Raw genomic sequence first — 72089 nt, 5'->3', positions numbered from 1 at the left:
GTGACTTTTGATGAATCAACCATGTTAAAGTACAAGGATTCACAAAAGGATGACAAAACCAGTAGTATTTTGCAGCAGGTGGAGCTTGAAAAGGTTAACGATGATCCAGCTAATATTAAAGGGACAAATGATGAAGAGGTTCCTACCCAAGAACCTCTACAGCAACAAGATTCAATTGCATATAGGAGGCTAAGAAGAGAGATTCGTAAGCTTGTTCGCTTTGATGATATAGTGGCCTATGCACTTCCAATTGCAGATGATGATATTTCTTCTACTTACACAGAAGCAATAAGTAACCCTGATGGTGTAAAGTGGAAGCAAGAAATGAATGAAGAAATGCAGTCTCTTCATAAAAATAGGACCTGGGAGTTGGTGACACTACCTAAGAGAAAGAAGGTAATTGGATGCAAATGGGTATATACAAAGAAGAAAGGATTTCCTGGTAAAAATGAAATTCGATACAAGGCTAGATTGGTAGCAAAGGGTTACACTTAGAAAGAAGGAATAGACCATAATGAAGTGTTTTCTCCAGTTGTGAAGCATTCATCTATACGGATTTTGCTAGCCTTGGTTGCATAATATGATCTCGAACTAGTTCAACTTGATGTGAAGACTGCATTTTTACACGATAATTTGGAAGAGGAAATCTATATGACTCAGCCAGATGGATTCAATGTTGCTGGAAAAGAAAATTGGGTTTGCAAACTGACAAAGTTGCTTTATGGATTGAAGCAATCTCCGAGGTAGTGGTACGAGCGATTTGATCAGTTCATGAAAGGTCAAAGGTACACAAGAAGTAAATTTGATCATTGCGTGTATTTTCAGAAGCTACAAGAAGGAACTTTCATATACTTGCTCTTATATGTTGATGATATGCTAATAGCATCTAAGAGCAAAATTGAGATTGAAAGATTGAAGACTCAACTCAATCTCGAGTTTGAGATGAAAGATCTAGGAGAAGCTAAAAAAATTCTCGGCATGGAAATATGGAGAGATAGAGCTCATGATAGAGTTAGCTTGTCTCAGAATCAGTATTTGAAAAAGGTACTACAGCAGTTTGGCATGAACGAACAGACAAAACCTGTAAGTACCCCGTTGGCTTTTCATTTCAAGCTTTCTGCACAATTATCTCCTTCGACGAATACAGAACGAGAATACATGTTGCAAGTTCCGTATTCTAATGCAGTGGGTAGCTTGATGTATGCAATGGTGTGTACAAGACCCGACATTTCACAGGGAATTAGTATAGTGAGCAGGTATATGCATAATCCTGGAAAAGGATATTGGCAAGCTGTGAAATGGATTCTACGGTATATTCAGAAGACCGTGGATGTTGGATTACTGTTCAAGCAGGATAATACACTTGGTAAAGGTGTTATTGGGTACGTTGATTCTAACTATGCCGGTGATTTGGACAAGCGAAGATCAACCACCGGTTATGTGTTTACACTTGCTGGAGGACCAATAAGTTGGAAGTCTACACTACAGTCTACAGTTGCATTGTCAACCACAGAAGCCGAGTACATGGCTGTAACAGAGGCTGTAAAGGAGGCTATTTGGTTACAAGGTATGACTAAAACCTTGGGATTAATCCAGGAGCATATTAACGTGTATTGTGATAGTCAAAGTGCTATTCATTTAGCAAAGAATCAAGTTTATCATGCACGTACAAAGCATATTGACGTACATTTCCACTTTGCGCGGGAAATTATTGATGAGGGGAAAATTTGTCTTCAGAAGATCAAGACTGTAGATAATCCCGTAGATATGATGACCAAGGTGGTAACAGTAACCAACTTTGAATATTGTTTGAACTTGATTAATATCCTGCAAGTTTAACTGTTGAAGAAGACACTATCAAGTATTGTTGTCAAAGGCAGAAAGAATTGTGTGAAGATAAGATTATCCTAATCAAATCTTCAAGGTGAAGATTATTGGAACCCACCAATTGTTTGAAAAGTCAAAAAGGGTGGGCACCGAAAGTAGAAAGTAAGATTGGTTGGCAAGTTGGGTTAAAAGTTGGCATGGGATAATTGCAATTTTGGTCCCTAATTGTATAGGGATATTGCAAGTTGATCCTTGAACCTCAACTATAAATAGGCCTAACCATTTCTTACTTTCTTCATCCCATAATTGTCATTCTCTACTTAAGGCATTATTCTCTCTCCCTATTTGTAAATTTCACTTGTAATTTTTGGAGTGAAATATATTTGGTAGTGCCCGAGGACGTAGGTAAAATTTGATGAACCTCGTTAAAATTCTGGTGTTCTTTATTATTTATTTTGCATATTTTTTGAATGTGATTGTAGTGATTTATTGTGCTATTAAATTACGATAAAGGGATATTCTGGCTAGGAAAGACTTGGTATTTAAGTGATCTTCGTGATCTACCTCTCTTTCTTGGGAATTGAACTTAGTGTGATTTTTCAGTACAATATTTTTACTCTTTCACACGCTTTCGCACAACATTACTATAAGCTTAAAGGTCATAAGCGTGGGTAGTGTTATCGCCTCATTGGCTTCCCTCTCGATTTCAAATTTACAAAGCATAAGAATGTGCAAGCGGCAATGACAGTCAATTCTGTTACCCCTGACTCCTATCCTAATTCAGGATCGTTGCCTTCTTCCATGTTTTCTCTTGTTTTCACCACTGAGCAATATAATCAGATTTTGGGTCTATTAAACAAAGGACCAACAACTGAGTTTGTTGCTAATCTTATAAGTATAGTTTTTCAATGTTTACTTGCTTCTGGTTCCGTCACCTAGATTTTGGACACTAGTGCGACAAATAATTTGTTATTTGATCTTTAAAGCTTGAATAACCCTATTTCTTGTGCTTCTGCTTTACAATTTGTCCATTTTCCTGATGGTAAAACTCTTCCAATAACACATATTGGCTCATTTTCTCTTGATTCTAATCACACTTTAGACAATGTTCTATATGTGCCAAGTTTTACTCATAATTTGCTTTATGTTTCGAAATTAACCCACGAGTTGCATTGTGCTGTTATTATCTATCCTGATTTCTATCTTTTTCAAGATCTCTCCACTGGCAAGATAAAGGGGATTGATAGGAAATAGGGAGGTTTATATATCCTTGAGTTATCTTGTTTGAGTTCTAGTTTATTTTCTTATTCACAATGTAATCTTGTTTTGCATATGTCATGTGTCATTGTTTCACAATGTATGTCATTTTCTACGTACTAACAATATTGCTACTTGGCATGCTCGTTTAGGTCCTGCTTTTCTTTCAAAACTACATAAGATACCTTTGTTTCATAATAATAAGCTTGATACCAATTCTATTCATAGTTGTTTTGTTTATCCTCTAGCAAAACAGTCTAGATTCCCTTTTCCCATTAGTCATTCCAAAGCTGATTTTCCTTTCCAACTTATTCACATTGACTTATGAAGACCTTATAGAGTGTCTACACATAATAGACATAGCTTCTTTCTTATTATAGTTGATGATCACACTAGAATGTTTTAGGTGTACTTGTTGAAGCTGAAGTCTGATGCCATTCTTTTTTTAAAGAAGTTCTTTGCTTTCATTTAAAACCAATTTAATACCACTTCCAAACTCATTCTAGTGACAATGGTTCTGAATTTTTTAATTCAGATTGTTCCACTCTTTTTTCTTCCTTAGAAATTATTCATCAAAGTTCTTGTGTTCATGCTCTTCAACAAAATAGGGTTGCTGAAAGAAAACACAAACACTTTTTAGAAGTTGTTAGAGCTCTTCATTTTCAACCTAAAGTTCTTGTTAAGTTCTGGAGAGAGTGTGTTATAACTACTTGTTATATCATCAATAGGCTTAAATCTATTGTTCTTAAATGGAAAACACCATTTGAACTTCTTTACCATAAACAACTTTCTCTTTCTCATTTAAGGGTCTTTGGTTGTTTATGCTATGCTAATCAACCTAATTACCATAATGAACTCTCTCCTAAAGCAATTCCTTCTATTTTTATGGGTTATTCTTCTACTAAAAAAGGTTATCTTTTGTTTAGTTTAAAAACTAAATCTTTTTTTTTATGAATAAGGATGTTTAATTTCATGAAACCATATTTCCTTTTCACTTTTCAATGACTTTCTCTAAATGTTTTTTTTCCTTCACAACCATAGGTTATTGATTATGATTTTCTAGTTATTCCTCATTTATCACAGTTATCTGTTTTACCAAATATTTTTCCTTCTATTTTTTATTCACTTACTTAATAAAGTACTTTTGTTCAGCCTTTATCAATTGTCTTTCCCCTAAAATAGAGTCTTAGGAAGTCCTCTAAGGTCTCTAGACCTCCTCTTTAATTAAATGATTTTTCTAAAACTTTTGCTTCTGTGGCAGGAATGGGCACAATTAGGATACTTTGGCTATGACAGCTCAACAAGGTTGGAGGGTGTTTAAGTTGGATGTGAAGTCAACATTTCTGAAAGGAGTATTGGAAGAAGAAATATATGTTAAACAACCAGAGGGCTTCATCACAACAGGTCAAGAAAGGAAGGTTTGTCTGTTAAAGAAAGCTCTATATGGGTTGAAACAAGCTCCCAGAGCATGGTACAGTAAGATAGATGAACATTTGCTGAACTTAGGCTTTGTAAAGAGACTGAGTGAATCCACTCTCTATGTAAAGAAATCAGGTACAAATCTAATCATTGATTTTGATAAGCTATAAAAGTAACATATTTTAATCACATGCTTAATGCGTTTTTGGATGATTAATTATGCAAATTGATGAATTTGATGCTCCTAGTCCTTTAAATTCATGTTTCTATACTTAGGAGAGCATTTGGATGCAAAAGGAGCAAAAAATGAGCCAAACTCAGACAAAAAAAAACTGTTTTCAAGATCCATACGGCTTGGGTATTTCTACACAAGCTGGGTACACGCCCATGTGAGCCATACAGCCTGGACACATGCCTATGTGATAGCCCGTGTCGATTACACACCCTAATTGTAACATCCCTAACCCACATCAGTCACTGGAATAGGGTTACAAGATGTTACCGAAGTTTATGGAATAATTATACAAAAATTCCATTATTTACTTATATTCACATCAAAGTTGTCCACTCGAGTCATAGTCACTAAATTATTAGTATATTGAGCTACGGAACTCAAAACTAAGATCCGTTAATTTTTCTGGAAACTAGACTCATATATCTTCCTACCATAAAATTTTCAGAATTTTTGGTTTAGCCAATAAGTATAGTTTATTCTTTAAAGTCTCACCTGTTTTGTTGTCTAACAGTTCTGACCCCTCTTCACTAAAAATTAATTATCTCCTCATACGGGATTCGGATGATGTTCTCATTTGTTTATTTTAAAAATAGACTCGTCAAGGATTTTAAGAATATAAATTATAACCTATAATTATTCTTTTAAAATTTTTAATGATTTTCCAAACTCAGAACAAGGAAGCTCAAAATCACTCTGACCTTGTCTCACAATAATTCAAGCATCTCCTAATATGAAAGTCTTTTGCTTACATCGTTTCTTCTATATGAAACTAAATTCAATAGGCTTTAATTTCATATCTTATTCAACCTCTAATTCAATTTTCATAATTTATGGTGAATTTTCAAAGTCAAACTACTGCTTGTAACAGCCTAATTTTCAATGGTGTCGGGAATAGAGATTTGAGATCACTAAATTTAACGAGTGAGTTGAAAATTTAATAAATTAATACCTATGAGTCAAATGTGAATATAGAAGTATTTTTGAATTAGTGAATTTGGTGATTTAAAAGAATTAATTAGGTAAATTGGGTCGAGAATGAGGTATCGAGACCTCGACTTCATAAACGAGCCATAAATATTTTTAGATATATTTATGGAGTTCAGAAAATTTTGACGTTTGGATGGTTAATTAAATAAAAATGACTAAATTGAAAAATGTGTAAAAGTTGCTAAAAGGATTAAATAGCTCAATTGTCAAATGAGGAAGAACCTAAAGTGCAAATAAGCCCAAAGGAGATATTTTGGGAGGCAATAGCTGAGAGAAAAATCAGGAAAAGGGTGAAAGAAGGGCAAAATTAGAAAATTACCAAAATTAGTTAAATAAAAATGAGACCAAATTGAAATATCTAGAATTCTCTTCATCTTTTTCTTCATTCTCATCAGCCAAAATGCCATAGGAGGGGTTTTATAAGCTGGTATTCCATATTTTTTTCACCAAGTGAGTTAATTCTTGCCTTTTTCTTATAATTTTTATGTTTTGAAGACTTTTACAACTAGGTACTACTATTAAATTCATTAGTTTTTGATTTCATGGATGAAATTGAAAGTCATCATGGTTGAGTGCTGTAAGTTTATCCTGAAATAGCATGAAATTGAAGCTTTAATTTGTTTATGAGATGATTTTATTAGGTAATTTCCATAGAATTGATTTTTAGGACCTAATTGTGAAAATATTTGGAATTAAAGTCTAGTGCTGAAATTCTGATTCCCAAAGGTTATAAAGTAATTTAAAGTGATATAATAAAGTGTTAATTGAGAAAAATCAGCTCAATTGAGAGGCTAATTGAGTAGGGACGGAATTATTACTTATTAAAAGCTTAGGGGGAAAATGGTAATAAACATCTTGCACTAAAACAGTTTTGGACAGCAGCAGTAAGCTAACTTTGAAAAATCACCATAAATTTTAGAAATTGAATTAGAAGATGAAAAAAAATGGAATTAAAGCTATTTTGAGTCTTGTTTCTCATAGAAGAAACGGTGTAAGCTGTTACAAGCCTAATTTACCCAGCCCAAATGCAAAACCCAACTACCCAAAAAAAAACTAACAAGCCCAAACAAACCATAAGCCCAACACCATAAAATTTTCAGAAAAAGAAAAAGAAAACCTAACCCTGGCCCCCTAATCCAAGTGGCTGCCGCCCCTAATGTTGTCGACTCTGACCAGCCTGCTGCACCGCCCACCTGCTCCATCGCCATGCCAACTGCTCTGCCACCACTTGCACCTGCAAGGATTTAAAGAAGAAGAGACGGCAAATAATAAAATAATCATGTAAAAAACGGCTATAAATGCCATAAAAAATCCTTTGTAAGTTTTTTACGAGAGATTCATTGAATAAAAAAAGGGATTCAAGTACACTGAGAAAACAATAACGAAGCAGAGCGAAGAAAAAAGAGTCTGAAAGGTGCAAAATTTGTTTTTTTTCTTTCGGTTTTTAAGATCTGTTTATATTCTTTTTTTCCTTTCTTTTTGTTTTCTTTTTTTTTAAAAAAAAGGAGACTATGTATATATTCTAAATATAAGAATAAAAAAATAAAAAATACCCTTTTTTTGGAGTTCCGGCGACGGCGGAGCCCACGGTGACAGCTGGTCGTACCTTGGTCGAATTCCTGGCCTGAGATCGGAGGGGAGGAGAGAGCTTGAGAGAGTTTTCCTTTTTTTTTAAGAGAGAAGAGAGAAAATGAAGTTTAAAAAAAAATCTCATTTATATAGGCCACCAAAATGACGTCGTTTTGGGACTGGCCTTAATGCCCAAAACGACGTCGTTTTGCCTCATGACCCGCACACTGAGCCGACCCGCTTCCAGGATCCGCGTGTTTTCCAGAAAGGGGATATTTATGCATTTAGCCCTTCTGCTTTTTTTAATTTTATAATTAAATATTTCATTATTTTTAATTTTACCCTATAATTTTATTTTTATTTCATTTTGGTCCCGCATAAATGCTGCGTTTAGGAGGGCGGGGATATTTTCTTCTTTAGTCCCTCCTTGTTGTTCACGCGTTCAAATCGACCCTTTTACTCTTTGTTTATTTCAGATTTACCCCAAAACTTTGTTTTTAGATTCAATTTAGTCCTCTTCGTTACTTTTGTTATTTTATTATCAATTAAATATATTATTAATATTAGTATTATACTTGTATTTACATTTATTTTATTCAAACACTATTATTATTATTATTATTATTATTATTATTATTATTATTATTATTATTACCACCATTTTTATTTTTACTATTATTATTGTCTTAGTATTAAACTAATTGATTTCATATTATTATTATATTTTTTCTTTTTTCTTTTTTTTCATTTATTTATTTATTACTTTATTATTAATTAATTTAGTACTATTGTTTATTATTTATTATTTATTATTATTATCCTTATTAACATGTCATCATTTTGTTATAAACACATATGATTATTACTCTTGTTAATATATTTTACTTCTATTATCATTTTTAAATTACTGTTACTATTTGTTTTACTATTTAACATGTTAGTATTATTAATAAATTTTTATCTAATTTATTTGCCTATATTTTTTTTATATTTTAAAGTATTATATCTCTATTTATATTTATGTACCAATATCATTATTTTACTATCTCTATTTTTTTTATCACTATTACTATTATTTTTAACTATATTATTATTATTATTATTATTATTATTATTATTATTATTATTATTATTATTACCGCCAGTATTATTTTCATTATTATTATTACTTAGTTATATTACTATAATTGTTATATTATTATTATTATTATTACTATTATTATTATTACTACAATTATTATTACTATGATTATATTTTCTTTTTATGCTTATTTGCCTATTATTATTACATTATTATATCATTAATTTTATATTGTTATCATTATAATAGTTATTATCATTACTTTTATTGTTATGTTCTTTTTTTTCTATGTTTTATTACTATTATTATTATCATTATTACTATTATTTTTATTTTTATTTTTATTTTATTACTATTATCTTTTTATTATTACTACTACTATTATTCTTATTAACATATTATCATCATTTTTACCATATTATTATTCCCTTTTTTTACATATTTTTGTTATTGTTATTAACATATATTATTATTAATGTATTGCTGTTCTCTATTACTATTATTATTACCATATCATTGTTATTAAGGTATTATCTTCATTATTCCGGTATCATTATAATTATTCTTATTATCAATTTTTTGCTTGTTTTATTTAATCTTTCTTTATTATTCTCATATTTATTTGCTTAGTTTTTTATTATTTGTTAGTCGAGTTCTTTTTATCTTCTCAAATAATTTTGTTTATTTACTTATTGTTTTTATTTAGCCCATTAATTATTTTATTGATTTTTTTGCACTTGTCATCGTTATTTACGTTATTACGTTTATTACGTTCTTTGTTGCACATATTAGCATTATAAATTGTTCTCTCGTTTGGCCATAAAATCATAATTCATTAGTCTTTCACTCGATAAAACAATTGTTCTTTCTAAAATAAAATAATATTCCGTGCTTGGAAATTCGAGTAAATGTGCCCTAACTTACTGAGTTTCGATTTTTCTCGTTTAACCTAAATAGTGGCATATTCTTTTAAATCACAATACGAGTTTTGAAATAAATATTCTCGGAGATACAAGGTGTTGTGCCCTAACTTACCGGGTATGACATTTTGTTACCTCGGGATAAGATTTTTGTTAACAAAGGCAATATTTGGCATTTGAAAATTCGAGATATCGTGCCCTAACTTACTGGGTTTCGATTTTCCTCGTTTACACTAAATTGTCGAATACCCTTTTAAAAAAGGGGGGTCGAAATACATGAATTTCAAATAAAGGCAAGCTCATTCTCAAAGTTCGAAATGTCGCGTCCTAACTTACTGTGCGTGACGTTTTATTACTTCGAGATAAAGGAGTCCTTAACATCCGTTTTAACTTATTCGATCATTTTTTAGCATTAATTCAAAGAGGGATCGTATTTTAAATTCTTTTGAGTTTTCAAATCTTCGACACTAAGACACTAATTAATCAACTAGGTACCAATTTTGGGCGTATCGAGGGTGCTAATCCTTCCTCGTGCGTAACCGACTCCTGAACCTATTTTCTTGATTTGCGTGGACCAAAATCGTTGTTTAAATAAATCAAACTATTTATTAAAAACAACCATTTTTATGAGGTGACTCCAATTTTTCGTTTTCATTTTCAAAATCCAAGTCGATTCCCGTTTTTTCAAAAAAAATGGTTACGACATAAGCAATGGAATTGTAAATCATGAGATATAATAAATTTTGTAAGACAAGGTCAGAATAAATTCAGGTTCCCTTATTCTGACTTTGAAAAATCATTAAAAAATTAATAAAAATAATTAGGGGCTTAAATTTATATTTTTAGAATCCTGAATGAGTCTATTTTCAAGAGAAACAAATGGGAACATCATTCAAATTCTGTACGAGGAGATAATTAATTTTTAGTGAAGAAGGGTTGGAACTGTCAGACAGTAGAATAGGGGTGAATTTAAAGAATAAAATGTACTTATTGGTTAAACCAAAAATTATGAAAATTTTATGGTAAGAAGATACATGAGTCTAGTTTCAGGGAAAATTAGCGGATCTTAATTTGGAGTTCTGTAGCTCAAGATAAAAATAATTTAGTGACTATGACACGAATGGATAGCTTGAATATTCACATATGTAAATAGTGAAAATTATGGATAATGTTACTTACAAGTGTGTTATTTATACTAAGGATGTGGATGGAGAGGAGGAGGAGGAAAATATACATATATATATATGAATGACTTGTGTATAAATTGATCACATGCCCAATTATAATCGATAAATGTTGAATTAGAAATGATATAATGTTTTATTTGGAATATTTATTATGAAATTATGATTATCACTATAATACAAAAATCGAACTTGTGAGTTTATATAACTAAATTTTAGTGACCATTTGTTAATATTATTAAATTTCAATATTATTATTTTATGTATGGTGATTAATATTTATGTATGTTAATTGTTGAAAATAAGTAAATTATGTACAAAAGTTATGAAATTGAACTGAGTATTTCGGAGGAACGAAACACAGGAAATGAGTATGATTTTCAGTGGAAAAGATGAATTGACGGTAAATTACCCAAGTAAACCGAGATTCAGTATTTGTTGCGAATTCTCGTGTTTGCTTTCCGTTTAGCTCTTACGAGCTTTCGTTAACTCATATGAGTTTCAGTTAACCCTCTTGGGGTTTCAGTTCAGCTCTAATGAGCTTCAATTAGCCTTCGGGCTTCCGTTTAGCACTTGTGTGCTTCAGTTAGCCTTCGGGCTTCCGTTTAGCACTTGTGTGCTTCAGTTAGCCTTCGAGCTTCCATTTAGCACTTGTGTGCTTCAATTAGCCTTCGACCTTCCGTTTAGCACTTGTGTGCTTCAGTTAGCCTTCGGGCTTCCATTTAGCACTTATGTGCTTCAGCTAGACTTCGGGCTTCAGATCACGATGTACTCAAATTCGTAAGCCATTTCTTGAATGGGCAAGTTGGTAAGTCGTAAATGTAACGTGTGGAAAAAGAAATGTAAGTAATGTTATCATTATTATTATTGAGCTTAATTATGTGATTGCGTCATTCAGAGATTGCGTTTGACAGGATATGTTAGTAAATTATGAGTATGTGAATCAAAGTGACAGAATTTAAACACCTAATGAGGTTGAGCTCATTCACATGAATTTTTCATTTGAAATTGTGATTGACAAAAAGAAACAGTGAATTGCATGCTTATGAATGGTTACACATAATTATCTGAAAAACAAGAAAAATGACGGTTATTGATATATAGAGACATAAGACATTGATATATGAATGTGGAATATGTTTGATGAATGTGGTCATTCATAATTATGGAATTATGTACCTTATGTGTGCTATTTGCATAAAGATGATATTTCAAATACTTTGGTGAATAAAGCTTAAATATGAAATAGTATGAAATCGAGACAAGTTGTTATGAAAATATATTTAAATTATCTATAAGTGTTTCGTACTCCTCGGTAATGCCTAGAATTCTATTTCGGCGACGGATACGGATAGGGGGTGTTACACTGCTACTAACCAAAAACTGTTTTAGTACAAAATATTGTTAACTAGTTTATAGTATCTTTACTTCATTTCATTTAAACTCTATACATGCCATATAAATCTTTAAACATAAAACAAAAGCTACCGGAATTGATCTGGATAGTGTGCCTTGTTGTGTTGATTCGATCTACTAACTTCACTTCAATTAAATCTACATAAAAATATCAAACACACACAAGTAAGCTTATTGAAGCTTAGTAAGTTCATAGGTTTAAAAGTAATGCTTACCAAACATAACATTTCCAAATAATAACAAAACATTTACTAAAGTTCCCTGCCATTCACAACCACTGTTATAATACTTCACATAGTTGAGCTCAACATTAACAACTACACAATCTCTTTCATTTGGTTCACTCCTATTATATTACTTATTATCAAATTAGGAAACGGTTTACGAAATTAAGTACGTCATTGCTCAGTTCCACGATTCACAACTCAGTATGGTTTTCCTCATTGAAGTACCATACCTACATTTTACAACTCGGTATAGGAAATGTCATACCTACGTTTTTTTAACTCAGTATGGATTTGATAATACCATACCTACGTTTCACAACTCAGTATGGATGATACCATGCCTATGTTTCACACTTTTCTATGGATCAACCATGGTCTTATCCATCAATTCATCACATGTCACGATACGAACGTACTCAATCTTGCCTTTTTCCTAACTTGAATTTCCACTTGTATTCTTTCATTTTAACATAATTTTCACAATCCCACAGCAAATCCATATAAAATAACACATTATATCATTCAATAATTCACAAATAAATTCAACCATCTGAACTTACCCAGCTGATTTGTAAAAGATTTCGAAATCTAGGAACTATTTCGTAACTTTTTCTTTTCCTCGTTCGTCTTTGGATTCTTGATTTATAATATAAAATATTTTCACTCACTAGCATTTATTTCCTCCCTATTTCACTTCACAATTTATGCTCTTCAATTTTTGAAATTGCACTTTTACCACAAAATTTACAGTTTTTATAATTTAGTCCCTACTCAATTCACCCATCAATTGAACTAATTTTTCTCAATTAAAATTTTATTTTATTATTATAAACTATTTCACAACCTTTTATATTCTTAATTTCAACACCAACCTCTAATTCACAACTTTTTCACAATTAGGTCCTAAATACCATTTTCTATCAAAATCACTTAATAAAACCACCTTAATATGAAATTAGAACTTAAATTTCATAATAATTCATCATAAAATTCCCTTAGTAAACCATGGTAACTTCAAATTTCACCCACCAAATCAAAAACTAATGAATTCTATCAATGGACCTAATTGTAAAAGTCATAAAAACACAAAAATTATCAAGAAAAAGTAAGAATTAAACTCAAATGATGTAAAAATATGAAAAACCAGATTTCTTCAGACCTCATATGGAGTTTTGGCTGAGAAAATATGAAGATATCTATAGAGTTTTCAAATTTGTCCTTATTTTATACGTTAAAATTGTAAAATTTCTAATTTTGCCCTTATTTTCCTTATTTTTCTGCTGATTTTCTTGTCCTTGTCCTCCAGCCTATTCAATTTTAGGCTTAATTTCCCTTTAAATCCTATTTCTTTTAGCACTTGAGCTATTTAATCCTTCTAGCAAATTTTGCATTTGTTACAATTTAGTCCTTTTTATTTAATTGACTATCCAAACGTTAAAATTTCTCAACCAAACTTTAATACTAACTTAATGACACTCCATAAATTTTTATAAAAATATTTATGGCTTAATTTTCAAATTTGAGGGCTCGATACCTCGTTTTTAACCCATTTGACTTAATAAATTCTTTTAATTCACCAAATTCACCAATTCACCAATTCTTCTAAATTCTTGCTTGACTCATAAATATTAAATTACTATCTTTTTCAATATTACTTTTCGGATTTAGTGATCTCAAATCACCGTTTCCGACACCACTGAAAATTAGGCCGTTACACTACTTCCCAAATATGTAGAAAAACCCAATTTTTAGGCTTTTAAGCAATCTAAAGTTTATAAATACCAATTAGAAGAATAGAGGAGGGAACCATCAGAGGAGATCGAAGAAAACACTCGAAGAACGCCATTGGAATAAACTCAGAAGCGGATCTCCATCAAGATCGAAAATCTCCATTTAATTTCTTTCGAAGTTTTTATGAGTTTCTTTATGTCTTGTGGTTATTTTGAATTTGAGATGTTTTCATTCAGGTTTATGAATTAATTCCCTAGATATCTAGGGAGGATGAAACCCATGATGAATCATTTTATTTAGTGTCTCTTTTTACGCTATAAATACTTGATTCTTGTTCTCAATTCTGTATGCTTATTTCTTATTTTAATATTTTTCGGATATTAATTCATGTTTAATGTACTTAATGCAGTAAAGCAAAAGGCCATGTTTAAGAGTAGATCTAGCATAATTGAGTAGAGTTGCATGCAATCTTAAAAATAGGACGACATAAATCTACCAAATCAAATCTAATAGGGGAATCCATAGATTGAGTTAATGCGACGAAAGGGGTTTTAATTAGAAAGAGATTTCAATTAATCAACCTAAAGTCAGTTATTCTTACTCTCGAAAGAGATATTAACATATTTTTAGGATTTCTACGGATCAAGTCACAAGTGAATAAATCGTTTAATTTAGATTCATAATAATAGGTGAAATCTAGGTGGATTCTTTCTTGGGTATTGTCTCTCTCATTATTATTTCCTTGATTTATTCTCTCTTGCGTTCTTAGTTAAATTAATTTTGTAAATTTAGATTAAAACACATCACTCCAAATTGTTGGCTAAATAATAAAAAAGGGTAATTACTAATACTTTTAGTCCTCGTGGATACGGTATTCTCTACTCACCATAGCTATAATATTGTTCGATAGGTGGGTTTGCCTTTGTCGTATTTATAGCTAATTTAGTGACCATCAGTATCTTTTTATGTAGATGACATGCTGGTGACAGGAAATGATGCAACTAAAATTGAAGAATTCAAGAAGGATATGATGAAGGTATTTGAGATGATTGATCTTGGTAAGATGCATTACTTTCTGGGAATGGAGATCAAACAAAGTCAAAATGAGGTGTTTCTTTGCCAGAAGAAGTACATAAAGAAGATTCTGCAGAGGTTCCATATGGAAGAGTGTAAGAGTGTGAACACTCTAACGAATCAAAAAGAAAAACTTCAAAAGATATATGGGGCAGATCCTGCAAATGAAAAGGTGTATAGGAGTCTTGTTGGGTATCTTTTATAACTCACATCCACTAGGCCAGACATCATGTACATTGTAAGTGTTTTGTCCAGATTTCTCCATTATACAAGTGAAATTCATAAGTTTGTTGCAAAGAGGGTGTTAAGATATTTGAAGGGGACACTTGCATATGGACTCAATTTTAGCAAAGTTGAGAAGTTCAAGCTACAGGGTTATTCTGATAGTGATTGGGCTGGATCACTAGATGATATGAAAAGCACTTCAAGCTATTGCTTCACGTTTAGCTCAGATAATTTCTCTTGGTGTTTAAGAAAGCAAGAGATGGTGACTCAATCAACTGTGGAAGCTGAATTCATTGCAGTTACAACTGCTGTGAACTAAGCCTTGTGGTTGAAAAAGCTAATGGATGATCTACATTTGAAGCAAGAGGAGTATATAGAAGTGTTTGTAGATTATCAAGCTACTCTAACTATTTCACTTAATCTTGTATTTCATGGAAGAGTAAAACATTTTAAAGTCAAGTATTATATGCTGAGGGAAGTACAGAAGGCAGGTCAAGTAAAGCTGGTTTATTGCAGATCAGAAGACCAGGTGGAAAATATTTATACTAAGTATTTCCATGTTAGTTGATTTGAGTTTCACTTGAGTCAGGAGGAGAACATTAGTGGCTATAAATTGTTTTTTATTTTATTTTAAATAAGACTAAGTCCTAAGGAGATTTGTTAGCTTGTTGTAGAAGTAGGAGTTGTTATCTTGTTAGTAGGAGTAACAATTTGAATTTTTTGTTAAAGTTGTTACTTGGGACTTGTATATAAGGACTGCTTTGTTAATTAATTAAATCATCCCTTTCATTCATAATTGTTTTATGCTTCAATTAGTTCTTTGCTAAACCAACACTAGTGTCGTAACCATTTTTTGGAAAACGGGAATCGACTTGGATTTTGAAAACGAAAACGAATAGAGGACTCGCCACGAATCCTTTTTTGATGAGGTGTGATCGGATCACCTAAAATTAATCATTTTAATAAAAGTTAAGATTTACTAAAACGATAATTTTTGGTCTACAAAAACCAGAAAATGGGTTCGGGAGTCGGTTACGTACGAGGAAGGATTAGCACCCTCGATACGCCCAAAATTGGTACCTAGTTGATTAATTAGTGTCTTAGTATCGAAAATTTAAAAACTCGAAATAATTTAAAATACGATCCTTCTTTGTATTAACGCTAATTTAAAAATGATTGAATAAATTAAACAGATGTTAAGGACTTTCTTATCTCGAAGTAATAAAATATCACGCCCAGTAAGTTAGGACGCGGCATCTCGAACTTTGAGAATGAGCTTGCCTTTATTTAAAATGCACGTATTTTAGCTTATAAAAATGGTATTTGATTATTTAGAGTAAAAGAGAGAAATCGAAATCTAGTAAGTTAGGGCACGTTTTCTCGAATTCTCGAACATCGATTATTGCCTTTATTTTAAAATCAATTCTTATTTCGAAGCAACTAAATGTCATACCCTAGAATAAGCATTTTTCAAAACTCGCATTGTGATTTCTTAAAAGAATATTTCGTTATTTAGGTAAAATGAAGAATCGAAACCTAGTAAGTTAGGGCACGATCGTCTCGAATTACCAAATACGAAATATCACTTTTATGAAAGAATTATTTTAAGGTATCGGAAAAAAAAAACATGATGCGATTTATAGTAAAATATAAAAGCAAATTATGATGCTAATACGTAATAATAAGCATGGCAATGTCAATCATAATAATACGAGCAATTATGAAAGGTGAAATAATAACAATGCTAGTAAACAAGCACATGAGGAAAATGAAATGATCGAATACATAAGTAAATTAATAAATAAATAAATAAAGAAAATGACAAAATAAAATGACAATGATAACGAAAACGATATAAAAGTATATATATGTATTAAAGTACACACATAATAATAGAAGTAATAAGAAATATAGAAATATATATAAAATAATAGTAGTACAATATTAAAAGATACATATAAACGACATCGCTGGAGGGAGGACCAAATCGCAAAACACGATAAACTTTAGGGCTAATTTAAAAGAAATGAAAACTTGATTGCGAAACATATAAAAAGCAGAAGGACCCCACGCGAATTAGACCATCATACAAAAACCTGCGGATCCTTTAGCGGGTCGGGTCGCCTGCGCTGGTCGAGGGCCAAACGGCGCCATTTTGAAGTCTCCGAAATTCCCATGAAACTACGTCGTTTTCTACCTCTATATAAACTAATTTTTTTTAAAAAAATTCATTCTTCCTTTCTGCTTTAAAAAAAATCACTTTCTTTCTTTCATTTTCTCTGTGTAGGCGCTCTTGGTTCGGTCAGGGTTTCAGCGAGCTGCCATCGCCCTCCGCCACGTCTCCGTCGTCGGCGACCGCCAAAACTCCCCCTTTTTTTTACGTTTTAAAGTATATATCTTTTCTTTTGTACATATTGCCTATTCACACATATATGGGTATAAAATAGATCGATTGGCCATGAAATATCAACGAAAAAGAATTAAAAAATAAAACTAACCACCTTAGGACTACGGCTTCTGTTTCTGAGGGCTTTTGGTTTATTTTGATGCTTTTTCTCTTATTTCTTGAGGGCTCATAATGCTGTTTTTTGCTTGAATCTATGTTCTCTTTTGTATTTGAAAAATGTCCGAAATTACAATGGTTTTAGATTCGGCCTTAAATAGTCGTTTACATGCCTCCCTTTTCTACTTTCTGTCCTTTCTTTATTAATGCTTGCAGGTGCAACTTGGGGCGGTGGCACAGTGGCTGTGCTGCAGGCGTCGGTGGTGGATGGGACAGGGGCGGCAGCAGCTGATTAGGCTAGGGTTTTTTTAATTTTTTGTTTTGATTTCGGGCTGATGTTAGGTATTGGGCTATGTGGGTAGGCTTTGTTGGGTTTTAGGCTTAGTGGGTTTAGTGGGTTTTGGGCTAGGGGCCAAACGGGCCTGTACAACTAGTTTTCAGAAAAAGACAGTCTGGCTGGTTAACCATGCTGAAGTTTCTTGTGCCAGTTGAATTTAGCAGCAAGCGGTGCTAACTGCTAATCATACTTCAGTTGTTTCTTGTAATGCGCAAGCAGTATCAGTGAATGAATCATATTTGTTTTGGTATCTTCAATTTTAACATAGTTATATTAACAATTTAGAACTGCAGGAACATTTCTTTAGGTCACATGGTAGGATTGGAGCCGATTTCTATGTATGACTTGGCCCTTATGTTTGAGGCAGCTGAAACAACAGCTGTCTTACTTTTTATCTTTTGATTCGTGAATAAATTAAATTAATATAAAGACGGGTGATTAAGAGTAGGCCAGAAAACAAAGATGGTTGATTAAGAATGATTTGTTAATGACTAAAGGATATGGTCGTTGCAGCAACGTTCTATGCATCCTCCTTGTTTGTCAGTAATTTGATCTGTTCAGTTTCTTGAGTTACCTCTAAAATTGCAACAAAATGTAGTCGAATGGCTTCTGTCAGTTGCATTTGCGGTAACTCTGATAATCCTTTATTAAATCATGGAACTTTATCAGTCTGTGTTGCTTTCCTATAATACCAGACACAACAAACTGCTTGAAGGATCAAACATCATTTTGTCACTTTGATTTATTTTATGGCATACTCAGATGTATACATGAACAAAGTATTCATATACTAATTTCGACTAGTTAGCTTCGTATTTATAATTATTATATAGGGTTATGTTTGGTATTCTTATGATATTTAGATTTAGGGAATAACTTAAATATTTATTTTAGTTTCTAGGAGTTTTTGAAATTGAGATGTTGGGATTATAGATAATGGAGATTTTCATATGTGGGCTATCAGAGTTGGGTTTTTTTTCTTCTTTATTTCTCCCTAAGTTCATCTATTTCCTGCCTTCTGTTTTTATTTGATTCTCCAGTTTCTCTCTTTCCTCTCCTGTTCTTTATTAGCGTACTTCACGTTTTTGAGGTTCCATGAAATTACCATGGGTGAAGAAATCCAAAAGTTCTAAAGGTACTTTGAACATTTGACTTTCTTTTTTCTGCAATTGTTAGCTCAAAATGTTCCCTCAAGAAAATCCTTTAACCATTAACTTAAGCAGGATCGTTAATCGAAAATGAGTCATGGAATTCATATCCAAAGCCACAATGAGTCATTTTAAGATTTTCTGATATTGGAGAGAACACCTTATTCCCTTTGTCACGGTCATTATCTTTATTGACACGAAATGAAATTACTGTTTTTCTTTCCCTGAATTATTTGGGTAAACTGAATTGGCCTGCTTTGCATACTATGTAGACCTGAGTCTTATGATAGAAGAGGAAATCAATCTGATCCAAATGAGGCAGGATTGTTTATGAATAGAAAATCTCAAGATGCTGCGGTTGGTGCTCTTGTACGGATGCTGAAGAAAGCCCCTCCACTTCTCCAAGACATCCCGAGTTCGATTAACTTTTCAGAAGCCTCGAGGCCAGAAATGTAGACTAACAACATCCAAGAGCAAAAGCAGAACACACAGGCTGTGACCGTGGAAAATAATGCTTCTTCAATTATTCCATCTTCCAGGCTTGTCGCATCAATGACAACGGCAGATGCATTAGAGGAACTTAGGAGTTACAAAGAGATGAAAAACTTGTTGCTTAGTGAAGGTGGTAAGTCTTGCATATCTGCCAATTTAACCCCTGGGGCTAAACATTCTGGCAAAGGTACATGAGAATGATCAACTTATGTGATCTTGGTATATTTGCACATATGTACAACGCTATGGTTTGAAAGACTACTACTACATGCTATTACAGTTGAAGCCATTTTCCTCTTTTTGTGATCATAGGAGTATGTATATATATAATATAAGTTTTTGGTTAAGATTTATGTTAACAACAGAAGGGTTATCTGTTGGCCCCGAAAACTTTGTAAAAAGCACTTTTGTCTCTAATCATACATAACATAATTGCACATAATTTTAGATGTTGGCTAAAGGTGGCGCACGCTCTGATATACAGGCTTGCTGATGCTGTCGTTTCTATTATTTTGCTTTTCTCCTTTGTTTCCCCTCCTGCATATAGATTTTCAGTAGAATGAAGCTTGAGTTTCTAATACAAATGTGTTTAATACGGATATATTTTCCTGTTTTAGAAGGCTTTTTTTTTAAGTTATATTTGAAGTATCATAACCTGATATATTTGGAAGATTATAATTATATAGGTATAGTGATTTATTTGACCCTCTAATATTATAATAATAATAAAAGATATTTTAGCTTTCTATTTAATTTTTCATCTTTTTTAACTTTTTAATTTAAGTTTTAATGTTTATTAATTTTATTGTTGTAATATACACATAGTTTGCCACATAGATGACATGTCATCATTTAATTAATTTTTTAAATTTTAAAAATTCATAAAAATTATAAATTATTTTTAAAATTATAAAAATTTAACTAAATGTTGACATCATGGACGAATCTAGGGGAGTTGGTAGGGACTTGGTCTCCCTTAAAATGGAAATTTTTTCATTTAAATCTTTCAAAACTTTTAAATTTTTAAATTAGTAAAAGTAAAATTGTACTTTGGTCCTCCCTAAAAATGATAATTTTTTTATTTAATCTTTTAAAAATTATAAAAATATAAGTTATTCAAATGGTGCAATTGTATTTTTACTATAGTAAAAATTATAATTTAATTTCGACTCTTTAAAAAATATTTTTGGCTTCACCTTTGGTTGACATGTCATCCATGTGGCAATTCATATGTGTCATATTAGTAAAGTTAATAAATATTAATTTTACATTCATTTTGAAGGGATTAAAAGAGATGAAAAATTAAAATAATATTTTTTTATAAATTTGAAGCGATAAAAAAAATCATTATACATTAAATGAAGCCCTTGTCTGAATGCATGTTGCATTGATCCCATTCCTTTGTCAATTAATTTGCCATTTTCAAATCTCTTGATATCCTTTATAAATGTTATTAAGTTCCAAATGAAAATATATATATTTTTACTATCTAATATCTGAGCCAAAGAAAAAAGATTGTATGATACAGTGATTCCACGTCATCCTTATCCCTTTTCAATAAAAGAATGACAAATCAGATTTTTTCTTTTAATTTTCAACTTTTTCCTCCTAAAAATATTCAAATCTAACTAAAAGTACTAAAAGTCGAAAGAAAAAAAGTCAATTTCTATTTTCCTATTAGAAAGTGATAAGAATTAGGGAAAATTATAATTTCGTGCAATCCCTCCTCTTGGGCCAAAATATTAACATTATCTTTGAAAATTCCCGCCGTAAGGTTTCTCCTTTTTGCATGAGATAATGCCTCATGGGCCACAAATAATGTCTCTTGTTGCATGTCTTCGAGCTACACTGTTTTACCGAATGAGAACAGTCGCTCTTGATGCTATTCTTTGCTCCAGCTCGGCCTCAATTCTTTCCAAATGGGTAAGACTACTCTCACAATCCGCAAGTCCCAAAGGAAATAATGATCACATATTTCTTTTTGCCTTATTTCATGTAAATTACCAACGTCACTATTGAAATGTGTAGGTGGACTTGACCAAGACTTTTCTTCGCAAGTGGAGTGCAAGGCCAAATGTGTTAGGTTTCTTTCTATTTCATCGGAATGGTTTCTTCTTTGGTAAATTAATATTTGGGTCAACTAATTTTTAAAAGGTAAATAATTGTAATAATGTTAATGAAATCTCGTATTTTGGTTACTCGTTCATTAATTTTTATTAATCCCTCAATAAAATGATGTCATGACATGTTAACTCTCAACAACAATTCTATAAATAATACAAAAAAATATCAAAAATTTATTTATAAATCTTCAAAATCATAATTTATTTTTTAAAATTATAAAAACTAATTTTTTGAAATCATAAATTCCTTAAGAGAAGAACTGACAGTGTTGTACCATACGAATAAGCCTATATTTTCTCTCAATGATCACCGTTGGTTCTCTTTAGAAGACATTAAAATGATATATTGTCAAGGACAACATAGTTGTTGCCATCCATTTATCTATTATCTACCGTAAACTTATCATACTCTTGGTGGTTAAAAGATGAAATTTTAAAAGTTCTAAAAGTATTTGGAAGTTTTTTTAAAATATAAAATTATTAAAAAAAATGCACATTTAACTTAGCTAACAAGATATTTACATTCATTTGAATTTATACATGTATTTATCCAAGTTCATTATACCCGTGAAATAAAAAATATCATTTTTTATATGATTAGTATTTTAAAATTATAAAAAATAAAATTACTAAAATGCACATTTAGAATGAATGGAGATAAATGGACGTCGAAATTCATTTATATCTAGACATTCATTTGTCTAGATTCATTACTGAAATGTTGATAAACAATATTGAATGGTGAATAAGTGTTAGGTGAAGCAATAAGATACATTACACTTTTTAAAAGAGATGCAAATTTAAATTTGAAAGACAACAATGTTAAAAGGGAAGAGTCACGAGTTCCAAATATAAACCATAAAACAAAATTTGATTTGGTTACAAAATTGTACAAATTTATGTATTTAATTTTTAATTATAATTTGAAATACTTAAGTATTCATAATAAAGAATTTTATGAGTCTTAGATCTATCAATACAAAAACAAATAATTATTTGGTGCATTGATAAAAAAATAAATAAACCATACAATTAGTTATTCAACTTTCATAAGTTTTCATTTTAGGTATAAAAAATAAAACTTTTCATTTTAAGCATTATTGTTAAAAATTATTTTCAATTTACTACGGTTAAAAATCATTTTTATTTTGATCACCCGTATTAATTCAATGTTATTATATCTCGTTTTAGTCACTCAGCTTTCATAATTTTTTATTTTGGTCACTTATTTTATCTTTTTAATCTTTTTAGAATTAATTTTAATTTTCAATAAAAGAGAAAAACACATTAGTTTATAGTGTAATTTCGGGATCACAAATTCGAGTCCTGAAGAAAATTTATTTTAATATTATTTCATGGTCTGCATTATGATAGAAATGTTGTATGAAAATTTCGTAAAGAAATTTTTTCCGATTGCATGATTAATTTGATGAAAATGATCAAATTGCATAGAATGCAAAAGTTGAATTCTAGTAGCTAAAGGGTTCAAATAGCTTTGGAATTCAAAATTGGAGGTCCTTATATGGGAAATAGACCATTTAGTGGAGTTAGTAGATAAGTATGATTATTCATCATTGGAAATTTAAGAAAAGAAAAGGGTTAAATTGGAAAGATGATAAAATAAAGATGGTAAATTAATTAAACACTAAAATATCATCATTTTTCATCATCTTTCCCAAATAAAAAGATGGAAACCTAAGCTCATGCCAACTTATTTTGCTTAATTAGGTAAACATTCTTGTCCTGTTTTTAATAATTTTTATATCTCCAAGATCGTAATAGCTTAATCTAGCTATCTCGGGGATTAATTTGCAAAGTTATCAAAGTACTAGGGTTTTGCCATGGATGAGTATGTATGAATTATGAAGTTTTATGGTAGAAAATGAAAGGTTGTTGATAGATAAACAACTTTTGTTAAGGGAATTTTGATGAAATTATGATTTAAGGACTAAAATGAAAAGATGTAAAATTCATGGAAAAATTCTGAATTTTATGAAATACATGGGCTGCTATTGTTACATGTAAAAATCGGCTAGGCTTGGAATAAGGATTAAATTGCATGAATTTCATTTTTCGAGCCTGAGGACGAAATCAGAATTAATTAAAAGTATAGGGCCAAAATGATAATTTTTCCTAATATATGAATTGGATTGAATTGAATATAAATTAACATTAAATTCATTCGTATAGATTCGGATAGATCAAATACAGAGTTAGATCGTGGAAAAGAGAAAGTAACGGATTAGTAGCTTTTGTGTATATAAACATAGTCGAGGTAATTTCGTGTAACTAAATTGTATATTTAAATATTTTAAATTGAATATTATTGTATGTGATTTGTACAATTTCCATGTATAAATATGATCACATATCCGATAATGTTTGACAAATATTAAGCCCCGTTTGAATAAATGAAATTCGATGGATACAGGGTTTCTGAATTGGTTGTGATCCTACATGTGTTGCCGGCACACCATAGCTCTTACGAATGTCCCGATATTTGGCTCTCACGAGCTTCCCATTAATAGCTCTTCGGAGCATCCCGATTGGTTGTGATCTTGCATATGTTATGGACACACCGCAGCTCTTATGAACATCCCGATATATGGCTCTCTATAGCTTCCCGTTACATGGTTATTGCGAGCTTCCCGTTTATGGCTCTTATGAGCTTCCCGATAATTGGCTCTTTGGCGCTTCTCGATAACTGACTCTTATGAGCTTCCTAACTTAATATTTCTCTGAAGCTTCTCGATATTGGCTCGCTTGAACTTCTCGATATTGGCTTGTATGAGCTTCCCGCTAATGGCTCTCCGAAGCTTCCTGTTATATGGCTCGAAAGAGCTACCCGTTTATATGCTCACATACGCATTCCTGAATATGAATTGATGGATATTATAAGAATTGATGGATTACAATTTTGTACACTTCGTGTGTAGTACCCGTGTATCCATCGATATTTTAAATAATTCAACGGGTAAAGTACTGATATGAAGTAACATGAGTTCAAAGTGATCTATTACCTGTGTATACCTGAATTATATGGAAATGATATTATTTGATATATAATGAAGTATGATATGCCTGATACAAGTATGTGAAACATGATAAATGACTAAGTTTATCCATGATTATGATTTATTAAATGTGATTACTTGGCTAATGTGATATGGATATGTGTTAGGCTATGGCCAAGTTGGTTTTGTTTGTATGCTTACCTTATATGTGAAATAATGGTAAGTTAAGTTCTATGTTATACGAACTTACTAAGCATTAAATGCTTACTCTGTTTTATTTCCTCTATTTTATAGTAACTCAGAAGCTCGTTGGGTTGGAAGCTTAGCGGAGATATCTCACACTATCCATCGGCCCATTTTGGTACATATAGAAAATTAATTTTGGTTATAATGGCATGTATAAGGTAATTTGGCCAATGTTGGTTTATAAGTATTTTGTTGTAAATAGCCATTGGAATGGCTTGTGATGGACATGTTTTGATGAATATATAAATATATAACCTTAATGTGTTTGAAATGGATGAATGACGAAAGTCATGTAGTCATATTGATGTTTGGTTTGTGTTAATATATGTGGTAATATATCATGTATAAAATTTGGTTTTAGGCTTGTTTTGATTGTTTGTTTGTGGCTTGTGGATGTGTTAAACTGTCAATATAGGTGGAAGACAAATTGGGTGAGAAAAGTGGCCTTAGAAATGACCTATTTTCGTCCAAATGGGTAGAGACACGGACATGTGTCTCTGCCGTGTGTGATATACGGCCTAGCACATGGGCGTGTGGTTCGGCCGTGTGTTCTTTATATCTTTAAAATTGCAAAACAGAATGCTTAAGTATTATCACACGGCCTAGCACACGGGCGTGTGACTTGGCCGTGTGACCCCTGCACATATTGAATGCAAGTCAGTATGTTCACACGGCTTAGCACACGGGCGTGTGGCTTGGCCGTGTGACCCAAGTCAGTAAGCACCCTAATTTAGACACGGGCTGGGACACAGCTTTGTGTCCTTATTTCGAATGCCCACATAGCCTGAGACACTGGCGTGTCTCTTGACCGTGTGAAACACATGGCCTGGCCACAAGGGCTTGTGTCCCTTGCACCTTTGAAAAATTTTTAAATTTTGCGAAAAATTCTCTAAGTACCCGGTTTAATCCTAATTTGTTTTTAATGCATATTATGGGCCTCGATAGCTCATATAAGGGACAATATGATTGAATATGATTGAATATGATTCATTTCATATATAAATGCTAAATGGTATGAAATATTTGTATTTGATCTGTAAATTTTAGTAATGCTTCGAAACCCTGTTCCAGCGACGGATATGGGTTAGGATGTTACATATAGGGAATAACTTAGGTTTTTTTAACAAGGAAATCTAATTTACCTTTTTAATGTTATCTATTTTTTTTCCTTTTTAAAAATTAATTTTAGTTTTTTCATATAAAATAAAAAACTTGAGATTTTACAAGAACCTAGGGGAAAAAATCATTTTTATCTTTTCAAATTCTTTTGTTGTTGTTGTTGTTTTTTTTTTGTTTCTAAGTAAAAGGGAAAAACTTGAAGTTTTATAAAGATTACATGGGTTTTTATAGCGAAAACTATTGAGTATGACTCATGTTTTAGTGTCATTTTGTGAGATAACCTTCAAGTTAAACTCTGTTTATTTGTTTCAGTTGAACTTTGATTAGTCTAAATTATGTTATTATTATTTGACATACGAATTTAGCTTATAAAAAGGCTCTATTACAACCTTAGAAAATACACCCATTAAAATATTAGAAGTTATAATATTTTTGGAGAATCTTGTGTTTACGTTTTGAGGGTTCTTTATTTTCGAGTTTCGGAGTTTAATTTTTATTTTCATCTTTTGTATTCTTCATTCTTTTGCCATTATAGTAAAATTATCTTTGCCCATAGTTTTTTATCCTCTTTGGAGGGGTTTTTTCACGTTAATTTTGTGTGTCCAATTTATCAATTTCTTCCGCTATTTTTACTTGTTCGTTATTTAACCAAGCCAATCCCCAACAAAAACTTATAGGGAAAATTATTTTATTTTATTTTTTTAATTTTAATTTTAATTTTAATTTTTTTTAAAAAAAATTAATTTTAGTTTTTTTTTCCAATACAATAACATTGAATTAATTGTGGGTGACCAAAATGAAAATGATTTTTAATGGCAATGCCTAAAATGAAAATAGTTTTTAATGACAATACCTAAAATGAATTTTTTTTTATTTTTCAATGGCCAAAATGAAAATTTATGAAAGCTTAATGACCAATTGTGTAGTTGCTCATAAAAAGTTCTAAAAAAAAAAACCATAACGTGTTTCCATAAGAAAGTTGTTTGCCTTTAACTAATATAGGGGTAAACTAGACAAGTCGACTAAATTATTAATAAATTTAAATTTTAGTCACTAAATTTTAAAAAGTTAAAAAAATTTATTGAACTATTCGAAAGGTTTTATTTAAGTCACTAGGTTGTTAAGTTTTTTTTTTTTAAATATCTGGCTAGCATGTTTTCAAGTGACAATTTGACGATCAGTCAGTACCCATCACTATATAGAAGAACATACCTTAAATCAAAGTCGATTTAATGGCCAGTATCAAATATAAAAGAATTAAGCTATTTGGATTTCAGTTCGCAGATTTGTGATATTCAAAGTTATTTCATGAAAAGAAATTAAATTGTAAAAGAGAAGAAGAGTGAGAGCTTTCAATTGGTATAAACGATGTGTCGAAACCACTTTTTTTGAAAACGGGAATCAACTTTGTTTGAAAATGAAAATTAAAACGGGAGTCGCCACCGATCTTTATTAGGTGTGATCAGATCACCTTTGCTTTAATAAAACATTTTAGTTCATTAAAACGGTATTTTTGGTCTACGAAACTCGAGAGAATGGGTTCAGGAGTCGGTTACGTGCGAGGAAGGATTAGCACCCTCGTCACACCCAAAATTGATACCAAATTGATTAGTTAGTGTCTTAGTGTCGAATAGTTAAAAACTGAGAACGAATTTAAAGTACGATCCTTTTTTATTAATGTTGATTTTAAAAATGCTTGAATTAAACCAAAACGATTGCTAAAGATTTCCTCGTCTCAAGATAGAGAAGTATCACATCCCATAAGTTAGGACACGATACCATGAACTCCCGAGCGCAAGTTTATCTTTAATTTTGATTGGATTTCCATTCATTTTAAAACGCAAAAGGATATTTGGCTATTTAGAATCAACGAGGAAATCGAAACCCCGTAAGTTAGAGCACAATTCCTCGATGTTCCAAAACGCGAAACATTGCCTTATTTTGAAATTTTTATCTTTGAACCATAGCGAGTATGATATTTAACAATGTAGGTTGATTTTGTTTGAAGTAAAATAAAACGATCTAAGTTGGATAAATGCGTTGGGGTTTAATTCGTGAGGCAATGATATGAAATACAATATAATAATGAGTATGGACAATAAGACATGAATAACATCACACAAATGTACGACAATAATATGAAAATATAAATGAACAAATTATGGTACATACAATGATAGTAATGACTCGACATACATTATTTACATGCTAACATTAGCAATCGAGGAACAATAAAAACACATATAACAATCTAAAAAATAAATAGTGTAAAGCAAATCAAAATAAATAAAGCGTAAAAACTATTTAAAAAGATAATAAATAAGTTTTAAAAATAAATAAAGTAAAAAAATGATTATTTTTTTAAAAATCAATAATGTATAAAACAATTTTAAGAAAAGAAAAGATATATATATATATATAAATTTTAGAACAAGTAATATACACATATGTACATAAAGGTATAAAATGGGTGATATAAAAAAAAACTTATAATGAATAAAAAATAGAATACTTAAAACAAATAAATAGAATTTTGAAAGGTGTATAAAACAATTTGAAATAATGAAATATTTTAAAATAAATAATACATGAAACTATTTTAAAATAGAAAATGATACTTTAAAGTAAAGAAATGTAACAATTTATAATATTTAATATGAATAATATTTTAAACATAAGGTAAAATAATATAAAGTATTCTAAATAGATCAATAAAAAAATAATTTAAAATATCATGTGAAAGATTTAAAATAAACATGCAAAATAAAGAAATATAAAAGAAGCAAACAGTTTATAAAAGTGAAAATAAAATAAATAATATATGTATAATTTTAAAGTAATTGATATGTAAAAAACTTGGAATAAACAAAAATAAAACAGTTTAAAAATAAACAAATGACAAATTTACAAATAACATATAAAGTTTAAAACTAAATAAAATATATAACATCTAAATAAATAGTAAATAAAACATATAATAAAATATGATAAAACAGTTTGAAATAAAAGGGACAATGATTAAATTAAAATCAAAGTAAAAGAAATGGTATAAATCATAATAATAGAAAGCTGCTAAGGACCATAATGAAATACGCGCGAAAGAGTGGGGGTTAACTGGGAAATTACCCCCTGACCTCCTATGCGCAGCGTTTCAGGGGCCTGGCTCCTCAAATGAGTGGAGGACTAAAATAAAAAAAAGGAAAATTTTTGGGGCAAAAATAATAATAAAAAAGTAACATGGGACCACATTGAATCGCGCCACCAAATCAGAGGGACCCAATGCGCAAATAGACCATTAGGTCGAAATGCGCGGATCCTCCACTGGGTACGGGTCGGGTCGCGCGTTCCCCCCTAAACGGTGTCGTTTTGAGGCGTGGGGGTTCATGAAACAGTGTCGTTTCATCATTGTTATTTAAACCAATAACTTTTTTTATTTCATTTTCCAGCCCCCATTTTAAAAAAAAAAAAGAAAACAGAGAGCTTCTTTGCTCTCTCTCCTTCTCCCTTTCTCTTTATTCGGCTAGGGTAATATACCTATCATCGCCTCATCGCTGAACCGCCGCAGTTCCACCATGGGCGGTGGTCGGGGTCACTCAAAAAAGGGACTTTGACCCTTATTTCTTGTATTTTGAGGGGGCCAAACTCATTCAAACCATTACCCGAAGGACTAGGGTTGATTCAAGTAAGTCCTCCCCCCTTTTATTTCAAAATAGATCGATGTAAAAAAAAATCAATAAGAAGAAACAAGAAGATGAAACGAAACTAAAAAAACAACCTTTTGAAACTTTTAATCTGCTCTTGTATTTTCAGTGTGCATAAAAAAATAGAATAATCGGGCTCTTATAGCCGATTAAGATGACTATCTACTTTTACATTTTTGTCGTTTTTGCTTGATTTTTCTCCTGTACATGTATTACTCTCTTTGTCTTCGTATTTACTCCTTGTTGCAGGTGTTAGAGAGGAGTGGGACGCGTGGATGGGGCGTTCGAGGAGTGCGACGAGGAGGCGCACATGGTGGTAGCAAGCAGTGAGGTATGCGGCGGCAGAGGATGGGGCTAGGATTTGCTTGCTGAAAATTTGATAGCTAGTGGGCTTTAGGGTTTCTATGATTTTGGGTCTGAAATGGGTTTAGGTTTGGGCTGTTGTGGGTTTTAATTTGTAAATGGACTTTAAAAACATTTGGATTGTTGTTTATTTATTTGGTTTTTATTTTATAATTTGGCCAGGCCAAAATTGGCCCATTACACGATGCAAACGAAAAAGATCATATAATAATGATTTTAACAATGCAATAACTTAAATGAAAACTTTTAAATAGTTCAATAATTATTTTATAACTTTTTTAAAATTTAGTGATTTAAAATTTAGTGATCAAAACTTAAATAAATAAATAAAACACCTAAGGAATATAGGTATTCATAGGTCGGACCCAACTAAAAATTTAGATCCGTTTGTTAGGCCTGCAAAAAATGGGCCTAAAATTTTATTCAAGCCCGACTCGGATAAATATGCTAAAATTCAGACCCGGTCCGCTCCGCTTGTATTAATTTTTTATATACTTTTTAAATATATATAATACATCAAAAATACTAAAAACATCAAAATATTTCCGAACAAATTCAAAATAAATTTTTAAAAAATATGTATACTTAAATAATACTAAGATACAATTTAACAAGTAACTGCCTCTAAAATAATAACAAAATTAATGAATGCCTCTAAAATAATAACAAAATTAACAATAAAACAAGTTTTATACAATATCCAAACAATAATAACAAAACAGTAACAACATAATAATAAAATGATAGTAAAATAGAGAGAAAATAATAAAAAAATAACGTTAAAAAATATTGTTTTGTCTTTTAGTAAATTCGGGCCAAGCTAAAGCCCAGATAAAATATATCTTATTCGAGGCCCGACCTATTTTTAAACGGATTTTTTTTTGTTCAAGCTTATTTTATAAACTTATATTTTTATCCAAATTCTATTATATTTTAAGCAAACCTTCGGACTGAACCGAGTAACCTGACTCGTATATAAGCCTTTCCTGATCCTATTTGTAAGACTAAAAAATCTATGGTTAATTTACCAGATAATAATTCACACAAGAAAACGCGGTTCCAAGTGAACCACGGATTTAGCCTTGCATAGGTGCGACGACTTGACCAAGACTTCAATGAAATTATTAATTATAAGGCCTCTGTATTTGCCTTTCTTTTTTCAAACAAAAGCACTAACTTTTTTTAACTTATTAGAAATGTGGTTGGTTATTAAATAATAAATTTAAAAAACATTAAATTATTAGGTAGGTAAATTTTGAATGTTTCTTTTGCATTATTTTATCTTCAATAGCTCATAAAAATTATGGGAAAAATTCAGCACTAATTTAAATATGAAATTATGAAAATATTTTTACGGCTAATTAATATTATTATAAGAATTCTTTTGTTATTTTATATTTGTATATAATATTTAAAATAAAACAACCGAAAAATATTATTTAAGAACTAAATAGAAGATCAACAAATTTAAATAAAAATATCTTATCACACCACCCATAATCATTTCTTGAAATAATTTTATAAATATATATGTATATTTAAACAAAAACTATAGCTTTCAAATTGCAGAAAATAAATGACTATGTGCCCACAGCCATTAGAGGTAATGAACATGGTAGCATACCTTTTGTTCACAAGTGGTTTTTTTTTCTTTTTACATTTAAAAGTAATAATTAAATCTTAGTTTTAAGATTTTAGTCTCTAATGTGTTTCTAACATGATTATTCCGTACATTTTATAATGTTACTAATTAGTCTAAATAATTAATATTGTTAACTTTTTTATTAAAACAGTACGTGGTTACATATAACTTGAATATCTTAAGAGTCTTAAAGATCAACATGTGACTCTTAAATTGTGTTAAAATTTGAGATTTAATCTATATATTTTAATTTTTATACACAATTTAATTCTTCTCCTTTTATAATATCATTAATTAATTTAAATAATCAATATTTTTAATTATTTTAATCAAAATGTTCATGTCATTTTTTCTTAAAAACATTATTTCAAGAGAAAAATTATTTCATCATGATTAAAATATGTCTTATTATCTTTGTAAATTTCTGGGTGGCAAACTGTTGATGGAAGATAAAGCAAGGACCTTCACAGGCGTAAGCGGAACTAGAGGATACATGGCAGCAGAGTGGCAGAAAAATACTCCAATATCACTGAAGGCTGACATTTACAGTTACTGAATTGTGCTGTTGGAGACTGTGTTTTGCCGACGGAACTTGGACACTAATGTATCAAAACCAGAGGAGGTCATTCTATCAAGTATGGTGTATAGATGTTTGATTGAAAAGGAGTTGGATAAGCTAATGGTTGGTGAAGAAGTGGATAAAAGAAACTTGGAAAGAATGGTGATGTGGCACTTTGGTGTATTCAAAATGAACCAGCTCTTCGTCCTTCCATCAATGCTGTGATGATAAGTATCGATATTTTAGTGTTTGGTATTGATACTTGATTAAATGAACAGTTTTTAAAATAAATAGAGTATCAAAATAATATCAATTTTTATTTGAGTATCGATATTTTTTCATAAAATATTGATACCATAAATTAATTATCGATACCATTATTTTACAAAAAAAATAATTAAATTTTAGTATCGATTTTCAGAAAGGTATTGATTTAGTATTAATTATCGATACCATTATTTTATAAAAAAATAATTAAACTTTGGTATCAATTTTCAGAAAGATATTGATTTAGTATCAATACCTACTATGGATTTGCATTATTGATTTTAAAACATAATGATTTTGAAACTTAATCCTATTATATGATTGGAGTTCACAACTAGATCCTCTTTGAGTCCAAAATTAAATTATATATTGGTTTACATGTGATTTATTTTTAAAATTTTAGAGTTTTGAGTATAATAAAGAAATTATCAATTGTTGAGCTTTGTCGTAACATTATTTACTCAGGTTCGACAACTAGACCATGTAATGGGTATTACATTACTCCTATATCATCAACTACAAAAACAAAATAATAATAATAATAATAATAATAATAATAAATGGGTTATACAAGCATTCTAAGATGCAAAATCATCAATGATAATATCAACATCAATGTTTTCCCAAAAATCTTTCTCGATTGATAAAATTGTCAGACCATTCAATTGTTCTTGTGACATTGACAACCTCAAGTAGGTTTTGATTAACTTTAGCTTTGAATTTTTTTTTTCAGATGATGCCACTATCACAAGGACCGTTAAAAAAATTCTATAAGCGATTAAAAGATTCAAATAGCAATCTATAGATTTAACAAACTTAAGAATTTTAGTGGCTGACACTAATTCATTCGGTAAAGTAAATTGCAACACTTTCAATTCAAAGAAAAGATCATTTAAATCAACATCTGATGAATCACCATAAGAAAAGGTAGAGTGAAAAGTAGCATAACATTCTATCGGTTCCTTTTCATCCAATGACTTTAACTTGTTTGAATCAAACAAAAACCCAAAAATACTTTCAAATGTTTTTAGTTGCTCAAATATGCTCTTTAAAGAAGTAATTGTCATGTCTACAATAATTAAAAAATAATCAACTCTAAATAATTCATCAACCGATTGAATTTCTTCATCCTCTTGGTTATTCTCATTTAATTGTTTTTTTTTCTAATAACATAACGCTTTGTTGGAAGGGTAGGCTCTACATCCATATTAAGTGCAATACTTTTAACAATATTCATACTAGAAGTAAAACCTTCATCTCTATACTTTTCAAAATATGACAATATACCTTCTAATTTCTTTATGGTAGTGTCAATGCATATAGACTTAGATTGCAATTTATTGCTCACCATATTTATAGTAAATAAGATTTCATACCAAATTATCATACCAAGCAAAAACTCAAAACTCCTAAGTGCATTGATTAGACTCTCCACTTCACTCTTTGACTTTGCATAATCACAAGATTCATATAATTCCAACAAAGCTAATCTTATTTGGAGAGTTTGAAATCTAATAGCTTTAACACTTTTAATTTGACTCTCTCAAGTATTAGATAAAAATTTCACAGTTATTTTAGGGACATTATCAAAAAAAAATTCATCTTTTGTAGAACTAAAAAATAATGAATATATGTGTTGAACAATTCCAGAAATGAAATAACTATAATGCAAAAATATGTCATATCACTAAGAGTAAGAATCAGACTATCACAAGCAGAAGACATATATAATGCTCTCGAATTTATTTCAAAAATTACTTTTCGAATTTATTTCAAAAATTACTTTTGAACATCTTAGTGCTTCCCTTTCATATTGGAACCATTATCATAACCCTGACCCCTTATATCATCAACATTAAGATCAAGAGACTTCAAAACATCTTGTAATTTATTTAAAAGTCCCAATCCAGATGTATTATTCACCTTCAAAAATTCTAAAAAGTACTCCTCAATTTTTATTTTATTAGTTGACATATTCACACATCGTACTATTAGAGTTATTTGTTCTTGATGATTAATATCAGAGGTATAATCAAGAATTATAGAAAAATATTTCTCTTCTTTAATGGTCTTAATTATAGAACTTTTAACATTGTGAACCAAAAAGGATATCAACTCATTTTGAATTTGATGCAGTCGTTGAAAGCACCAAAAATATCCTATACCTATTAAATAATGAAAATAATAGTATAAGGGAAGTAGGGTCAAATCCTCAAGGACCGGATTTGCACAATTGCTTGTTCCTCGAAATCCTGGTCAGAATCGTGCCTAAGAAAACCTGCCTACCTGGGAAAAAAATAAAAAAATAGAATTAAAAGTTATGATTTGAAAAAAATAAAATAAAATTAAAATTAAAAGTTTTGATTGAAATTTCGAAAATTAAAATTAAAATAATAAAAATAAATAGAGTTGAGGAAAATGTGTTCTTATGCAGAGATTCCAGCCTTCAGTTATCTCGATCCGCCTTGGGTTCAATCCTCGGCTTTTAGGTGATCTTTCTCAAACAGAATAAGACAGTTGTTGTGGAAGAAGATGCCTACGACCACCAGCTTCAAGATTTTGGACTTACGATATAGCGGGACCTGACTCTAGCCAACAATCGCTTTTGTAGGATCATCTTATACTAGATCATCACTTCTCAATGGCGAATCCCATGCCATTTTGTCTCTTGGGCTCGTCAACCTCTGACGCAGTAAGCTAACGAACCGACTGTGCAACCTTCCCAAAATATACAAAGCGGCCGCTCCTTGCACACGTTGAAAAGATCACTTTTTAAGAGACATGAACAAAAGCGTCGACCCCGTAATGTGGAGAAACAATGAATACTCGTTTGAGAAAGGTAAACGTGGATTTTAAACCTCATTAACTTTTTTGGGGATTTTCGATAACCTTTGGCTAGATAAATTTAGTGGCTCAATGATTTTTGGGGAAAAGGAAAAAAGTACAATGGAAATAGAATTTTTATTAGAAAAAAATGGAAAGAACAAAAAGCTAAACTTTTTGGGAGTGGGAGTGTTTACAGGAAAAGATGAGTTGAATTGTATTACTCCATCCCTTATAGTAGTAGAAAACCTAGTCTATTCCAAATTAAATTCTAAAAGATAAATATAAATAAATAAAGATAATTAAAGATAAAAGCTAAAATTAAATCTAAATAACAATCATTGGTAATTATCCTAATATAATTAAAAATTAAATAGAGTCTTGTGCTACAAAATCTCTTCTTTTGCATTTTTACTCCCAAAATCTTCCACACTTTGCATTTTTGGCACCACTTCTCTCCTACTTCGCATGTTGGCCCAATTTAACTTCAAATTCACGCTTTTAGCCCCCAAAATCCACTTTTCCTTCAATTTAGTCCCTATAAGATAAAAAACCATAAATAGCTCAAATTAGTAGGATCATACTCAAAATAAACATATAATTAATATATAAAAATATGTCATTCTAGAGTATTATGAAATTCCCCTTACTTATCCTATGCTTGCCTTCAAGTATGGTTTCTATCCACTGTGAAATTTAGATCCTGCCATAAAAGAAATATCACTCCAAAGTTTTATAAAAATTAGTCAAAATGCATATGAAAAATAAAGAGAACCCTTAGCTTGCTTTAAGTAAAATTGAAAAAGTATTCCAATTAACACACAAAAATTAAGATCGACTTGGATTATTTCATGAAAATTAGGTAATTTACCAAACCTATCAAGACACGCTATTTGTTTCTATCTTTAGTCCCAAATTTTATTAATACATCTTTTTTTTTTACTTAAGAATATATTGAACCTTTTGACGAGAAGAGAGATGACAGCCAAGCACCCCACCCCGGTTACTCAGCCCAACATACTCCTAATTTTTATTTTCTTAAGAACATATTGAACATTTTGATGCGAAGAGGGATGACAGCCAAGCACCTCACCCCGGTTACTTAGCCCAATACAATCCTAATTTTTTAAAAATAATTCCGGTTAGTTGAGTTTTACCTAACACGTCACACAATCCTTTGACGCGAAATAGGATGACAACCCAAGTACGCTACCTCGGTTACTCAGCTAATCACGTCTTAAGCTGCACTTATAACTACGGAAACATTATTATTATTAAACAAAAATTTAAATTTGGAGGACTTAGGAAAAACAATCAAGTGTCAAAAAATAAGCTTCAGTAACCACCTTAATAGTCATGAACATATTTTAAGCATGCAATTGTTTTAAGTGTCCTCTTTGTATTTAGACTTAATCAAATTTACTAAAAGTAAAATAGGGTTAACTCTATTAATCATAATTATTTTAACATAATATAAATAAAACAGTAGAGATGAAATCAATTATAGCAAAATCATAATTTTCTCAGAAGACAAAAATCATGCTTGTAGCTTAAATAGTGAGTAATTCCTAGTAAAAATCTTAGGCATGAAAAAAGACAGAATATTCTAAAAAATTAAATGTGGGTAAAAACGAGCATAAGGCAGCAGCAACAATAACACAACACTAAAAATAACAGATAAATGACAAAAATAATAAGGAATGTCTTCCCCTACTTAAAACACATTGTCCTCGATGTGGAAGAAAATAAACAAATAGGTGGAAAAAGTTTAGAAGAACTCCCTGTGTAATTACTATCAGAGAGGATGGCACACACAGAGAGGAGAACAATGGTGTGGTGGTTTCGTGCGGAAGGGAAGAAGAAGGCTAAGTGGCGATGGGTGGCGATGGGGTAAGTAACGCGTGCAACGACGACTCAGCTTCGGGTTCTCCCCATGGTGGCTGAAAACAGGTGATAGAAGGGTGGTGGAGAAGATGCGGCGACTGATGAGATTTTTGGTGTAAAAATGGGTTTATTTTTAAGGTTTGGGGGTGTATAGGAATGGTGTTTAGCCGAAGGGAGAGTGTTTGGAGGCAAGTTTTATGTAGTCATGGGGCAGGGATGCACTATTCTTGGTTGGAATAAGGACAGGATAAAGGCTGTTTGTTAAAGTATGCCAATTCCTAAGTTTTTTTTCTCGCCGCTTTACTTAGATAGAAGAAAAGAAATTTATTAATATTTAAAAAAATAAAATAATAAATAATAAAAAAATAAAAAGAAAGAATAATAAAAAAATAAAAATTGGGTTGCCTTCCAACAAGCGCTTATTTAACGTTGCTAGCTTAACGCCCCAACTAGTATTGGGGCTGTTCCAACTGAATTCTTTCATTCGTATAGTCTTGAAAATTCTCCCTTTTTATCACATCTACCATATTTGGGTTGAATCGTCCTTGCACCTCTTTCTTTGGTTCGTATTTTCCTCCAAGAAAATCTTATGTGTGCCTGTCAGGGGGTTAATCCTTTTTAAGTTGGCAATGGTCTCACCATTCTCCAAAAATGCACACTTGAGATGCTCGAGAAGTGGTTTTAGTTTCAGATCTGGTGCCTGCACAACAGAAGGTAGAAGTTTAGTATCCATAGGAGCCAATAATTTATTAATAGATTCAAAATCATCAGACATCATTTTAGATTTATCTCCATAAGATGACTCAAAAGTTTCTTCTACTAATGAGTCAATTACGTAGATACGGTTTATGTCCAAGATTTCACTAGGACGACTAATAGCGCCATAAACGTTAAACTTTAAGATCTCCCCGTCAAACTCCATCGTGAGGGTTCCGCTTTATACGTCAATCTTAATATTTTCGGTACTAAGGAAAGGTCACCCCAACAAGATGTCTGAAGATCTAGGAGTGCTATCCTCCTCCATTTTTATCACATAAAAATCTATAGGAAAAATAAGTTCGTTAACTTTTACCAATACGTCCTCGAGAACTCCTTCGGGATGCACAATAAACATGTCTGCTAATTGAATGATAACACCTGTTTTCGTCAAAAAAACCCGCATTAAGTGGTTCATAAATAGAAAAAGGCATGACATTTATGGAGGTCCCTAAATCACACATATCTTTTTTAATTCCTAAGTGACCTATTTTGCATGGTATTGCAAACATGCCCCTATTTTTGCATTTTGCTGGTATCCTCCGCTGTAACACTGCAGATACATTCTCACCAACGCTTACCCTTTCATTACCAATTAATTTTTGTTTGTTGATGCAGAATTCTTTGAGGAATTTGGCATAACGCGAAATTTGTCTGATGGGATCCAACAGTGGCATATTGATCTCGACATTTCTGAATGTTTTGAGAATCTTCTTATCCTTTTTACCTTTCCGACATTGGTTCAATCGTCCTAGAAATGGAGGTTGAATTATGGGCAATGAAGGTTTCGCTCACACCTGTTTATCGTTTTTGGGCTTTTCTTTGGCAGAATCTTGGCCAAGATTTTTGCCAGGAATTGGTTCCAGTACTTTTTCACTTCGCAATGTCACTGCATTTGTATGTTGTCTTAGATTAGGTTCTATTTGTGACGACAACTTCCCTTATGAATTCATTTTCTCAATTGATGTGGTCAACTCTCTTATAGACGCCTCGATTTTCTGTTGAAAATCCTTTGTTTCCTTTTGAAAATAAAGTGTTTGTCGTAGAATTTGCTGTTGGAAATCAACTGTTTACCGTTGTATCTGCTGTTGGAAATCAAACATATTAGCTGCTAATTTATTGATCATGGTTTCTAAAGAATTACCTGATTTCGTAGCTGTTGTAGAACCCGATTTTGGTATGGTTGGTTATACTGTAGATTGGCCCCATAACATAAGTTGGGATGGTCCCTCCATCCTGGGTTGTAGGTATTAGCGTAAGGGTCATATTGCCTCTGTGGTGGCCCAGGAAAATTTTCCACAGCATCTAAATGAGCCATAGTATCATCATACAAACTAGGACATGCATCAGTTGTATGTTCAAGTGTAGCACATATTCCGCATACTCGGGTTGGTTTTACTTTTTTTGTAACAATAGAATTCACAATATTAGTAAGTCTATCAAATTTATCTTCTAAGGTAGAATTACATAGCTGGTGAACCCTTCTAGGGGGTTCAGGATTGGCTCGGAATTGCTGAGTATTTGCAACCATCGTGGATATCAAGTCCCTTGCTTATTGAGGAGTCATGTTGACCAATATTCCTCCACTAGCGGCATCCACCATGTTCATCTCTTTGGGTTTCAAGCATTCATAAAATATTAGAGAAGAGATTGTTTTGTTATACCGAGTTGTGGGCAGCTCGCACACAGCTTCTTAAATCGCTCTCAATAGTCTTAAAGAGACTCTGCTTCTTTTTGCCTTATTCAAGCAATCTCTCTTCTTAACTCAGCCACTCGTGATGCTGGAAAAAACCTATTAAGAAACAAACGAGATCAACCCAAGTTGTAATAAATCCAAGGGTAGATAAAATAGCCATTCCCTAGCAGAATCTGTTTGGGAGAAAGGGAAAGCACACAATTTAATTTGATCCTCAGTTACCTCTTAAGGTTTCATGTTAAAACAAACCATATGAAACTCTTTCAGATGTTTGTAAGGATTTTCGTTTTGTAACCCACGAAAAGTTGGCACTAACTTGATTAAACCTGACTTCAGTTCAAAATCATTATCCATAGTATGATACGCGATGCACAATAGCGGTTGTTCTGGAGGAGCTTCGGCCAGTTACCGAATTGCTTGAGCCATTGGTTGATGTGTTAGATTTAGATTTTCGTTAACCCTAGCGTTAAGCACTTCTTCTGGTGAATAGACTTTTACTTTTTTGCTTACAAGTGTTTGAGTAGGGTTTTCATTAACCTTAGACTCAACTTCGTTGTCGACTTCAATTTTTGGCGGTGGGTTACATTAAGTCTCAACCACCGCTGACTACTTTTTCCTTAGCTGTGTTTCCTTGTGATTAGCTCTCGCAGTCTTTTCAATCTCTTAATCAAACGCAAGAGTTCCTGGAGCAGATCTGGTCATAAGAAACAAAAAACAGGGTTAGTACATTGCCAGTCCCTAGCAACGGCGCCAAAATTTAATGCGGTCGTTGAGAGCACGAAAAATATCCTATCTCTATTAAATATTGAAAACAATAAAAATAATAGTATAAGGGAAGTAGAGTCAAATCTTCAGGGATCGAATTTGCATAATTACTTGTTCTTCAAAATCCTGGTCAGAATCATAGCCAAGAAAACTTGCGTACTTGAGAAAAAACAAAAAAAAAAGAATTAAAATTTTTGAACTGGAAAAAAATAAAATAAAAATAGAATTAAAATTTTTGATTGAAATTCTGAAAATTAAAATTAAAATAATAGAAATAAATAGAGTTGAGGAAAATGTGTTCTTATGCAGAGATTCCAGCCTCCGGTTGCCTCGATCTGCCTTGGGTTCAATCCTCAACTTTTAGGCGATCCTTCTCAAACAGAATAAGCCTGTTATAGTAGAAGAGGATACCTACGACCACCAGCTCTAAGATTTTAGACTTACGATTTAGCGGAACCTGACTTTAGCCAACAATCGTTTTTGTGGGATCATCTTATGCTAGATCATCACTTCTCAATGGCAAATCCCAATCCATTTTGTTTCTTGAGCTCGCCAACCACTGACGCAGTAAGCTAACGAACCTACTGTGCAACCTTCCCAAAATATACAGAGCGACCGTTCCTTGCACACGTTGAAAAGATCACTTTTTAAGGGACATGGACGGAAGCATCAGCCCTGTAATGAAGAGAAACAATGAATACTCGTTTGAGAAAGCTAAGCGCGGATTCTAAGCCTCATAAACCCTTTTAAGGATTTTCGACAACCTTTGGCTAGTTAAATTTAGTGGCTCATGATTTTTTGGGAAAAAGAAATAAGTGTAATGGAAATAGAATTTTTATTAGAAAAAAAATGGAAAGAACAAAAAGCTAAACTTTTTAGAAGAAGGAGTGTTTACAGGAAAAGATGAGTTGAATTCGTATCACTCCGTCCCCTATTTATAGTACTAGAAAACCTAGTCTATTCCTAATTAAATTCTAAAAGATAAATACAAATAAATAAAGATAATTAAAGATAAAAGCTAAAATTAAATCTAAATAATAATCATTGGTAATTATCCTAATATAATTAAAAATTAAATAGAGTCTTGTGCTACAAAATCTCTTCTTTTGCATTTTTGCTCCCAAAATCTTCCACACTTTGCATTTTTGGCACCACTTCTCTCCTACTTCGCATATTGACCCAATTTAACTTCAAATTCACGCTTTTAGCCTCCAAAATCCATTTTTCCTTCAATTTAGTCCTTATAAGATAAAAAACCATAAATAGCTCAAATTAGTAGGATCATACTCAAAATAAACATATAATTAATACATAAAAATATGTCATTCTAGAGTATTATCAGAATTTTATGCCCAAGATAATAATAATGAATTTCATGGTTTTGAATGCATCCAACATGATCTTGCATTATCACATCGAGTTCTGCAATCATTTCAATCAATCCCAAGAAATTACCATTGCTATCTTGATAGAGTTTTTCATTGGATTCTCGAAAAGCCAAATTATGAGTAGCAAAGCATTTCACAGCTGAAAATATTCTAAGTAAAACTTGCCTCCATCGCTCTTTCTCTTTCATAATATGTTCTTGCAAGCTTTTATCAATTGTTTCATTTTTATCCAACCTTACTCTCATTTCATTCCAAGTATTCATATTAGTTAGCATTGTTTTCATGTTGTTTGAGTCTCTCACTCAAATGCCTCCAATCACTTTAACCTTCATTTGCTAACAAACTTTTGTTACTAATAGATTTGAACAACTTACAACAAATCACTTTGTCAATATGTTTGGAATAAACCAACCATTTTCTATCGCTAATCTCACCATTGTTCAACTTCCTAGAAAATAAGCATACGAAAAATGCATATTATTATTATCGAGAGGAAAATCAAAATTCATTTCTCTTAATATAGACCGCTTTTCAACTAAAATGTCACTTGTTTTGTTATCAAGATTAGCCCAATTTCTAGAATCATAAATATTCAAAGAAAGAATTTTTTGTTCTTCATCAATGCCATTATTAGGAGGAATTGTTTGTTCTTTATTAGGACCAAGATTTTCAATATTGAATATATTTGGTGCATCATTAGGCTCATTTGGATCATTAATTTCATCATACTCATTGACATCATTATGCAAACTTTCATTTGATTGATCTAAATTTTCATTAGAAACTACTTTTTTGAAAACAAATTTATCAATAGAACTTTGTTATGATTTTTTAACTCTTCAGCACATTTTCTCTTTTTCCTTTTTTTTCATTTCCAGATAAATGCTTTTTAGGTAACATTGTAAATAAAAGATAAATCAGATACTCAAGTAACACAAGAAAATAAAACAATAGCATCTAATAAAAGAATTCCAAGTTGAATATTTTCTTTCACATTTGCTAATTCCAAAAGTCAAATCGAGTCACTGAAATTTTGTAAATATAATTATAATAATCAATCACAAATAGACATGGTAATTAACAATATCCAATTATTTGTGAGGGAAATGCAACTAAAAAATTAAATGAGTAAAAAAAACAATTAATATTTCAATGGCATAAAGTCATTAAAAAAGGTTATGCAGTAACATACTGTTCTATGGTTCATCAAAAAATGAATTAAGAGGAGAAACTAAATATAAGGCTGACTTAATGACTTTATTAGTTAAAACTCAAAGATGTCATCAAATTAAGAATGAAAAGATTACAACAATGGTAGATCTGGCAGACCATAAATGGGAGGCACCATGGGCAGTAAGCAAGCGTAACGACCAATATAATATCGGTAATTCGACACATTTATGTAGGATGATAAGAGAGAGGAGGACTACCGCTTCAAAGCCATTGTCGACTGTTGGAAAATTTATTTTAGAATCTCAAACTCTCAATCTTTAAAATATAAAGTAAACATTAATAACTTCAATTGATTGATGTTGATGACCAATGAATGATGTATTACTCAAATGAAATTTGGCCGTATTTAACTTGTAGAAAATTGCTCCCGTTACCATGGTTATGGGAAAATAGAGAAGGTTGAATGCTAGTAACCATTGATTTTTTTTTTGGAGGGAAATTAAACTTCTCCATTAGCTTTAATGTAGGAGTTGGTATTTGGGAACTAGAGAAGGTTTGGAGAAGCCAAGGAGTTGGAGATGAAAAGTTTATGGCAAAGTATTGAAGGTTCTAACTTAAAAGGCTGAAGATTTTTTTCCCACATTAAAAGTTGAAGAAATTTTTTTTTGAGCCCCTTCTAGCCCTGGGCCCTGGGTGGCCGTACTCCCAGACAACTCCCAGGGCTGGATCTGTGAACTTTGAACTACAACTTCAATTGATGTATTTATTTATTTAAATATGTACATTGAATTAAAATCATACATTTAGACTACAATTAAAGTTTCATGTATAATTACACCAAATTAAAATTCATACTTCAAATTGTATAATAAATTAAAATTCATGTATAATTTTGATATTTATCTCATTTTATATTAATTTTTTTTATCATTTTATTTGAGATGGATGGAGTGAACACTGAACTTATCCCAACTTTTAACCAAAAATTTTGCATCATGGCACAAATTTAAATATATATTATATATCATATATTTTATTTATGTTGGATTCAATTTTTATTTTTTTTAAAAAAATAATTGTGTATTATGTCTATTTCCTACCATTAAGGCGTGTTTGTTTTGGGTAGGCTTATTCGATGAGTGTTCCTAGATTTTTAGTTTTTGTGGATATGAAGAATATTGAATCTCACAAAAAGATAGGGAAATGGACAAGGTATTGAACAAAATCAGCTTTCATTTAAAGTGTTGACCTACACATTTTGATTTTTCTTTTGTATCAATAAATTGGGGGTTACCAATTGCTATAACTACTTACCTGCTTTTCAATAATTGTTATCTATTTCATTAGAAATGGAGAAAAGTATTTTTGAGATTGAGAAAAGTTTTGGTTATTGCATTGTCAACAACAATGAAAAAATTAATATCAGGGAAGAAAAATTCGTATTACGAAGGTTTTTGTATTAAAAATTTTTTTATTAAAAATATTACAATAATTGTTGATTGAGTCTTAACTTGATTGGCATGGTCATTATTATCAATATAGGAGGATATAAGTTCGAGCGTATTGAAGGGGTTATGGATAATTCTAGGTATTGTATTAAAAAAAATTGGCATAGTTGATGGAATAACTAAATAGAGATATCTAACATATAAATTATATCTTATAATGACATATAAAGACAATTTTTTAATAGCAAAAATAGACGAATATTTTAATAAAAGCATCATTTTACTGTTTAATTTAATATATAATGATCAATTTACTTATTTTTTAAATAGAAAAAAAAAACGTAATTTAATTTTTAATATAATACTTTTAAAAAAATTCATCCATAATTATTTATGTATTAATCTCGTAGAGATTTCATACAAACCTATCAATGACAAAGGTATTGCCACATTGATTTCTTTTTTTATATATATAAGAATATTGCGACTTAGATTTGGATATGCCTGAAAGTGAGAAAAAGTGAATATATATATATATTGGGGAAAGATAAAAGAAAAGAGAGCTAAGCTCATAGTCCGGGTACATTTGGTTTCATCTAGCAGCAGTGTTCCCATTTGCTCTTTTAACTCGTTTACTCGTCTCTTTACATCACCAACCCTAACTATGGCTCATTTACTACAGTCAGATATTCTCTTTCGATTCCTTCTCCTTTCTTTTCATGTTATTATTATAGCTCAAGGAAACGAGTCGAACATCATCCGACCAGGTTCTTCACTTTATGCCGGAAAACACCCTAGTTCATGGCCCTCATCTTCAGGGTATTTCCGATTTGGTTTCTATCCGCAAGGCAATGGATATGCGGTTGGAATCTGGCTTGTTGGCCGGTCAGAAAATACCACTGTCTGGACTGCAAATCGAGATGATCCGCCTGTCTCCCCAAATGCTACTTTGGAATTCACAACACAAGGCAGGTTGCTTCTTCGGACTGAGGACGGCATGGAAAAAATCATCATTGCGAATCTGACCAGGTCAGTATCTGTTGATGCAGCTTCAATGTTGGACACCGGGAATTTCATGCTCTACCAGAACAGGACTGTTGTTTGGGAGAGCTTTAATTTTCCAACGGACACAATATTAGGAGGCCAGAATTTAAGCGGTTCTCATAACCAGTTGATTTCCAGTGTGTCAAGGTCAAACCATTCATCTGGGCCATATTTGTTGAGAATGCAGGATGATGGTAACCTTGTAGCCTATGCAAATAATCCTGCTGAACTTGATCCTAGTGATGCATACTGGGCCACTATGACTAATGGTTGGTATTTTTCTGTGTTGAATCTCAATGAGAGAGGCGTTCTAGCAATGTATTCATTACCGAAATTCCAGCAAGAAAACGTTTTGGCAAACCTCTCCGCAACTGGGAACGGAACAATCATTATCTACAGAGCAACCCTTGATCCTGACGGAGATTTCAGATTGTACTCGCATCAACTCGAAAGCAATACTATCTCACACAAGTGGCAGATTCTGAATGATGAATGTGATGCTAAAGGTCAATGTGGGTTGAACAGCTACTGCTCCAGCAGGGGTAAGGATACCGAGTGCTATTGCTATCCTGGTTTCACATTTATCAACGAGAACACCAAATCCCTGGGCTGCTCTCAGAATTTCACTATAGATGGGTGCGTGGCAAGGAAAGATCTAGTGATACACTACAACATCACTACCTTAGACAATATGTCTTGGGCTGGTGATCCTTATTCTGTGAAGCCTAACTTGGAGAAGGAAGACTGTAAGAAAGCTTGCCAGGAGGATTGCTTCTGTGGCGGAGTTCTCTATTCTGACCCAAAACGCTGCAGCATGTATAGGCTACCGCTCAAATATGGTAAAAGACATGGAAATATAACAACCACAGCCTTCATCAAGTTTATCCTGGGTAGCTCCATTAGCCCCCCACCTGAAACAAGCCAAATATTGATAAGCGAAGGAAACCAAAGCCTCATTTTAACTATGGGCTTAAGTTTGGGTTTCGTTACAAGCTTGTGTTTTGTGATTGCAATATGTAGCTTCTTGTTATACAGGCACCGAGTCCAAAATTATGAAAAGCTTTTAGAAAATAAAAGTTCAGTATTAACCGAGCAGTTTACGCTACGATCATTCACTTTTGATGAGCTAGATGAAGCAACACATGGTTTTCAAGATGAGTTAGGTAAAGGTTCATTTGGAACAGTTTATAAAGGAATTTTGCCAGGGGATGGTAAAAGTAAAACTATTGCCGTTAAAAGACTGGAGAAAGTTAACGAAGGAGAAACAGATCAGATTCGAACCGAGATGACAGTCATTGGAAGAACTAATCACAGGAACTTGGTCCGGTTGCTTGGTTTTTGTGTGGAAGGTTCAAGGAAGCTCCTCGTTTATGAATACTTGGGCAATGGCTCACTGGCAAACTTTCTGTTCAACATGAATAAACGCCCAGTGTGGAAAGAGAGAGCCCGAATTGCACTGGACGTAGCTAAAGGTATCCTTTATTTACATGAAGAGTGTGAGGTGTGTATCATTCATTGCAACCTCAAGCCCCATAACATACTCTTGGATGATTCATTGACTGCAAAGATTTCAGATTTTGGATTGGCAAAGCTATTGAGGCCTAATCAAACGTGCAGTACCCCTAGGACCAAAGGAACAGCATGGTACTCGGCACCTGAATGGCAACGCAGTGGATTGGTGTCGGTAAAAGTCGATGTATACAGTTTCGGAGTGATACTATTGGAGATCATATGTTGCAGAAGCAACATAAAAGTACAAGTTTGTAGTGCAGATGAGATACTACTTTCTACATGGGTATACAGTTGCTTTATTGGGGGAGAATTGAATAAGCTTGTGGAAGGTGAAGAAGAAGTGGACATGAAAATGGTGGAAAGATTTGTGAAGGTGGGGCTTTGGTGCATTCAAGATGATCCCAATTTGCGTCCACCGATGAAAAATGTGATCTTGATGTTGGAAGGAACAATGACTTTACCAGTCCCTCCATCTCCATCACTTTTGTTATAACTTTGATTTAGTACTTATTTCAGTTATGCTTTTCATGTAATGCATGATGATGTGCTTATTTTTCTTTTCTTTAATGTAATGTAATTATGTAAGATAAAAGAGTTAATTCTAAAAAAATAAAATTTCATTGGTTAAAAAAATAGTGTTAATTAGGGCAGTAATTCACCAAAAAAATAAAAAAAACTTTTGTTGATTTAGTATTTATTTAAGTGTGTTGGTGTCTAATAAACTTTTAATAAATAATTACAATATTATTTTTATTAAAAATTTTGATAAATATTATTAAGAAGCGATTGAATAATATAAATGAAAATATAATTAATAAATAGTGAAATTGGTGATCATCTAAGGCACATTAACATGGTGTACTTCTTTTGTTCGAACTGGGGTTTGAAACTAAACTTTTCCTCAATAGGATAGATGAGGCGATTCAGGTGAAATTTAATGTAGATTCAGTGTAGATCTAATTTTTTATTCACTCGTGAGATTTGGGCAATCCGGGAACCACCACAGCTCATCTCTTCTCGATAGTCTATACATCCCTCATCCCTCTTATCAGTATATAGTGTCATTATGTATGGTAAAACTTAAACATAAATACTTAAAAGAATTTAAACCTCTGTGTTAACCAACAAACCAAAATCGGTTTCCACAATTTTAAGTCTTCTTAAAATTATTGATTTAGCCTATCTGGTATCAATTTCTTCATTTGCATTTACTTTTTGTTATTTTCTAAACATTCACTTTCAAATACCAATTAAATAATTTATTGATATATATTTTTTTTAATTTTTATTATCTTTTAGACTTCAGCCATTTATTATTTCGTCATCACTTCAAAAATAGAAGAGAGAACCACCATATTTCCCATGGCTTGGGTGTGGGCTCTTCTCTTGCTCCTTTCTTCTCTCTGCGTGAAGCAGTCAAGCAGCATCATTTCGCTGGGATCTTCGCTTTCCTCGGCCACTCAATCCATCCCATGGCGTTCCCCTTCTGGTCGCTTTGCATTTGGCTTTTACAGTCAAGGCGGTGGCTTTTCTGTTGGAGTTTGGTTAGACGGCGGAGGAAAGAACAACAACAAAGTTGTATGGACAGCGAATCGTGATGATCCGCCGGTCACTTCGAATGCTACTCTGATATTAAATGAAAACGGTGTGCTTCTTTCGATCGCTGTGAGCGGAGAAAAGAATGTTATTGCGTCTCCAAACAATTCGGCTATCAGTGTCTTCTCTGCCTCCATGCTAGATTCAGGCAATTTTGTGCTCTACAACAAAGACAATCATACCATTTGGGAGAGTTTCAAGCAACCTACAGATACCCTTTTAGGTGGTCAGACTTTATTAACTAATCACGAGTTGATCTCCAGTTCATCAGAGAATGATCACTCACCTGGAAGGTTTCATCTAAGTATGCAACTAGATGGTAATCTCGTTCTATACCCTCGACAGTCCGAAGATTCTACTATAAATGCCTATTGGAGCACAAATACTTTCGGGATGGGCTTGTCGCTCCGCCTTTTTCTTAACGCCACAGGCCTCCTCCAACTCATCAACAACGATAATTCGTCCATCTACAAGACAATTAATCTTTCCTTTTATCCAGAGCCGACCTACAATGACTACAACGAAAGCAGCAGCAGCAACAACAACAGTACTGTTTTCAGTGCAAGTCTTGATGTTGATGGGAATTTCCGGTTATATGCGTATCTGTTTGAGCGAGATGGTGGGTTTCAGACTTATCCACTATTGAGGGCGTTGTTAAACTCCTGTAAAGTTAGAGGCTTTTGTGGTCTCAACAGCTATTGCACATTTAATGATAACCGACCTTACTGTGCATGCCTTCCCGGGACTGATTTTATTGATCCTCTTCAGAACAACCTCGGCTGCAAGAGAAATTATTCTGAAGCACACTGTAAAGGAGGGAAGGCCAATATACCCTTTTATAACATGACTTCAATGCCAGGTCTTGAATGGACTACGGGCAGTTTTTACGGTAAAGAGCGATTGTCCAAGGATGCGTGCAGCCGAACATGTTTGGAAGACTGCAATTGTGAGGCAGCACAGTTCGACAATGGGATTTGCAGGAAACAAAAGCTTCCACTCAGGTATTTGCTACGAGATCCTGATGCCCAAGTGAATTCTACAGTTTTATTGAAGGTGGGAATCATAAGCCTTGAAGCAGACAACGACACTGTTCCCTCTGAATTAAAGCCACCCAAAGTCCTAATCAAACGGAAGAATACGACGGTGCTAATTCTTCTAACTTTCAGTTTTGTTGCATCTTCATGTGCTTTGCTTACAATCTCTGGGGTATACATTTATAAATTTCGAGTTCTAAGATACAAAAGGCTGTTGGAACTTGGAAATTTGGGCCTAACGGAAGAGCTGACGTTGACATTGTTTTCATACAAAGAACTAAAGAGAGCAACAAATGGGTTTAAAGAAGAGTTGGGTAAAGGATCCTTTGGAGCAGTCTACAAAGGGTCTTTAAACAGAGGAAGACAGTTGATTGCAGTGAAGCGACTGGAGAAGTTAGTGGAAGAAGGTGAAAAAGAGTTCCAAGCAGAAATGCGAGCAATTGGTGGAGCTCACCACAAGAATTTAGTTCGAATTTTGGGATACTGTGTTGAGGATTCCAAGAGACTATTGGTGTATGAGTACATGGGCAATGGCTCCCTTGCAGATCTACTTTTCAAGTCAACAAAGCCCCCAGATTGGGATGAAAGAACAAGAATAGCCCTGGATGTTGCTAGAGGAATCCTCTATTTGCATGATGAGTGTGAGACTCCAATCATTCACTGTGATATAAAGCCGCAAAACATATTGATGGATGATTTATGGAGAGCTAAAATTTCAGACTTTGGGCTGGCAAAACTGTTGATGGGAGATCAAACAAGGACGTTCACAGGTGTAAGGGGAACTAGAGGATACATGGCACCAGAGTGGCAGAAAAATACTCCAATATCAGTGAAGGCTGACATTTACAGTTACGGAGTTGTGCTGTTGGAGACTGTGTTTTGCCGACGGAACTTGGACACCAATGTATCAAAACCAGATGAGGTCATTCTATCAAGTATGGTGTATAGAAGTTTGGTTGAAAAGGAGTTGGATAAGCTAATGCTTGGTGAAGAAGTGGATAAAAGAAGCTTGGAAAGAATGGTGATGGTGGCACTTTGGTGTATTCAAGATGAACCAGCTCTTCGTCCTTCCATCAAGACTGTAGTAATGATGCTGGAAGGGATCACTGATATATGTATTCCTCCATGTCCAACTGCTTCCTTCATCTAGTTCAAGTGATGATCCAACAATCAATCATTTCACTCAAAGTATATGTGTAAGTTGTCAATAAAATATGTAAAATGCTTCCTGTAGTGTCCTCCTATGATAGGCTTGGCTTATGTACTGGTTTGTTAGTATGAAAATTCAGTTGCATTAGTATTACTCAAATCATATATTAATGAAATGGTGATTTAAGTATGATCATTAAACACAAAGTATGAAGAATTTACTTACAGGAACAGATTATCCAATTGTAAGAAGCAGTATTGCAGTAGCCAGTTGATGAGTTTATGTAATATGTGTAAAACTATCACTTGCCTACAGTACATGAGTTTATACAGTAGCTCCATACTAATGGCCACATAGAAGGGCGGGTTTACGACCCTAACCCGGCCTAATGGACTACCATAAGATAATTGGATAGTGACCTATTGGACTAATGGGTCATTTTGCCACATAAAAAACTTTTGAGTTGGTAGGCTCTAGTCTGGGCCTTTATACATAGAACAAAAAATTTTCAGGCCTAATTGAGTTTCATCTAGGCTAGAAAATAATTCTACTCAAGGTTTGGCTTTATTATAAATATAATATATTAATACTGAATAGTAAAATTTAAACTATTATATAATTTTATATTTAATTAAATATATGTTAATTGTTAAATTTTAAAATTTATTTTTTATTATTTAAAATAGAATTAATCGTTATAATTAAAATAAAATAAAAATGGAGAAATTACTAATATAATAAGCTAATACTCAATAGAAACATTAAACTATTATACCCTTTTGGGTATGGAACAACTTCAAACTCATGATCAACACTCTTAGTGGACCTATAAAATGCGAAATAGGCTCGATCCGATAGATACTTTGAAAAATTAAAAAATTTTAATTATTACAAAATTTCAAAATTATTTAACTATTTGACCCAAATCAATTATAATCCAAAATAATTCATACAAAAAAACTCAGCCCATCAACAGGTGTGCGCTCCCAACCCAAAATAATATAAATCCAAAGATAATTCAATCCGAATCCGCCAAACCCACCCGTTTGGTTGGAGGAGACCCGTTCTTATCCTTTGCTTCCCTTGGTGCTTATGATATATGGCTTTATTCTCGAATTGAAGGAAAAGTTAAATGGCTCCAGCAAAGAAGGGAAAAGCCAAAACCCAGAAAGCTGACTCATCGCAGCCCTCTGAAAATGACACCAAGTTCCCAGCTTCAATCCGCTCGGTTCCTCCTTCGTCTGTTGCCATCACCATCCACGCCAAACCCGGCGCCAAATCTTCCTCCATCACCGGTCCGCTACTCTCTCTCTTTTTTCCCACTATTTTCTATTGAACATCCTTAAGTTTGTTATCATTCACGATCCCATTCTTTACCTTAATGGGTTTTTCTTTTATTTTCTTTAAAACTTTGGGGTCAGCCCAGATTTCAGCGACGACTCTGTAGGGGTCCAGATTGATGCGCCTGCCAAAGATGGTGAAGCTAACGCTGCACTTCTTGATTATATCAGCTCGGTCTGTTCTTTGCTTTTTTACCTCAAGTATTTTTCCTTCATTGATTTTTTTCCAGGAATTCAGTTTGGTTTCTTTGCATGAATATCTTGTAAAACATCAATATAAATTTGTAACTTTTTTTTGTTTATCTCCTCTATTGACTCCAAATATGAAACTCATTTTCCAACTAGGTAGCTAACATTACATTGCTATAGTCATAATTTGGTGAGATTGAATTCTTGTTTTAAGAAAATGAATCAATTTATTAGGAAACCTTGAATTGTACCTGCCCAATTAGAAATCACTCAGCTTCCTTCTCTAAGTTTCCTATTGCTAAAATATCAGGGAGAAGGAACTATTCCCTGAGAAAAAAGGCCTATTGGCTTAATACCAAAATCTGCTTACTGTTCTAGGAGCATTTGCCTTCTATATTGCTTGCATCCCTGAATTCAAGGGTTTCACCTAGAACTTCCGGTTCCATTAGGCTTCCACTATAATCATCCATATCAATGATAGGAAAGATCAGCAACTTTTAGCTTTTGATTTATTTAGTGTACATTCATTTTGTGTAGGCGTCACATGTGTCATTCGTTGTGTCCATCACAGTTCATTTAGTGCAGGATGAGAAGAGTCTGTAAATATCTTGGCTTGGAAAAAGGTTTGTAGCACTGCGGAAACAAGTATTGGACTAATTAGACCACAAATGAGATTAAAATATTGGTCCGGAACTACATTAGGTAATATAGATCCATGAATCTGCCCAAATACCCAGGATATGTTTACTTGGATGCCATTGATGATTGTGACTGTGAGCTTTAATTCTTCTCGGAAAATTAGTGTGTATATATTCATCTCTACTGCTTATATGATTATACAAAGGCATCCTTTTCTTCTTCCTCATAACAGTGAACTTCTAAATTGTTCACACACCATGTTCTTTAAATTGAATTTGTTGAATAATTAACTGGTCTTAGAGAATGTGCCCATGTTTCCATCCTTGATTCATATAATAATATGTATGCATCTTCACTGGAGTGGATATTGATATGAAGTGCAACTTTTTGTCATGGATGATGGTTGTCATAGAAATCTGGAGTTATTTAGATACTGTTATCCAAAAACTTCATATCATATTTCTCCATGAAGTATTTTGCTCTTTTTCAATGCACTGCCTCCCTTTTCATTCTTCTTAATACTTGTAATTGTTCCCAAATGGCAGGTTTTAGGGGTGAAAAGAAGGCAAGTTTCAATAGGTTCAGGCTCTAAATCAAGAGATAAGGTGGTAGTTGTTGGGGATATCACTCTACAGAGTGTATTTGATGCTTTGAACAAAGCGTCCAAGTGCTAGCGATGGAGAGACACCTTTTGAAGTGCTAGTTATTGTAAGATGGTTAGTTCAAGCCAGGGATGATACTTGGTTGCTTCCTGGATTCAACATGAGAATTCTCGTAAAACTCAAATAGGGGGAGTTGCCTTATGGCTCGTTTCACTTGTAAAACAGTTATCTAATCAGGATAGTAGTGGCAATCATGATGCATGATGATAAATTGTGTCTACACAATTGATGTTCAAAGTCTCACTAGTTGATAACCTTCACTGGGACTGAGGTACATGTATTACGAATAAGAAAATGAGAAGTCATCTATCATTGATTTGATCTCGAGGCTAAGCTAAACTACAAATAATTTGAATATATATATTTAAAAAATTCAATTAAAAGTTTACCGATCAATGCTGGTCAACGCCCGTTCAATGTGGGTCAATGTTTGATCAACATTACTCAACATTCGACTAATAGATGGTATTTACGTGGATTTTTTGTCATGTGTTGTTATATAATTAAGGGTGGGTTTGAATGGGCAGTATGTTTACTTATTATTAGTGTAAAAATGCGATTAGTGCAAAAATTAAGTGGCAGTGAGATTAGATACTATCGATAGTTAAATGCACCGTACTTCACTGTCTATCCAAACCCAACTTAAGTTATTGTTGAATATCGATAGTTAATAGTTGATTGATGGAAATGCCAAAAAAGAAGGAAAGGAAAAAACGTAAACTATCCAATTAAAAAATGGTGTTTATGTGACTTTTCTATCATGTGTTGGTATATGATTAAATCAAGACATCTTATAGATTGATGGATATACTCAAAAAGAAAAAAATAGTTTAGATAATCCTCAACAAAAAATAGTTTAATAAAAAAAATAAACTATAAAAATAGTCACTCAATTATGGTGTGTGTCTGTTTTAGTAAGTTAATATTAAAATTTTTTATTTTATTCTCTAACATTATCGAATTTTAATATTTCGATCATTCATCCATTAAATCACCAATGAAAACTTTTTTTTGACATAATAACAAATTTAGTTTTTTAATATTTACAAATTTTATTAATTTAGTCTTAATTCTAAAATTTTTAACAAATTTAACCACCAATTTTACAAATTTTATCAATTCAATCTTGATTCGTAAAAAAAAAAAAACTTTTCTATCAAATTAGTTTGCAGGGGAATACCGAATCAAAAAACACAACAAAGAAAGGCATGGGAGCGCAAGTAGTCTTTCTTCTAACATGCATGAATTTTACATTGTTTAAAATTTCTAATTAATTCTACTTTTTTGCTGAGAGATGGGTTGAGTTTTCAATGAAAAAGAAAATAAAGGGGAGAAGCCATAAGATGGTAGGGCAATCTTGATGAAGGAGATGGAGAGAAATTGTGTGGGAGACTAAATGACGTAAGGAAATTGAAGGAATAAAAAGAGTTGAGAGCGAGAGGGGAATGAACGACCGGGAGAAAAGATGAGTTTTAGGATACGCTAAAACGTTTTAAAAATATTAAAAGTATGATAATTTCACATGAGAAAACGGGATGTTTGTTGCTCGTTTGAAGGATTTTTGGGTTTTAGGTAAATTATTGTTTTCGTCCCTCATCATTTAGAGTTTCTATAATCAATTTTTAATTCATTTAATTTAGTCTTTGGCTACAATTTTTGGAATTCAATATTATATATTGAAATATCGTATAGTGAAATATATCAAAGCTTCGGACCACCGATGTTTAACTTTAATTTTTTGATCAATTTAAAAATATATATCAATTATCCATTACTCTAACTACTAACATAATGGAATGATTATGACATTAGACCAATTAAACTGGGTCTATATACGAATTTACTAACAGTGAGGTGTAGTAATTTGAAGAGTATTTATCAATTGTACATTTCTCTAATTAGTAACGTAAGTTAATGAGTTATGACACTAATTGTATAATCATTGATCTAATTGAATGGATCTATGTATGAAGGTAATGACATTGTAGTGTATAAGTATTTTTAAAAATATTGATCAATTGTAGATTTCTCTAATTATTGGCGCAATCAAATAACCTATGACACTAATCATACAACCAATGATTCAATTGAATAAATTGTATAATTAATTGTACAATCATTGATCCATGTAAATACAATATTGAGGATACATGATTCGAATTCAATACTATACAGTGAAATATATAAAAACTTTAGACCACCAATGATTAATTTTAAATATTTGATCAATTTAAGAGTATTTATCAATTATGCATTGAACCAATTGAATCGGGTATATGAATGTACTAACATTGTGGTGTATAAGTAATTTGAAGTGCATTGATCAATTGTACATTTCTATGATACTAACGTAATTGAACAAATTATGACATCAATTGAACAATCATTGATCTAATTGAATGAATCTATGTTTGAAACTTATGACATTATAGTGTATAAGTGTTTTTAATAGTATTTATCAATTCTATATTCCTTTAATTACTTGCAAAATCGAATGAATTGTCACATTAATCGTAGATCCAATGATCCAATGGAATAAATTGTATAATAACTCGTACAATCATTTATCCAATTAAATCAGTCCATGTAAACATAGCGTTTAGTATAAATGTTTGGAATTCAATACCGCATAGTGAAAACTTTAGACCATAGATGTTTAATTGGAAAATTTTGATTAACTTAAGAGTATTTATCAATTATGCATTCCTCTAACTACATATATTTGAATAATTATGATATTGAACCAATTGAATTGAATCTATATATGAGTGTATTAACATTGTGTTGTACAAGTAATTTGAAAAGGATTAATGTATTGTACATTTCTTTAATTATTAACGTAATTGAATAAGTTATTGTACAACCATTTATCTGATTGAATGAATCTATGTAGGAAGGTAATGGCATTGTAGTGTATAAGTATTTTTAAAAGTATTGATCAATTGTATGTTCCTCTAATTACTAGTGCAATCGAATAAATTATATAATTAATCATACAATCATGGGTCTAATTGAATCAGTCCATGTAAACTCAACATTAAGTATACATGTTTTGACCAACTTAAAAGTATTTATGAATTATATATTCCTTTAAAACTAATTAAATTGAGTCTATATATGAATGTAGTAACATTGTGGTCTACAAGTGATTTGAAAAGTAATGATCACTTTTATGTAATGACCCGAATTTTACCGTTATCGAAAAAGTGTATTTTCGGGTCTCCGTTTCTGAAAAATGGATTCGTAAATATTTATTAAAAATATTTACGAAGTAAAATGAGTGGTTAATTAGAGTTTAATTAAGTGAATTTAAATTTAATTAAGAGTAATTAAGTAAAAGGACCAAATTGAATAAAGTGTGAAAGTTGAATTATAGATTAAAAGAAAATTAAAAGGACTAAAAGGGAAATTATACAAAAAGTATAAATTGAGGCGGTTTATCATGAAGAAAATCTAAGATTTTTTTTATGTTTAGTATATTATTATATAATAAACATACTTTATGTTTTAATTATATTATATTATATTATATTATATATATAAACTAAAGAAGCAAATGAAAGGAAATAGAAACAGAATGAAACGAGCAGAGAGCAGAGGAGAAAAAGGAAGAAAGAAGGGGAGAAAAGGGAAAATTGAAGGTTTGAAGCTTTAAGCTTTAATAGGTAAGTCAATCAAGCCCTTTTTACTTAATTTTGATATTTTAGAAGTTTTAGAAGTTTTAGAACAAAGTTTTGATGAAATTAAGTTGATATTTTGATAGTTATTAGATTTCTAGATATTGTCCATGTTAAATAAAATGATGAATTAAGGGCTAAATTGATAGAAATTCAAGTTAAAAATGATACAAGGATTGAATTGTAAAGTGATTCATAAGTTTTATGCTTTAAGGACTAAATTGAAAGAATTTCGAAATTATGGTTTTATGATGAAAAATAGATAATTATGTCTAAGTTTGGTTAAAAATTGAGTAGAAATAAAGTATGAATTAAGATAGAAAATTAATTGAATTTAGTTAGAATTAAATTGAAATTAAAGTAAATCAACATTTTGTACTAAGATTATTTTGGACAGCAGCAGTAGTCTAAGTTTGAAAAATCACCAAAAATTGTATAAATTGGATTAGAGGATGAATAAAATATGTAATTAAATATTATTGAGTCTAGTTTCTTATAGAAGAAACGATATAAGCAATTGAATTGTAAATTATGATATATAATGAATTTTGTGAGACAAGGTCAGAATGAATTCGAGTTCCCCTGTTCTGACTTTGGAAAATCACCAAAAATTGAAGAAAAATAATTATAGGCTTAAATTTATATTTTTAGAATCTCTAATGAGTCTATTTTCAGGAGAAATCAACGGGAATATTATCCGAGTTCTGTACTGTGAGATAATTAATTTTTAGTGAAGAAGGGACGAAACTATTAGACAGCAGAATAGGGGTGAATTTAAAGAATAAACTGTACTTAATGGCTCAACCACAAAATTCTGAAAATTTTATTGTAAGAAAATTTGTGAGTCTAGTTTCAGGAAAAATTAGCGGATCTTAATTTAGAATTCTATAACTCAAGATATGAATTAGTGATGTATTAATGATTATGAATTGTATTAATTTCGTAGTCAATGTGGTACCGGAAATCTCGGCTAAGAAAGGACAAGACAAAGTCAACGGGAGCTAGCTCGAAAATTACGGTTTGTATTTCTATAATCTGAACTTAGTTATTATTTGTTATATTTATATACATATTGCAATTGTTAGTGTTAGAATTATGATGTTTTACAATTGGAATGGATTGATTTTGGTATGCGATGAATTTATTGAATTTATATTGATTGAAATTATTTTAATTGAATTTATATTGATTGAATTATATAATATATATGATTTATGTAGAAATTTGAATATTGAATGAATATTATATTGAAAAATATATTGATTAGAAATATGAGGAAATTGATATGAATATATGAGATTGTGATATTTGAATATTTGATATTGAAAAGTGAATTGAATTGTATTGAATTATGAATTAATGTGAATAATTGAAATATATTGTTGAATTGAATGAAATTGTATGAATTGTGAAAATGGGTGAATATATGTGATTATCAGAATGGTATATTGATGAAAGAATTATTAAATTGAGAAAGTGAATGAAATACCCTATTAACTAGTCGGGCTGAGTCGGATATAATTGGCATGCCATAGGATCTGGAAGTGTACGGGATTTGCCGGTTTTATCGATCAGGCACTTTATGTGTCGTATTTCAGGCACCTCGTGTGTCGTATCAGGCACCTCGTGTGTCGTTTTAGGCACTTTATGTGTCGTATACTGATCAGGTACTATGTACCGTTTTAGGCACAATGTGCCGTACTGGTGTGTTTGGGTTGGAATCCGTGTATCCGTCAAAGTCCGGGTTTGTTAATAGGGGTAAATAAGTGAAAGATAAATCGAATAAATTTGATTGATCAAGCTATTGAAATGAAACGAGAAATTGAATTGAGAATTGAAAATTTATATGAAATTGAAAATATGAACCAAAGGTTCATGAAATGATTGGAGTTCGAATTGATGATATATGATGCCACTTGATGAATTGAAATGTGATTTGAGATATATGAATCGTATGTATATACTGAAAGCTATCAGGGATAGTAAGTTGATATGATATAAATGAAATTGACTGTTATTTAAATGAATTAAAATGGAATATGATTGATAAGTGTATAGTTGAATATAGTTTAATGATATTGAATTGTAAGTAAATTAAGGAAAGCTATACCGAGTAGTAAGTGAAAGAATGGAGTAAATAATAATGGATTTAGTTAAGAATTGAACAATTATGTTATTGTGTTTATTATATGATTTGTATAAAATTTATATGGTAAGTAGTTGAATTTTATCTATGAATAAATAATTGAATAATTATAATTGTTATTATGATCTTAAGTATTTGTTATATTATAAATTGTTCGGATTATAGAAATTCCACTGAGTATACCATACTCAGCGTACGGTTTGTTTCCGTGCGCAGGTTAAGTAAAGATAGTACGTTGAATCAGCATCCCAGGACGATCCCGAATTCATTAAGGTAAAGTATGTTGAGTATTGATAGTGGCATGTACCCAGGATGTTTAATGAGAGTCATTTAGGTTGTAAAAGTATTGATGAAATGAGTAAATTATGGTTGGCAACGGTATGTAATATGAATTTTGAAATTTACTAAAAATTCGTAGTGATTCTAAATTAGTCCCGAATTGAAATTACTGTTCATATTGGACCGCAAGGGCCCATTAAAGGGACGACATCTTAAAACTAGGATGTGTGTGAATATTTATTTTAATTAATGACCGGAATTGGACTGTACTAACTGGTAATGTCTCGTAACCCTGTTCCGGTGACGGTATAGGGTTAGGGGACGTTACATACATTTCTCTAATTTTTAATGTAGTTGAATGAGTTCTTACATTAATTGTATAATCATTGATCTAATTGAATGAATCTAAGCACGAAGGTAATTACATTGTAGTGTATAAGTATTTTTAAAAGTATTGATCAATTGTATAATTCATTGTATAATCATTAATCCATAATTGAATTGGACCATGTAAACACAATATTGAGTATACATATTTTGGCGTCCATTATCATATAGTGAAATATAGTAAAATTTTGGACAACTGAGGTTTAATTTCAAATTTTGTATTAGTTTAAATGTATTGATCAATTATACACTCTTCTAGCTACTAACGTTATTGAATGATTATGACATTAATTATATAATCATTGATCCAATTTAATGAATTATACAATTAATCAATGTATAAATGTAATACCATTGTAACCCATGAGTAATTCTCGTTGGATCATTTTAGGTTTAGGACATATTGGGTTATGATCATTTCATGTTTAATCATTCAATTTTTATTTAATACAAGGATTTATGTTGAATTAGATTAGTTTAAAATCAAGTTACTTGCATGGTTTAGAGTTCACTATTAAAGTCGATAAAATTTAATTTATTAATTTTAAAATAAAATTAAATCAAAGATAGATAGGTTATTTAATTGGTTTAAATTAATTATAAAAGTAATAATTATCATAAATAATTTTGAAATAAATATAATAAATTATTATAAATTTAGATTAATAAATATAATAATTTAGATTAATAAATTCATAATATATAAAACCATAAAAAGTAAAAACTTTTTGAATAGATAAAAATAATTATTGTTATTTACATTATTTTGAAATGTTCATGGTAAATATTTTATTGTTAATAATATTTTTATTCTCAAATTTTAATTTTTTTAGTTAATAAAATTATTTTAATTAAAAAATTTAGGATAAGCATAAATCATTTATATTTTTAGAATTTAAAACATAAGTAAAAAAATAAAAATAAAAATTTGTCAAAATAGATTTTAAATAAATTAGAATAAAAAATAAAGTAAAATATTTTAAAGTAAAATAAAATCAAAATATTTTTTTGAGATTTTGAAATATATCAATTTTTTTTGAATTTTTCATCATATTTTGATAATTTCTCTTCATTTATTAATTTTACTTGACAATAAATAGATAAAATATAATTTTTATCATATATTTATTGTTTTTTAATTTTTTTCTCAAGATCATATGGTATAAATCTAAATTGCATATTTCATTATAGACAATGATAATTACATTTACGAGTTATTATTAAAATAAAATAATAATTTAATTTATGAGTATTATTTTTATTAATCTTTCGAAAATATTTACTTAATTAAGTTTGGGTTTATTTATTTTGATTATTTCTAGTTTAGGTTGGATGAGCTCATAGTAAAATTAGATTAATCAAGTTAAATTTTCAAGTTGATTTGTACTATTAATATATCAACCATATGCTAATGGTAAATCAATTGTAATTGGAAGGGATAATAAATTAAAAAAATGTTTATAATTTAATTTGATAGGACAATTTTTTTTTTCTTTTGAAAATGGGTGGGATAAAATTTTTTTTTAGGTATAGTTATGGACTCGTGTTGGTGTGATTAGAGGTGTTTAAATTTCGGTTAAAACTGAATTAATAAATTAAACTGATCTAATTCATTAATCGATCGGTTAGTAGTTCTAGTTCGGTTGGAGATCGATTAAAAGTTTTTTGAAATTTTGATTAACGGTTAATTCGATTAGCAATCAGGTAATTAACTGAATTAACCAAACTTAATAAATAATATTATATATTATATGTATTAGGCTATTACTAATTCAGTTAATTTGATTAAATGAACATTATCAATTTTTTATATGTTTTATACATATTTTAATAAAAAACAAAATACATAAATTTCGGTTAATAACTAAAATATTTTGATTCGATTACTTTTTTTTTTGAAAAAATTCTAATTCGATTAAAGAACTAAAAATTTTAATTAATTCAATTAATACTAATTTAGTTTGATTAATAACTATATTCGATTTTCGATCACCCACGTTTCTCAAAAAAGTTGATTTGGTATCATTCGAGGTTATACTGTGTTGCTTTTGTGAAACTTAATTGTCAAAACTATTTTTTTGGATTTAAAAATGGGGATCGACTTTTTGAAAACAAAACGTGGAGTCGCCACCAATCTAATTTTTGTTTAAGTGTGATCGGATCACCTAATAAAATATTTTAATCCGTTTAAATCAATTTTGGCCTACGTGAATTTGAGAAAACGGGTTCGGAAGCCGGTTACGTATGAGGAAGGATTAGCACCCTCACTACGCCCAAAATTGGTACCAAATTGATTAAATATTGTCCTTATGTCTGAGATTTGAAGCTATTTTGAAACATGATTCCTTTGAAAACATTTGAATAGCTCAAGTTGGTCGTCAAAAGTCTCTTGTTTCGAAGGAATGAAGCATCACATCCAACACGATAGGACATACTCCTTTATTCCCACAAGAACACGATAAATTTTGAATTCCAAAAGTTTATACGTTGAAAATTACAAAAGGGTGTCCAATTATTTGGTTCAACGAAAAAACTGAAACCCAGCACGGTAGGGCACGATTCCTCGATCTTCCAAACACTGAACATTGTCTTGCTTAGGAATTTATAAAACACGAGTGAAATATTAAAGGAACATTCAATTATTTGGAATGAAAGGAAATCGAAACCCAGCACGATAGGGCACGATTCCCCGAATTTCTAAGTATCAAATATTGCCTTCGTTTTAAGGGATTTTCAAACGAATAATTGTAAAACCGGCTTAAAACACATTAATTTTGACTTGAATTGAAATAGAATCATGAATTTTGGATCAATAAGTTGAAAATTACAATGCGATAATTACGAATGAAAGGCGAATAAACATGGAACAATATACATGGATAAGATACTATGCAAATGGGTGATAATAATATGAAAATACGAACGAACGAATTATAATATACACAATGACAATAACCACATAACATATGTTACTTAATTATCAACGTTAATAATCAAAAGAATGAAATAAACAACATGAAACCCTTTAAAATAAATAATGAGACAATTTCAAATAAATAATACATAAAAACAAGTTTGAAAGAAGATGTCATAAAAAGCGATTTTAAGTGAGTAGTATAGAACAATTTAAAATAATCAATATACAAAACAATTTAAAGTAAAATAAGCGAATTAAAATAAACATATAACAATCTAAAATAACATATGGTCTAAAATAAATAATAATAAAAAATATGTATAAAGAGTTTAAGGTACACGATATATATCAAAATTTGAAAATAAATAATCTATATAAAAAAATAAGCAATTCAAAAACGATATATAAAAGGGCTAAAATAAATAAATGAAACAAGGTAAAGTAATATATAAAATAGTTCAAAGTAATATGTATTAAAACAGTTTAAAATGAATACTATAAAACTTAAAATGAATAATACATAAAATAGTAAAAAAAAAAATTCAAAATAGCTAGTATGTAAAATAGGTTTTATAACAAATGATATATATAATAATATCTAAGTTAAATAACATATAAAGGTTATTAATCAATATATGGAAATATAAAATAGATAAAATAAGTGAGTTTAATGTACAATTAGTAAAAACAAATTTAAATACATAGTTCGTAAGACAATTTAAAAAAAACAATATATATGTATATAAAAAAAATTGTAATAAAATATGTAAATAAATAATAACGATAGTAATAAAATATAAGAATACATGAAAAGAAAATAAATGAACTTTAATTATTAGAAAAGGTTGAAAAAAAAGGAAAAAATAATAATAATAATAATAATAAGCAAAAAAAATAGACTAATAAATAAAATAATAATAATAATAGTAATAATGAGGATAATAATAATAATAATAATAATAATAATAAGTAATAATAATACGTTAAGTTATAATAGTAAAATAATAATAATAGTGATAATAATAATAATACGATAAAAATGTAAATATTAAGAAAAATAATAACATATGTCGAAACCATTTTTAAAAGTTTGAAAAAAACGGGGATCGACTTTAAAAATGAATTATGGAGTCGCCACCGATCTTTTTGAGATGTAATCGGATCACCTTGAGATTGATAATTTAATAAAACATTTGATTTATTAAAACAATAATTTTAGGTCTACGAAAATTGAGAGAATGAGTTTGGGAGTCAATTATGCACAAGGAAGGGTTAGCACTCTCGTAACGCCCAAAATTGGTACCAATTGATTATTTAACGTCCTATCGTTGAAAACTTAAAGAAAAAATTGCCAAAATACGATTCCTTTAAAAATGTGTGATCAACTCGAATTGGATTTTAAGATTCACTCGTTCCAAAGAAATAAAATACCACATCCAGCACGTTAGGACACGATATTTTAAGCCTCCAAAAACTGAGATCATCTCATGACTTCCAAAACGCAACGAAAAGGGTATTCAATTATTTGGTCCAACGAAAAAACGAAACCCAGCATGTTATGGCACGATTTCTCGAATTTCCAAACATAGCACATTGCCCTATTTTAAAATTTAGAAAACATGAATGAAATTTTAAAAGAAATATTTGACTATTTTGGGCAAGTAGAAAATCAAAACCCAGCACGTTAGGGCAAGATTTTCCAAATTTCCAAACGCCAAACATTGCATTTGTTTTAGAAGTTTTTAAAAATTGATAGATTATAAGACCGACTCAAAATGCTTTTTATTTGGTTTATTTGGAATAAAAATGAGACAACCAATATCGATTAAAATGCTGAAATTTGAACCACAATGCCATAATATACGAAAAACAAAGTCAATATACATGGATCAAATATTATACAAATGAATAGTCATAATGTGGAATTTTGAAAGGAACAAATTTAGACGCATACAACGGTCAACATATCATATATTATACATATACCAATACTAACATCTAATGAATTAAAAGCGAACTTAAAGACATATCAAGTAAATTAACACAAATAATATATAACAAATTTTCTAAAACAAATAAACAAATGAATGATACAAAGGAAATGCAATTTAGGATTATCAATATGGAAACAATATACATAAAACTTGGAACAAGTAATCTACATGAAAGTTTAAAATAGACCAGGAAAATAAAGATAATAATATATATAAAAGAAATGTATAAATGAAATTTCTAAATGAATAATGTATGTAAAAAAAAGTAAATGATATACAAAATAATACATATCTATCTAAATACATAATATACATGAAAAAAAAACTTAATATAAATAATATATATAAAAGTATAAATAATAAAAGCATTTGAAAAAATAAAAAACAATAAAATAGGGTTTTTATAGGAAGTGAACTATATAAATAGATTCTTATAGAGAATATACATATAAAATAACTTAATGACAATAATATATACATAAATAAATTCAAAAGAAGATATATATACATATAAATACATTTAAAAGAACAGTATTTACATAAAACAGTATGAATTAACGATATATATTTAGAATTTAAAAGAAAATGTAAATGTATGTACAATAGCATTAAAATATCTTTAGAACACATAAGAATATAAAAAAAAATACTTTAAAATAAATAAATTGTGAAATAAAACAATTAGGAGAGAAAAACAAAAATAAAAAGTATAAAATGGCAAACTGGAAGAGTGCAAAATTAATAAAATAATTCAAAATAATATATATTAAAATAATATATATAATAAAATAAAATAAAATATGAACTAAAACTTAATTGAAATAAGAGCAAACCTAAAGAGACAATTAATAAATAAAAAACATGGAAAGTGAGATAAGGACTAAAGCACAATGCGCGGGGACCGAAAGCGCAAATGGTCCAAATCCCAAAACGTTGTGCCCAGGCGCGAGCTAAATTGAAATGGCGCGCAAGTTTCAGGGACAATTTTAAAAAATATAAACAGGTTTTAATTACAAGTCAGTGCAAAAGGGGAGGACTCAATACGCAAATCCCCCACTTTGAGCCAAAATGTGTGGTTCCAGCACCAAACGGTGCTATTTTATTCCAATTACTTAACCCATTTTTTTAACCATTTTATTCTTTGTTTAAAAAACAACCCTAAATTTTGAGAACCCCCCCTTTTGCTCTCCCCTCTGCTCCTCGCTGTATGCCAAGCCTTCGACTTCTCCGAAAACCGCTTGCGACCAATGAAGCAGGGCCCTCCAGTGGTGCGTGTGCGACGCAACTCCGGTGAGCTTCTCCCACTTACTCTTATATTTCGTATTTAAAATGCGAATTTGAATGAAAAAAAATAAAAATGGGAAAAAAAAAACAGTGATAAACCTTTGAAATGTATTCTACTACTTTTATTGATTTTTGTATATTTGCGAGAATGATTTCTTCAATCTGTGTTCAATTTCTCTGGAAAAAAAACTCCAAAACATTACATATTCGTGGTTTTATATAGCCATTTACAACTGTTTTTGTGCACAGCAAACGTGGCTTGGACATGGTGCGTGGGTGCGTGGTGTGAGGTGGTGGAGAACGTCGGTAGTGGCGGTTGAATGTGGGCACATGATGACTGAAGGGAGGCAGCAAATCTAGGGTTTCCCTCTTTGCTGAAAAAAAAATGTGGGTCATTGGGCTCGTAATAAGGCCTTTTAATTTTAGTGATTTGGGTCTATATCTTGGACCGGGTAAAATTTAGGCCCTACAATATAAAAATAAAATCTAAAGTTTTAAAATTATAAAAAGGATGTAACTAAATAAATGGTAAAATAAAGTAAACTAAAACAAAGTAAAATGTAAAGTACATAATAATAAAATAAGTAAACAAATCATGTGAAAATTTAAAAATGATAAAGCAACAATAATAAAAAAATAACGTATACATAAAAATAGTAAATAAGTAAATAAACACATACTAAGATATATGTGTAATAATGACGATAGAAAAAAAATGTCTAAATATAAGTAATATAAATTTTAACATGAAATATGAGACAATAAGAAATATATATATATAATAAAGAATAATACAAAAGAATAACAAAATAAAATAAAAAACTGAAATTATATAGAAGGCTGAATCTGAAGTAAAATGGAATTTCAAATCTAAACTATAATAAAATAAGGGTTGATTCGAAAGTGAAATGAAATTAAAGGGAATAAGTCGTAAAAAATGAAAATAGGGGAGGGCTTAAACTGAACGCGCGAACAAAGAACGAGAATCAAATGAGAAATTATTCCCCAGATTCTTAAACGCACCGTTCCAAAGGGGATTAAAATAAAATGGAACTAAAATCACATGGCTAAATTTAAAAGAGAAAAATAAAAATGGGATCAGATTGAATAGCCTTTAGAAATCGGAGGGACCGAAATTGAAAATTTCCCCTCCATGCGAAAACACGCGGATCCTGAGGGATATTCGGGTCGGATTTCAGGTCATGGCCTAAACGGCGTCGTTTTGGCCTATGCATACTCACACCAAAACGCGCCGTTTTGTACACTTATAAAAGCAAAAAAATTTACAAACAATTTCATTTTTCAACCTTCAAAACAAAAAAGGTTTAAAAACTCTCTCAACCCCTTTTATGTCCGGCCCAACTCCGGCCGTGGTCCAATCATCGGACCGACGTCGTCCACCGCGCCGGCCACCATACACGGTGGCCGAAAATCGAAAGAAGGTAAAATTTTATTTTTTTAAAATGTTTATATATAAATATATACATATATACTGTTTTTAAAAGAAAAAAATAAAGAAATCATAGATGTATGTATGTGTATGAGTAGATTCGAAAAGAAAAAAAAGAAAAAAAATAAAAAAGAAAGAAAAAAGGAAAATGGAAATAACATTAACCTCAACTTGGTTTTTTTTTTTAATCTACTTTGTGGATTTGCTATTCTTATTTTTTTTAATCTCTTTTTTGTATTTGATAATCTCCCCCTCGCAATTACATTTTTTTCTGGCTATATATAGCCGAATACATGTTATCATTTCATTACTGTCTGCTTTCTCTTTTTTGGTTACTGTTTCCTTATCATTCCTCTGCTTGTTGCTTTCTTTTCTTGGTCATGTTTGCAGGTTGGGGAAGAAGTCAACGAGGTAGGTGGCCATTTTGGTGTTAGCGGGCTAGGGGAGCCGACCCTCGAGTGAAGAACGTGCTGACGAGGCACGTGGGCGATAGCAGGGAGGCACGACGCTAAAGGGTGGCTAAGGTTTCCTTTGCTGAAACTAGTTTAGGTAGTGGGCTTATCGGGCTTAGGGTTATTTTAATTTTGGGCCTATTGGGTTGTAATTTTGGCTGGGTTTAATTGTGTTTAATGTTTGAGTTGATGTAATGGGCTTATTTATGGTTTAGTGGGCCGGGTAAAATTTGGACTGTACAGCTGTCCCTCTTTGCTTGTTATCGTTATCGTGCAACGAGAATAGAGCAAAGACTTTTAAAAAAAAGACCAAATTTGCCCGATCTTGTTGAGTCTTGGCTTCTTCAGTTTAAATGCCAATTAAGACTCAAGTCTTGGTCAACTCGTCGTACCTATGGAAGTTAAGATATCTGAGATTTTCTTTTTGAGAAAATATGAGTGGTTTAGTTTTGGCCACATTATCAGTTTCTCTTTCTTCTCATGCTTAAATTTTGTCAATATTTTGGAACCATTTGTGTTTGTTTAAGGTTAAATTTTGCTCTTAGTCCCTGTACTTTATGAAAGTTGTAAACTTAGTTCTTGTATTTTAATTTGATTAATTTTAGTCCTTATACTTTTCAAATTTTAGAATTTTAATCCTAACCCAAGTACTATCTGTTAAATTCTTTTATTAAACTCAATTACTAGTTCTATACTTTGCATACTATTGCAGAGCTTATCCATATTATCTAATTAGATCATTCCAAGTTTTTATATTTTTTGAAATTTAAAATTTTAATCTTGATGCAAATAATAGTTGTTAACCAGTTAATTTGATTTATAGTGAGTATTATGTGAAAATATCAAGCTAACACAATATTACACATATTACAATAAGTAGCAATAAGGACTAAATCCTCGGGGTTAATTAATATTACAAGCTTGATTTATTGGAGATGATATTGCACAAGAAATCATCAATTTCAGCAAATACAAAATAAAGAGGAAAATGTGAACCAAATATAATATCTAAAATACATGACACAACTAAATAGAACTGAAAAATGAAGTTGGGCAGGGAGGTATGGGGATCTCAACTGTCCCTTCCAACATCAACAGTACCTTCTTCATGGAAGGGCGCAGTGTTGGTTCATCCAGGATGCACCACAGTCCTACAATCACCATCCTTTCAAGTTGTTTTATATCCACCTCCTCATCTTCTCCTACTATCTTCCCTACCTCACCGGCTTGGTAACGATCGTAGACCCATTCTTCAAGGACAGCTTCTTCGTCCTTGAGGCTCCAATTTACACTTCGTCGACAACATATGATCTCCAATAATACGATCCCGAAGCTGTAAACATCTGCTTTTACTGTCACCGGTAGTTTCCTGTGCCACTCTGGTGCAACGTACCCCCTTGTTCCTCTGATCCCAGTGAAGGTCTTGGTTTGGTCTGGCTTTAGCAACTTGGCCAATCCGAAATCGGATATTTTCGCTTCCCCGTTTTCGTCCATTAGTATGTTCTGAGACTTGATGTCACAATGGATTATTTGAGTCTCGCATTCTTCATGAAGATACAGGAGACCTCGAGCTACGTCGCGAGCGATTTCCACCCTATCGATCCAACAAGGTCGTCTTTCGGGTGTAAAGAGTACATCGGAAAGTGATCCATTGATCATATACTCGTATATCAACAGCCTATTAGCTCCATCATGGCAGTATCCTAGTAGTCGAACTAAGTTTCGATGATGAGTTCTCCCAATGATTCGCATCTCGTTTTGAAACTCTCGTTCGCCTTGGTTTGATATGTTGTCCAATCTCTTCACTGCCACAACTTTTGTTAAACCATTCAACATTACCGTCCCTTTGAAAACGGTCCCAAATGATCCTTTCCCGATTTCTTCCTGGAAATTATCAGTCATCGCCACGATTTCTGCAAAACTAAACGAAATAGGAGCAACGATCTCGCACAATCTTATGTTGCTGTCTGTAGAAAACCTTTTGTATCTGAAAACACGACTGCAAAGAATCAAAGCCCCAGAAATAACTAACACCATGATTGCAAAACCAATCAGCGAAAGCCCTATAATTAAAATATCCGTATGAACTTTCCCATTCCCATCTTTAGGTTCATCAGCATGTTTTCTTGGTTCATTAATGGATGAATATATACCTACCTTGATCAAAGCGATGTTTGAATTGCTAAGATCCCTTCTCCCATATCTCAAAGGAAGCCTTTGCTTCGTGCATTTTCCATCATTAAACATGGCAGCCTCACAGTTGCAATCCTCATAACATGCTGTGTCACATTCTTCTCTGGTTGTTGAAGTCACCTCAGAATATCCATTATCTTCCCATACAGTGTTTTCAGCTGCCTGAATGGTATACTGGATTGTCCCATCATCGCTTTTACAGCTGTCGCTGGAGAAATTCCTCTCACAGCCAGCAGTGAAATTTCCTTCTATAACTGGAGCAAATCCTGGAAGACATATACAATTAGCTTCTCTATCTACATCAACGCAATAACTATTAAGCCCACATAGACCCTTGGGTGCACACTTGTCTGACGTAGATGACCATATAACTGATCGATTGCCGTTCCGGTCGAGTCTGTAAGAATAGAGTCGAAAGATGCCATCGGAATCAATTTTCATCAGATAAATTGTTCTATTTGTATCATCGTACCCTCCTGTGTTTAGATCCTTTATGTTGAAGCCTGTTGAATTGAGCATGTACAGATGACCATCATTGTCGAGATTCAGGCTCACGTTATCTCCCTTACCATCTGTAAAGGATGACCAATAAGAATAAGGTGCTGTGTCAGGAGTGTCCACAGGGTACTGTACCAAGTTTCCATCATGCTGCATCTTAAGACGAAATATACCAGTTGGCTGGTCAGTTTCCGAGACACTAGAGAACAGCTCCATCCCTGCTGAGAGATGCTGTCCTTGTAGAATGCTAGTGGTTGGATATTGGAAGCTCTGCCATATGATGTCCTCGTCAGAGTTGAATACTACGAAATTGCCAGTATCAAGCATCGAAGCTGCAGCAATTTTCTGAGAAGCATCGGTGACGATGTATACGTCTCGTCTTGGCGGTGACTGAAGAATGAGCCTTCCATCGGTTGTAAGAACCAAGCTAGCAGTCCTTGGAACAGGAGGAGCATCTCGGTTGGCTGTCCAAACCACTGTCCTTTGAGGAACTCCAGCAAGGAAAACCCCAACACCATAGCCATTACCTTGGGGATAAAACCCAAAGCCATAGAGACCAGAAGGGGATAGCCATGCGGATTTGCCGGTGGTCGTGGGTGTCAAAGATGAGCCCAAACGTATAGTGGAGTTCCTTGGTTGAGCTACTGCATGCAAATGAAAGGAAAAGAAGCACACAAGGAAAAGAAATGAAATGGCGACCATGGCTGAGGCCTAAATGGTATAATATCTCTATAGATTACAGAGCATATCGTTTTATATATATGGTTTAATGAGTTTTGAGAGTTAATACATTGAATGAATTTTCCATCTTACTTTTTTGATAAGATAGTTATCACTATGCAGTTTCGTCCTAGAGAAGTAGGTCATGACTCATACGCGTAGATTTCCAAAGGGGACCAATCATCGATTGGCTAATTCAGTCCACTCATGAGCTGATATTTTTAATTTGAGAGGAAAATTTATATTTAACTAGCAATGGTCTCTGCACAATTACTTCAGTCCAATTGCAAATTTTCAATTTCAACCTTCAACAGATTTTAATGTCTT

The 72089-nt window shown here is 31.5% G+C and overlaps 4 protein-coding genes and 3 long non-coding RNA genes across 8 annotated transcripts in view; 6 read left to right on the top strand and 1 right to left on the bottom strand.

Annotated features, from left to right (window-relative positions):
- Window positions 1-17120: 17120 nt before the first annotated feature.
- Window positions 17121-20085, top strand: LOC121229652 (uncharacterized). 2 transcript variants are annotated; one of them, XR_005927561.1, is made up of 3 exons: window positions 17126-17541; window positions 17872-19127; window positions 19413-20085. It is a non-coding gene; the product is annotated as an uncharacterized lncRNA (long non-coding RNA). The 2 variants fall into 2 exon arrangements; XR_005927560.1 differs by lacking the exon at window positions 19413-20085 and having other exon boundaries at window positions 17121-17541; window positions 17872-18242.
- Window positions 20086-29532: 9447 nt separating this feature from the next.
- LOC107959587 (uncharacterized) lies at window positions 29533-30328 on the top strand. The gene is made up of 2 exons (XR_001700841.2): window positions 29533-29816; window positions 30085-30328. It is a non-coding gene; the product is annotated as an uncharacterized lncRNA (long non-coding RNA).
- A 14935-nt stretch (window positions 30329-45263) lies between these two features.
- Window positions 45264-47648, top strand: LOC107959589 (G-type lectin S-receptor-like serine/threonine-protein kinase LECRK1). The gene has a single exon (XM_041112045.1). It carries the CDS (start codon window positions 45264-45266, stop codon window positions 47646-47648), a length of 2385 nt encoding a protein of 794 aa, XP_040967979.1.
- Window positions 47649-48457: 809 nt separating this feature from the next.
- On the top strand, window positions 48458-51088 carry LOC107959590 (G-type lectin S-receptor-like serine/threonine-protein kinase LECRK1). The gene has a single exon (XM_016895673.2). The coding sequence runs from the start codon at window positions 48518-48520 to the stop codon at window positions 50933-50935; it is 2418 nt and encodes an 805-aa protein (XP_016751162.2). The 5' UTR covers window positions 48458-48517; the 3' UTR covers window positions 50936-51088.
- An 883-nt stretch (window positions 51089-51971) lies between these two features.
- On the top strand, window positions 51972-54086 carry LOC107959591 (UPF0235 protein C15orf40 homolog). Its single transcript, XM_016895674.2, has 3 exons — window positions 51972-52230; window positions 52362-52450; window positions 53649-54086. The coding sequence occupies exons 1-3, from the start codon at window positions 52068-52070 to the stop codon at window positions 53775-53777; spliced, it is 381 nt and encodes a 126-aa protein (XP_016751163.1). The 5' UTR covers window positions 51972-52067; the 3' UTR covers window positions 53778-54086.
- A 12199-nt stretch (window positions 54087-66285) lies between these two features.
- LOC107959593 (uncharacterized) lies at window positions 66286-68960 on the top strand. The gene is made up of 3 exons (XR_001700842.2): window positions 66286-66455; window positions 66699-67891; window positions 68290-68960. It is a non-coding gene; the product is annotated as an uncharacterized lncRNA (long non-coding RNA).
- A 294-nt stretch (window positions 68961-69254) lies between these two features.
- The window catches only part of LOC107959592 (G-type lectin S-receptor-like serine/threonine-protein kinase LECRK3), a 4084-nt gene continuing 1249 nt past the window's right edge, over window positions 69255-72089 (bottom strand). The window contains exon 1 of the mRNA XM_016895676.2: window positions 69255-72089. This exon is cut by the window's right edge and continues 1249 nt beyond it. Within this exon, the coding sequence (XP_016751165.2) occupies window positions 69378-71744 (2367 nt within the window). The 5' untranslated portion in view covers window positions 71745-72089 and the 3' untranslated portion in view covers window positions 69255-69377.

The sequence above is a fragment of the Gossypium hirsutum genome, chromosome A05 (assembly GCF_007990345.1).
Source record: "Gossypium hirsutum isolate 1008001.06 chromosome A05, Gossypium_hirsutum_v2.1, whole genome shotgun sequence".
Classification (NCBI taxonomy): domain Eukaryota; kingdom Viridiplantae; phylum Streptophyta; class Magnoliopsida; order Malvales; family Malvaceae; genus Gossypium; species Gossypium hirsutum.
The sequence above is the reverse complement of the archived record's forward strand: the minus strand, read 5'-3'. Positions and strand labels throughout refer to the sequence as shown.

Coding starts and splice junctions, on each gene's coding strand:
- LOC107959590 (XM_016895673.2), top strand. CDS start 48,518: ATGGCTTGGGTGTGGGCTCTTCTCTTGCTCCTTTCTTCTCTCTGCGTG.
- LOC107959589 (XM_041112045.1), top strand. CDS start 45,264: ATGGCTCATTTACTACAGTCAGATATTCTCTTTCGATTCCTTCTCCTT.
- LOC107959591 (XM_016895674.2), top strand. CDS start 52,068: ATGGCTCCAGCAAAGAAGGGAAAAGCCAAAACCCAGAAAGCTGACTCA. Junction 52,231..52,361: donor CAAATCTTCCTCCATCACCG/GTCCGCTACTCT, acceptor GGGTCAGCCCAG/ATTTCAGCGACGACTCTGTA. Junction 52,451..53,648: donor TTCTTGATTATATCAGCTCG/GTCTGTTCTTTG, acceptor CCCAAATGGCAG/GTTTTAGGGGTGAAAAGAAG.